The sequence below is a fragment of the Neovison vison genome, chromosome 7 (assembly GCF_020171115.1).
Source record: "Neovison vison isolate M4711 chromosome 7, ASM_NN_V1, whole genome shotgun sequence".
Classification (NCBI taxonomy): domain Eukaryota; kingdom Metazoa; phylum Chordata; class Mammalia; order Carnivora; family Mustelidae; genus Neogale; species Neogale vison.
Genome location: NC_058097.1, coordinates 73,657,564 through 73,729,652, shown reverse-complemented (window position 1 = coordinate 73,729,652; position 72,089 = coordinate 73,657,564).

The following is a 72,089-nucleotide window of genomic DNA, read 5'->3' as shown; positions in this document are numbered from 1 at the left end:
AACTTCCACCATGCAAAAACCTCCATGGCCTTGTGAGGCCCGACCCCTTCATGAAGGGGCCATCATGGACAAGAACACTAACCTGAGCCTACGTCTGAACCTCGCCCTGACTTCAGATGCATGGGATCTCGATTCAGCTCTGCAGAGGGTGCTTTCTGTGCCCTTGCCCTGACACCTTAGCCTAACTTGTGTTCTCAGACTTCCATCCTCACACTGCTGGCCCACAAGTGCTCCAGTTTGGCAATACTGGAGTCTCAATGCAGCACTCTGCCTGCCCTCCAGAAGAAAAACGTTGCCCTATGGGGCTACCCAGAAACCCCAAATGGGGATCAACCTGCATGACACTCAACTGTACCACAATTATACAGTCTACCCTGGGCATTAAAGCACTGTTTGACACAGTCTGAGCCTGGAACTCCCTACCGACACCCAGACAGCTGGCTGCACACTGAGCACATCAGACCCGCCATGGCCTTAGGTTGTCATCTCGTCCCAACCTCGTTTTTCAGTCTTCAGAACCTAGACCTTATCTCCAATCACTGCCAAGGGTTTAATGTGATGCAGAAATCAGAACTCATCCTTCCCCATGGCAAGAAATATTGTGGTTGGCATGTTGTCCAACATTCAGTGTAGGAGAAAACTTGTGGCCCATGAGGCCCCGCCCATGCTTGAGGGCAGCGTTGGGCACAGTCATGCATTGTGACACTCAGCGCAAGCCCCATCCTCAAGTAAGGCCTCTCAGTGGCTGGAGCAAGAGCCCGCATATGGGACTGGCAACACTCCTAGGCCCCCAATATTAACCAAAGGTTTGGATGTCCAGTCGCCTCTCCCCAGGGCTCTGCTCAAAAATCCCTCTTTTTGTGGGAGACCTGGATAGGAAACAGAAATGACTCCTACCATCCCAAGAATGACCCCTAACTCTTGGGATCGGGCCAAATCCCCATAGCTTGGAGACTCATCCGTGTCCCATGAGGCCACCCCATCATTCCACGGCCATCGGTGACACAAAATCCATAGACAGAAGCCTGAGCATGCGCCTCACACTCGCCCTTTGTTCATATCCTGAAGATGTCTTGTCATAATCTGTAGATAAGGCCTGCCATACCTACGTCCCCAAACAAAAGCCAAGTTTGTTTTCAGACTTCTGTCCCAACAGCCCTGACCAAACACCCTCCATGCTGGGGCCACTGTTGCCACAACTCAGGACTGTGCCTGTCCTCTCCAAGGAAATTCTTCCCATTCCATTGGCAACAACCATACAAATTAGGAGAAACTTCCAAAGTCCCCTGGGCCATCCCAATAGTGTAGGCTTCCCAGGACAAAAAGGGGTGATCTGACACCAGCTGAGCAACAGCCTCCACTCAGAACCGTAGACAGATGTCCACAGAGAAGAAGATTACGGGACAGGTCCCCAGGCTGAAATCATATCCATTGCTTTGTTTTCCAGGCATCTTTCCTCAGAGGACTGGTTTCCAATACCAGCATATGTTGGTTTCCTGAGGCACCATCAGAGCAAATCTCGTCTCCACATGGGAAAATTGTGGTTGGAGTTGTGTCAACCCCTCCGGATAGGAGAATCCTTCAGGGCCTCGGTGCCACCGCCCCATTCCAAGGTCCGCATGGACACAAACCAACATTAAAACCCATTTGCAGGAGAGTCCATTTCAACTCACCCCCCTTGCTTTCTCTATGAGAGGCAACCAATCGAACTTGTCTAGTCACTAGGAGACAATGGGAATGTGAGGAGGGCTGCCCAGGCATATATCCTTAGAACCGAGCTCTGGAGTCATTCCATATGGGGCATCCTGGAGCCCTCCAACAGTTTTCAATTGTCCCGAAGAAGGAATCCTGGCGGTTTGGAGCATCTCAAAACTCCCACTGAGGGAAAAATTCCATGGCCTCATGTTGCCCCGACCCCTTCATGAAAGGACCATCATGGACAGAAACACCAAACTGAGACAATGTCTGATCCTCGCCCTGACTTCAGATGCACGGGATCTCGATTCAGCTCTGCAGAGTGTGCCTGTCGTGCCCTTGCCCCAAAACCTAAGTCTCTCTTGTGTTATCAGACTTCCATACTCACACTCCTGGCCCACAAGCCCTCCAGTTTGGGAATTCCAGAGCCACAGTGCAGCACTCTGCCTGCCGTCCAGAAGAAAAATGTTGCCCTATGAAGCTTCCCACATAGCCCAAATAAGGATAGACCTACACGGCACTTTACAGTACCCAAATTATATAGTCTAACATGGGCAATAATACACTGTCTGACACAGCCTGAGCCCGGACCTCCTGACAGCTGACACCCAGACAGCTGACCGCACACTGAGCACATTGGACCCACCATAACCTTAGCTCGTCATCTCTTCCCAACCTAGCTTTTCAGGCTTCAGAACTTAGACCTTAACTCCAAATGCTGCCAAGGGGTGAACGTGATGCAGAAATCAGAACTCCTCCTTACCCATGACAAGAAACCTTGCGGTTGGCATGTTGTCTAATGTTCAGTGAAGGAGAAACCAGCGTTCACCCTGAGTCCCCACGCACGCTTGAGTGCTGCGAGGGCATAAACATGGATTGTGATGCTCAGTGTGACTCCTGTTTTCTAGTAAGTCCTCTCAGTGGCTGGATCATTAGACGTCATAATGGTCCAAATTTTTAACCAGATTTCTTTTTGTCCAGTCTCCCTTCCCCAAGGATCTGCTCTGGAATTCGTCTTTTGGTGAGACACCTGAGGTAATAAAACAAAACGGACTCCGCCCATCCCACGGAATGACCCCAGATTCTTGGGATCGGGCCAAATCCACAGAGAGGAAGACTTGTCCATTGCCCATGAGGCCACCCGGAAAGTCCACGGCCATCGGTGAAACAATATCCAGAAACAAAAGCCTGAGCAATTGCCTCACACTCACACTTTGTTCATATCCTGAAGAGTTCTCCTCACGGTCTATAGATCAGTCCTGCCATACCTATGACCTGAAACCTAAGCCGAGTTTGTGTTTTCAGACAACTGTCACCACAGCACATGCCCATACACATTACAGGCTTAGGCCCCTGGAGCCAAACCTGGGGAATGTACCTGCACTCTCCAAGAGAATTCTTTCCATTCCATTGGCCACAACCCTACAATTAGGATAGATTTCCAAATCACCGAGGCCATCCCAATAGTGTTGGCTGCCCAGGACAAACAGGGGAAATCTGAATCCATCTGAACTTCTACCTGCACTCAGACCCATAGACAGATGTCCCAAGAGGTAAATTGGAACGATAAGGCCCCTAGACCCTAATCGGATCCATTGCCTTGGTTTCCAGGCATCTCTCCTCAGAAGCCTGGATTCCAATACCAGCATATGGCTGTTTCTTGAGGCACCCATCAGAACAATTCTCATCTCCACATGGGAAACTTGCACATTGGAGCTGTGTCAAAGCCTCTGGTTAGGAGAACCCTTCAGGGCCTCGGTCCCACTGCCTCATTCCAAGGTCTACATGGACACAAACCACATTAGGACCCATCTTCAGGAGAGTCCATTTCAACTCAGTCCCCTCAGTTGCTCCCCCAGATCCAGTAGATCTAAACTGTCTTGTCTCTAGGAGACAATTGGAGTGACAGGCGGGCTGCCAGCCAGCCAGCCATCCTTAGAACCCTGATCGGAATCGTCTGTATGAGAGGTCATGGAGCCAACCGATAGGTCTCAATGGTTCCGCAGAAGAATATTTGCGGTTTGGAGCATTTCACAACGCCCATCATGGGAAAACCTCAATGGCCTCGATATCCCCACCCCCCTTCATGAAGGGGCAATCAGGGACAGAATCTCCAACCTGAGCGATCGTCTGATCCTCACCCTGACTTCAGATGCATGAGATCTCGATTCAGCTCTGCAGAGTATGCCTGCCGTGTCCTCGCCCAGAAACATAAGCCTAGCTTGTGTTCTCAGACTATGGTCCTCACACCCCTGCCCAACAATCCCTCCAGTTTTGCAATTCCAGAACTACAAAGCAGCACTCTGCCTGCCCTCCAGAAAAAAAAAAATTGCCCTCTGGGGCTACCCAGAAACCCCAAATGAGGATCAACCTACACGTCCCTTGACTGTACCCCAATTATACAGGCTTCCCTGGGCACTAATGCCCTTTCTAACACAGCCTGAGCAGGACAGCGCCTCATTCCAAGGTCTCCATGGACACAAAGACACATTAGGACCCATCCACAGGAGAGTCCATTTCAACTCACCCCCTTGGTTGCTCCCCCAGATCCAGCAGATCTAACCTGTCTTGTCGATAGGAGACAATTGGAATGAGAGGCGGGTTGCCCATCCATCCATCCTTAGCAACCTGCTAGGAATCCTTCCATATGTAAAATCCTGGAGTCAACCAACAGGTCTCAGTGGTCCCGCAGAAGAATCTTTGCAGTTTGGAGCATCTCACAACTCCCATCATGAGAAAACTTCCATGGCCTCGTGATCCGTATTGGCCATCAAAGAGAAAATCTCCAACCTGAGTAATCGTCTGATCCTCGCCCTGACTTCAGATTCATGAGATCTCTATTCAGCTCTGCAGAGTGTGCCTGCCGTGCCCTCGCCCAGAAACCTAAGCCTAGCTTGTGTTCTCAGACTTCCATCCTCACACTCACAGCCCACAAGCCCTCCAGTTTGGCAATTCCAGAACTACAATGCAGCACCTTGCCTGCCCTCCAGAATCAAAACTTTGCTCTCTGAGGCTACCCAGAAACCACAAATGAGGATCAATGTGCACGCCACTTGACTGTACCCCAATTCTACAGGCTTCCCTGGGCACTAATGCACTTTCTGACAGCCTGATACTGAACCTCCCAACCCACACCCTGCCAGCTGGCCACACACTGAGCACATCGGACCCGCCATGGCCTTAGGTCATCATTTCTTCCACCTTGGTTTTCAGGCTTCAGAACCTACACCTTATCTCCAATCACTTCCCAGGGTTGAACATGAGGCAGAAATCAGAACTCCTTCCCCATGGAAAGAAACCTTGTGGTTGGCATGTTGTCCAACGTTCAGTGTAGTTGAAACCAGTGTGGCCCATGTGGCCCCACCCATGCTTGAGGGCCACGTTGGTCACAAACACACATTGTGACCCTCAGCGTGAGCCCAGTCCTCACAGAAGGCCTCTCAGTGCCTGGAGCAAGAGACGGCATATTGGGCTTGCCATGCCCCTAGGCCCCAATTTTTAACCATAGTTCGGGTTGTCCAGTTGTCCCTGCCCAGGGCTCTGCTCTGGAATCCCTCTTCTGGTGGGACAGCTGAGGTAACAAAACTGAAAAGGCTCCTCCCATTCCACAGATTGACCCAAAACAATGAGATGGGGCCAAATCCACAGAGAAGAAGATTCGTCCATGGCCCCTGAGGCCGCCAAGACATTCCACGGCCATCGTTGACACAGAATCCAGAGACAAAAGCCTAAATAAGCGCCTCACACTCACCCTTTCTTCATATCCTGAAGAGTTCTCCTCACGGTCTGTAAATCGGGTCACCATAACTACGTCCCCAAACCTAAGACGAGTTTCTGTTTTCAGACATCTGTCCCCACAGTCCTCGAACATACACCCTCCAGGCTGGGCCCCTGGAGACACACATCATGTCTGTGGCTGCCCAATCCACGGGAATTCTGCCCATTTCATTGTCCACAATCGAACAAATTAGGAGAAACCTCCAATGACCCCGAGGCCATCCCAATAGTGTAGGCGCCCAGACAAACAGGGGTGATCTGACATCAGCTGAGCAACTACCTCCACTCATACCATAGACAGATATCAACAGAGAAAAAGCTTGAACTGGACAGACCCTAGGCCCTATTTGAATCCATTGCTTTGCTTTCCAGGTTTCTCTCTAGAGGCCTGGTTTCCAATACCAGCATATGGGGGTTTCCTGAGGCACTAATTAGAACAAATCTTGCCTCCACATGGGAAACTTGCTCTTTGGAGATGTCTCAAAATCTCCGTTTAGGAGAATCTTTCAGGGCCCCGGTGCGAACACCCCATTCCAAGGTCTCCATGGACACAAATCCATATTAGGACCCATCTGCAGGAGATTCCATTTCAACTCAGCCCCCGTGGTTGCTTCCCCAGAGCCAGCAGATTGAACTTGTCTTATCACTAGGAGACAATTGGAATGCGAGGCGGGCTGCAGGCATCCATCCTTAGAACCCTGTTGTGGCGTCGTTCCCTATTTGACATCCTGGAGCCATCCAACAGTTCTTAATTGTCCTCCAGAAGGAATCCTTGTGTTTCGGAGCATCTAACAACTGCCAATGTGGGAAAACCTCGATAGCTTGGTGATGCCCCCCCACACTTCTTTATGAATGGGAAATCAAGGACAGGAACTCCAACATGAGCCAACGTCTGATCATTGTCCTGACTTCAGATGCAGGGGATCTCGATTCAGCTCTGCAGAGTATGCGGCCTTGCACTCGACTTGAAACCTATGTCTAGCTTGTGTTCTCAGACTTCTGTGCTCACACTCCTGGCCCACAAGCCCTCAAGTTTGGCAATTCCAGACCTACAATGCAGCACTCTGCCTGCCCTCCAAAGGAAAATTGTGGCCTTATGAAAATTCCCACTAACCCCAAATGAGGATAGACCTACACGGCACTCTACTGTACCCAAATTATGTAGTCTAACATGCGCACTAATGCACTGTCCAACACAGCCTGATCCCGGACCTCCTGACCAACACCCAGACAGCTGACCACACACTGAGCACATCGGGCCAGTCATGGCCTTAGCTCGTCATCTCTTCCCAACCTAGCTTTTCAGTTTTCAGAACTTAGACTTTAACTCCAAACCCTGCCAAGGGGTGAACGTGATGCAGAAATCAGAACTCCTTCTTACCCATGGCAAGAAACCTTGTGGTTGGCATACTGTCCAACGTTAAGGGTAGGAGAAACCAGCGTTCACCATGAGGCCCCGCCCATGCTTGAGTGCTGCGAGGGCATAAACACGCTTTGTGACCCTCAGTGTGAGTCCTGTCCTCTAGTAAGTCCTCTAAGTGGCTGAACCATTAGAGGACATAATGGGCTTGCCATGCCCCTAGGCCCCAATTTTTTTCCAATTTATTTATTTTCAGAAAAACAGTATTCATTTTTTTTCACCACACCCAGTGCTCCATGCAAGCTGTGCCCTCTATAATACCCACCACCTGATACCCCAACATCCCACACCCCCCGCCACTTCAAACCCCTCAGATTGTTTTTCAGAGTCCATAGTATCTCATGGTTCACATCCACTTCCAATTTACCCAAAAGCACATACCCTCCCCAATGTCCATAACCCTATCACCCTTCTCCCAACCCCCCTCTCCCCAGCAACCCACAGTTTGTTTCGTGAGATTAAGAGTCACTTATGGTTTGTCTCCCTCCCTATCCCATCTTGTTTCATGGATTCTTCTCCTACCCACTTAAGCCCCCATGTTGCATCACCACTTCCTCATATCAGGGAGATCATATGATAGTTGTCTTTCTCCGTTTGACTTATTTAGCTAAGCATGATACGCTCAAGTTCCATCCATGTTGTCGCAAATGGCAAGATTTCGTTTCTTTTGATGGCTGCATAGTATTCCACTGTGTATATATACCACTTCTTCTTTATCCATTCATCTGTTGATGGACATCTAGGTTCTTTCCATAGTTTGGCTATTGTGGACATTGCTGCTATAAACATTCGGGTGCACGTGCCCCTTTGGATCACTATGTTTGTATCTTTAGGGTAAATACCCAGTAGTACAATTGCTGGGTCATAGGGCAGTTCTATTTTCAACATTTTGAGGAACCTCCATGCTGTTTTCCAGAGTGGTTGCACCAGCTTGCATTCCCTCCAACAGTGTAGGAGGGTTCCCCTTTCTCCGCATCCTCGCCAGCATCTGTCATTTCCTGACTTGTTAATTTTAGCCATTCTGACTGGTGTGAGGTGATATCTCATTGTGGTTTGGATTTGTATTTCCCTGATGCCGAGTTATATGGAACACTTTTTCATGTGTCTGTTGGCCATCTGGATGTCTTCTTTGCAGAAATGTCTGTTCATGTCCTCTGCCCATTTCGAGATTGGATTATTTGTTCTTTGGGTGTTGAGTTTGTTAAGTTCTTTATAGATTTTGGACACTAGTCCTTTATCTGATATGTCGTTTGCAAATATCTACTCCCATTCTGTCAGATGTCTTTTGGTTTTGTTAACTGTTTCCGTTGCTGTGCAAAAGCTTTTGATCTTGATGAAATCCCAACAGTTCATTTTTGCCTTTGCTTCCCTTGCCTTTAGCGATGTTCCTAGGAAGATGTTGCTGCGGCTGAGGTCGAAGAGGTTGCTGCCTGTGTTCTCCTTAAGGATTTTGATGGATTCCTTTCTCACATTGAGGTCCTTCATCCATTTTGAGTCTATTTTTGTGTGTGGTGTAAGGAAATGGTCCAATTTCATTTTTCTGCAGGTGGCTGTCCAATTTTCCCAACACCATTTATTGAAGAGGCTGTTTTTTTTTTCCATTGGACATTCTTTCCTGCTTTGTCAAAGATTAGTTAACGATAGAGTTGAGGGTCTATTTCTGGGCTTTCTATTCTGTTCCATTGATCTATGTGTCTGTTTTTGTGCCAGTACCATGCTGTCTTGATGATGACAGCTTTGTATTAGACCTTGAAGTCCGGAATTGTGATGCCACAAACTTTGGCTTTCTTTGTCAATATCCCTTTGGCTATTCGAGGTCTTTTCTGGTTCCATATAAATTTTAAAATTATTTGTTCCATTTCTTTGAAAAAGATGAATGGTACTTTGATAGGAATTGCATTAAATGTGTAGATTTCTTTAGGTAGCATAGACATTTTCACAATATTTATTCTTCCAATCCAGGAGCATGGAATATTTTTCCATTTCTTTGTGTCTTCCTCAATTTCTTTCATGAGTACTTTATAATTTTCTGAGTATAGATTCTGTGCCTCTTTGGTTAGGTTTATTCCTAGGTATCTTATGGTTTGGGGTGCAATTGTAAATGGGATTGACTCCTTAATTTCTTTCTTCTGTCTTGTTGTTGGTGTAGAGAAATGCAACTGATTTCTGTGCATTGATCTTATATCCTGACACTTTACTGAAATCCTGTACAAGTTCTAGCAGTTTTGGAGTGGAGTCTTTTGGGTTTTCCACATAGAGTATCATATCATCTGTGAAGAGTGATAATTTGACTTCTTCTTTGCTGATTTGGATGCCTTTAATTTCCTTTTGTTGTCTGATTGCTGAGGCTAGGACTTCTAGTAATATGTTGAATAGCAGTGGTGATAATGGACATCCCTGCCATGTTCCTGACCTTAGTGGAAAAGCTTTCAGTTTTTCTCCATTGAGAATAATATTTGTGGTGTGTTTTTCATAGATGACTTTGATGATGTGCCCTCTATCACTACACTTTGAAGGGTTTTGATCAGGAAGGGATCCTGTACTTTGTCAAATGCTTTTTCAGCATCTATTTAGAGTATCATATGGTTCTTGTTCTTTCTTTTATTGATGTGTTGTATCACATTGACTGATTTGCGGATGTTGAACCAACCTTACAGCCCTGGGATAAATCCCACTTGGTCGTGGTGAATAATCCTTTTAATGTACTGTTGAATCCTCTTGGCTAGTATATTGGTGAGAATTTTCGCATCTGTGTTCATCAAGGATATTGGTCTGTAGTTCTCTTTTTTGATGGGATCCTTGTCTGGTTTTGGGATCAAGGTGATGTTGGCCTCATAAAATGAGTTTGGAAGTTTTCCTTCCATTTCTATTTTTTGGAACAGTTTCAGGATAATAGGAATTAGTTCTTTAAATATTTGGTAGAATTCCCCCGGGAAGCCGTCTGGCCCGAGGCTTTTGTTTTTTGGAGATTTTTAATGACTGTTTCAATCTCCTTACTGGTTATGGGTCTGTTCAGGCTTTCTATTTCTTCCTGGTTCAGTTGTGGTAGTTTAGATGTTTCTAGGAATGCATCCATTTCTTCCAGATTGTCAAATTTCTTGGCGTAGAGTTGCTCACATTATGTATTTTATAATAGTTTGTATTTCTTTGGTGTTATTTGTGATCTCTCCTCTTTCATTCATGATTTTATTTATTTGGGTCCTTTCTCTTTTCTTTTTGATAAGTCTGGCCAGGGGGTTATCAATTTTATTAATTCTTTCAAAGAAGCAGCTCCTCGTTTCGTTGATTTGTTCTATTGTTTTTCTATTTCATTTATTTTCTGCTCTGATCTTTATGATTTCTCTTCTCCTGCTGGGCTTAGGGTTTCTTTCTTGTTCTTTCTCCAGCTCCTTTAGGTGTAGGGTTAGGCTGTGTACCTGAGACCTTTCTTGTTTCTTGAGAAAAGCTTGTACCGCTATATATTTTCCTCTCAGGACTGCCTTTGTTGTGTCCCACAGATTTTGAACCGTTGTGTTTTCATTATCATTTGTTTCCATGATTTTTTTCAGTTCTTCTTTAATTTCCCGGTTGACCCATTCATTCTTTAGAAGGATGCTGTTTAGTCTCCATGTCTTTGGGTTCTTTCCAAACTTCCTCTTGTGGTTGAGTTCTAGCTTCAGAGCATTGTGGTCTGAACATATGCAGGGAATGATCCCAATCTTTTGATACCGGTTGAGTCCTGATTTAGGACCGAGGCTGTGATCTATTCTGGAGAATGTTCCATGTGCACTAGAGAAGAATGTGTATTCTGTTGCTTTGGGATGAAATGTTCTGAATATATCTGTGATGTCCATCTCATCCAGTGTATCATATAAGGCCTTTATTTCTCTGTTGATCTTTTGCTTGGATGATCTGTCCATTTCAGTGAGGGGAGTGTTAAAGTCCCCTACTATTATTGTATTATTGTTGATGTGTTTCTTTGATTTTGTTATTAATTGGTTTATATAGTTGGCTGCTCCCACGTTGGGGGCATAGATATTTAAAATTGTTAGATCTTCTTGTTGGACAGACACTTTGAGTATGATATAGTGTCCTTCCTCATCTCTTATTATAGTCTTTGGCTTAAAATCTAATTGATCTGATATAAGGATTGCCACTCCTGCTTTTTTCTGATGTCCATTAGCATGGTAAATTCTTTTCCACCCCCTCACTTTAAATCTGGAGGTGTCTTCCAGTTTAAAATGAGTTTCTTGGAGTCAACATATAGATGGGTTTTGTTTTTTTATCCATTCTGATACCCTGTGTCTTTTGATCGGGGCATTTAGCCCATTAACATTCAGGGTAACTATTGGGATATATGATTTTAGCGCCATTGTATTGCCTGTAAGGTGACTGTTACTGTAAATTGTCTCTGTTCCTTTCTGATCTACCACTTGTAGGCTCTCTCTTTGCTTAGAGGACCCCTTTCAGTATTTCCTGTAGAGCTGGTTTGGTGTTTGCAAATTCTTTCAGTTTTTGTTTGTCCTGGAAGCTTTTAATCTCTCTTTCTATTTTCAATGATAGCCTAGCTGGATATAGTATTCTTGGCTGCATGTTTTTCTCGTTTAGTGCTCTGAAAATATGAGGCCAGCTCCTTCTGGCCCCTAGGCCCCAATTTTTAACCAGACTTCTTCTTGTCCAGTCGCCCCTCCCCTGGGCTCTGCTCTGGAGTCCCTGTTTTGGTGGGACACATGAGGTAAAAAAAAAAAAAAAAAAAAAAAAAAAAAGGATTCCTCCGACAAACAGAATGACCCCAGACTCCTGGGATCGGGCCAAATCCCCAGAAAGGAATACTCGTCCATTGCCCATGAGGCCACCCGGACATTCCATAGCCATCGGTGACACAATACTCAGAGAAAAATGCCTGAACAATCACCTCACACTTGTCCTTTGTTCATATCCCGAAGAGTTCTCTTCACGATCTGTAGATCAGTCCTGCCATACCTACGACCCGAAACCTAAGCCGAGTTTGTGTTTTCAGACCACTGTCCCCACAGCCCTGGTCCACACACCCTACAGGCTCAGGCCCCTGGAGCCAAACCTGAGGACTGTATCTGCACTCTCCAAGGGAATTCTGCCAATTCTGTTGGCCAGAACCCTAAAAATAGGATAATTCTCCAAAGTCCCTGAGGCCATCCCAATAGTGTTGGCTGCCCAGGATAAACAGGGGAAATCTGAACCCATCTGAGCACCTACCTGCACTCAGACCCCTAGACAGATATCCCAAGAGGTAAATTGGAACAAACAAGCCCCTAGGCATTAATCGGATCCATTGCTTTGGTTTCCAGGCATCACTCCTCAGAGGCCTGGATTCCAATACCAGCATATGGCTGTTTCTTGAGGCACCGATCAGAACAAATCTTGTCTCCACATGGAAAACTTGCACTTTGGAGCTATGTCAAAGCCTCTGGTTAGGAGTACCCTTCAGGGCCCTGGTGCATCCTCCTCATTCCAATGTCTCCATGGACACAAACCCACATTAGGACCCATCCACAGGAGAGTCCATTTCAACTCAGCCCCCTCGGTTGCTCCCCCAGATCCAGCATATCTATCCTGTCTTGTCGCTAGGAGACAATTGGAAAGAGAGGCGGGCTTACCAGCCAGTCATCCTTAGAACCCTGCTTGGAATCATTCCACATGGGAATTCTTGAAGCCAATCAACAGGTCTCAAAGGTCCTGTAGAAGAATCTTTGCGGTTTGGAACATCTCACAACTCCCATTGTAGGAAAACCTCCATGGCCTTGTGATCCCCACTCACTTCATGAAGGGGCCATCAGGGACAGAAACTCCAACCTGAGTGATCGTGTGATCCTCACCCTGACTTCAGATGCACGAGATCTCTATTCAACTCTGCAGAGTGTGCCTGCAGTGCAGATGCCCAGAAACCTAAGGCTAGCTTGGGTTCTCAGACTACGGTCCTCACACTCCTGGCCCACAAGCCCTCCAGTCTGGCAATTCCAGAACTAAAAGCAGCACTCTGCTGCCCTCCAGAAAAAAAAAAATTGCCCTTTGGGGCTACCCAGAAACCCCAAATGAGGATCAACCTGCACGCCCCTTAACTCTACCCCAGTTATATAGGCTTCCCTGGGCACTAATGCCCTTTCAGACAAAGCCTGAGCCTGGACCTCCGGACCCACACCTAGCCAGCTTGCTGCACACTGAGCACATCGGACCTGCCATGGCCTTACATCGTCATGTCTTCCCAGCCTCGGTTTTCAGGCTTCAGAACCTATACCTTATCTCCAATCACTGCCCAGGGTTGAACGTGAGGCAGAAATCAGAACTCCTTCCCCATGGCAAGAAACCTTGTGGTTGGCATGTTGTCCAAAGTTCAGTGAAGTTGAAACCAGTGTGGCCTATGAGGTCCCAATTATCCTTGAGGCCCGCGTTGGCCACAAACATGCATTGTTACCCTCAGCGTGAGCCTAGTCCTCAAGTAAGACCTTTCAGTGCCTGGAGCAAGAAATGGCATATTGGGCTTGCCATGCCCCTAGGCCCCAATTTTTAACCATAGTTCGGGTTGTCCAGTCGCCCCTCCCCAGGGCTCTGCTTTGGAATTCTTCTTTTGGTGGGACACCTGAGGAAACAAAACTGAAAGGAGTACTCCCATCCCACAGATTAACCCAAAACAATTGGGATCGGGCCAAATCCACAGAGAAGACGACTCGTCCATGGCCCCTGATGCCTCCCTGACATTCCACAGCCAAGGTTGACACAAAATCCAGAGACAAAAGCCGGAATAAGCACCTCACACTCGCCTTTTTCATATCCCAAAGAGTTCTCCTCACGGTCTATAGATCAGACCTGCCATACTTACATCAGCTAAACCTAAGACGAGTTTGTGTTTTCAGACTTCTGTCCCCACAGTCCTGGTGCACACACCCTCCAGGCTGGGGTCCCTGGAGCCAAACATCAGGACTGTGCCTGCACACTCCACAGAAATTCTGCCCTTTCCATTGTCCACAATCGTACAAATTAGGAGAAACCTCCAAAGTCCCTGAGGCCATCCCAAAAGTGTAGACAGCCGGGGACAAACAGGGGCAGTCTGACACCAGCTGAACATCTACATCCATTCATAACGTAGAGGGATGTACCCAGAGGAGAAGACTGAACAGGACAGGCAAGTAGGCCATAATCGGATCCATTGCTTTGGTTTCCAGGTTTCTCTCCTCAGAGGCCTGGTTTCTAATATCAGCATATGGGTATTTCCTGAGGCACCAATCAGAACAAATCTGTTCTCTTCATGGGAAACTTGTCCTTTGGAGATGTCTCAAAACCTCCGTTTAGGAGAATTTTTCAGGGCTGGTGTGTCACTGCCCCATTCCAAGGTCTCCATGGACGAAAATGCACATTAGGATCCATCTGCAGGAGAGTTCATTTCAACTCATCCCCCTGGGTTGTTCCACCAGAGTCAGTATATCAAACCTGTCTATTTAATAGGAGACAATTGGAATGCGAGGCAGGCTGCCCAGGCATCCATCCATATATCCATGCTATGGAGTAGTTCCATATGAAAAGTCCTGGAGTTATCCAATAGGTCTCAATTGTCGATCAGAAGGAATTCTTCCGGTTTGGAGCATCTCACAAGACCCATCGTGGGTAAACCTCAATGGCCTCAAGATGCTGCCCCCTTCATTAGGGGGCCATAATGGACAGAAACTCCAAACTGAGCCTAGGTCTGAACCTCGCCCTGACTTCAGATGCATGAAATCCTGATTCAGATCTGCATCGGGAGCCTGCCATGCCCTCGCCCCGATACCTAAGAACTCTTCTCAGACTTCCTCCTCACACACCTGGCCCATAAGGCATCCAGTTTGGGAATTCTGGAGGCACAATGCAGCTCTCTGCCTGCTCTCCAGAAGAAAAATGTTGCCCTTGGGGATATCCAGAAACGCCAAATGAGAATCAACCTGCACGGCACTCGACTGTACCCCATTTATAAAATCTACCCTGGGCACTAATGCCCTGTCTGACACAGTCTGAGCCTGAACTTCCCGACCAACACCCAGACAGCTGGCTCCACACTGAGCACATTGGACCCGACATGGCCTTAGGTCGTCATCTCTTCCCAACCTCGATTTTCAGACTTCACAACCTAGACCTTACCTCCAGTCACTGCACAGGGGTGAATGAGATGCAGAAATCAGAACTACTCCTTCCCCATGGCAAGAATACATGTGGTTGGCATGTTGTTCAACATTCAGTGTAGGAGAAACCAGCATGCACCATGAGTTCCCGCCCATGCTTGAGCGTCACGAGGGCATAAATATGCATTGTGACCCTCAGCGTGAGTTCTGTCCTCAAGGAAGGACTCTCAGTGGCTGGACCATTAGAAGGCATATTGGGCTTGCCATGCCCCTAGGCCCCAATTTTTAACCAGATTTCTGGTTGTCCAGTCGCCCCTCCCCAGGGCTCTGCTATGGAATCCCTCTTTTGGTGGGACACCTGAGGTAACAAATCTGAAAGGACTCCTCCCTTCCCACAGATTGACCCAAAACAATGGGATCGTGCCAAATCCACAGAGAGGGAGACTCGTCCATATTCCATGAGGCCTCTCTGACTTTGCACGGCCTTCACTGACACAAAATCCAGAGACAAAAGCCTGAATAAGCGCCTCACACTCGCCCTTTCTTCATATCCCAAAGAGTTCTCCTCACGGTCTGTAGATCGGGCCTGCCATACCTACATCCCCAAACCTAAGCTGAATTTGTGTTTTCAGACATCTGTTCCCACAATCCTCGCACACACACCCTCTGGACGTGGCCCCTGGAGCCACACATCAGGTCTGTGCCTGCTCACTCCATGGGAATTCTGCCCATTACATTGTCCACAATCGTACAAATTAGGAGAAACCTCCAAAGTCCCTGAGGCCATCCCAATAGTCTAGGCCGCCCGGACAAACAGGGGTGGTTTGACACCAGCTGAGCAACTACCTCCATTCATACCATAGAAAGATGTCTCCAGAGAAGAATATTGAACCGGACAGTCACCTAGGCCCTAATGGGATCCATTGCTGTGCTTTCAAGGTATCTCTCCTAAGAGGTCTGGTTTTCAATACCAGCATATGGGGGTTTCCTGAGGCAACAATTAGAACAAAACTTGTATTCATTTGGGAAACTTACTCTTTGGAGCTCTCTCAAAAATCTCCGGTTAGGAGAATCCTTCAGGGCCCCGGTGCCACCACCCCATTCCAAAATCTCCATGGACACAAACCCACATTAGGCCCCATCTGCAGGAGATTCCATTTCAAATCAGCCCCATTGGTTGCTCCCCCAGAACCAGCAGATCGAACCTGTCTTGTTGTTAGGAGACAATTGGAATGCGAGGCAGGCTGCCCCAACATCCATCCTAAAAACAGTGCTCTTTCGTCATTCTGTATGGGATATCCTGGAGCCATCCAACATGTCTCAAATATCTTGGAGAAAGAATACTAGCGTTTTGGAGCATCTCACACCTCCCAACATGCAAAAAACTCGGTGGTTTTGTGATGCCCCCCCACCTTATGAAGGGGAAATCATGGAAATGAACTCCAACCTGAGCCAACGTCTGATCCTCGCCCTGACGTGAGATGCACGAGATCTCAATTCAGCTCTGCAGAGTGTGCCTGCCCTGCTTTCATCCAGAAAACTAAGTCTAGCTTCTGTTCACAGACTTCCGTCCTCACACTACAGGCCTGCAAGACCTCAAGTTTGGCAATTCCAGACTCACAATGCAACACTCTGCCTGCCCTCCAGAAGAAAAATATTGCCCTATGGAGCTTCCCAGACACCCCAAATGAGGATAGACCTACACTGTACTCTACTGTACCCAAATTATATGGTCTAACCTGGGCACCAATACACTGTCTGACACAGCCTGAGCCCGGACCTCCTGACCAACACCCAGACACATCAGACCCGCCATGGCCTTAACTCGTCATCTGTTCCCAACCTAGCTTTTCAGGCTTCACAAATTAGACTTAATTCCAAACTCTGCCAAGGGGTGAACGTGATGCAGAAATTAGAACTCCTCCTTACCCATGGCAAGAAACCTTGTGGTTGGCATGTTGTCCAACGTTCAGTGTAGGAGAAACCAGCGTTCATCCTGAGGGCCCGCCCATGCTTGAGTGCTACGAGGGTGTAAACATGCATTGTGACCCTCAGCGTGAGTCCTATCCTCTAGTAAGTCCTCTCAGTGGCTGGACCATTAGACGTCATAATGGGCTTGCCTTCCCCCTATGCCCCAATTTTTAACCAGATTTCTGGTGGCCCAGTCTCCCCTACCCAGGGCTCTGCTCTGGAATCCCTCTTTTGGTGGGACACCTGAGGTAAAAAAACAAAACAAAACAAAAAAAAAACGGACTCCTCCCGTCCCACCGAATGGCCCCAAATTCTTGGGATCGGGCTAAATCACAGAGAGGAAGACTCGTCCATTGTCCAAGAGGTCACCCAGATATGCCATGGCCTTCGGTGACACAATTTCCAGAGACAAAAGCCTGAGCAAGCTCCTCAACTCGCCCTTTGTTCATAACCCAAAGAGTTCAACTCACAGTCTGTAGATTAGTCCTGCTGTACCTGCCCTCTCCAAGGGAATTCTTTCTATTCCATTGGGCACAACCCTACAAATAGGATAAACTTCCAATGTCCTCCAGGTCATCCCAATAGTGTTGGCTGCCCAGGAAAAACAGGGGAAATCTGAGCCCATCTGAGCACCTATCTGCACTCAAACCCTTACACAGATGCGCCCAGAGGTAAATTGGAATGAACAGGCCCCTAGGCCCTAATCAGATCCATTTCTTTGGTTCCAGGCATCTCTCCTCAGAGGCCTGGATTCCAATACCAGCATATGGCTGTTTCTTGAGGCACCCATCAGAACAAATCTCGTCTCCACATGGGAAACTTGCACGTTGGAGCTGTGTCAAAGCCTCTGGTTAAGAGAACCCTTCAGGGTCCCAGTGCCACTGCCTCATTCCAAGGTCTCCATGGACTCAACCCACATTAAGACCCATCCACAGGAGAGTCTATTTCAACTCAGCACCCTCGGTTGCTCCCCCAGATCCAGCAGATCTAAACTGTCTTGTCACTAGGACACAATTGGAATGAGAGGCAGGCTGCCTATCCATCCATCCATAGACCCCTGCTCAGAATCGTTCCTTATGGGAAGTGCTGGAGCCAGCCAACAGGTCTCAATTGTACCTTAGAAGAATCTTTGTGGTTTAAAGCATCTCACATCTCCCATCTTGGGAAAACCTCCATGGCCTCGTGATTCCGCCCCCCCCCCCCCGCTTGATGAAGAAGCCATCAGGGACAGAACCTCCAACCTGAGTGATCGTCTGATTTTTGCCCTGACTTCAGATTCACGAGATCTTGATCCAGCTCTGCAGAGTGTGCCTGTTGTGCCCTCGCCCAGAAACCTAAGCCTAGCTTGTGTTCTCAGATCCGTCCTCACTATCCTGGCCCAGAAGTCCTCTAGTCTGGCAAGTCACGAACTACAATGCAGCACTCTGCCTGCCCTCCAGAAGAAAAACATTGCCTTCTGGGGCTACCCAGAAAATCCAAATGAGAATCTATCTGCACGCCACTTGACTGTACCACAATTATACAGGCTTCCCTGGGCACTAATGCTCTTTTAAACAAAGCCTGAGCCTGGACTTCCCAACCTACACCCAGCCAGCTGGCCGCACACTGAGCACATCGGACCCGCCATAGCCTTAGGTCATCATCTCTCCCCAACCTCGGTTTTCAGGCTCAGAGCCTAGACTTTATCTCCAATCACTGCCCAGGGTTGAACATGATGCAGAGATCATAACTCCTTCCCCATGGCAAGAACCCTTGTAGTTGGCATGTTGTCCAACGTTCAGTGTAATTGAAACCTGTGCGGACCATGAGGTCCCGACCATGCTTGAGGGCTGCCTTGGGCACAAACACGCATTGTAACCCTCAGCCTGAGTCCCTTATTTAAGTAACACCTCTCAGTGGCTGAACCACGAGCCCGCATATGGGGCTTGCCATGCCCATAGGAACCAAGACCTAACTAGATGGCTGGTATTCCAATTGTCCGTACCCACTGCTCTGCTCTAGAATCCCTCTACTGGGGGGACACATGTGACAGAAAACAGTACTCTTCCCTACCCACAGAATGACCCCAAACACTTGGGAGCTTGGCCAATCCCCAGAGAGTGAGACTCTTCCATGGCACATGAGTCAACCCCTACATTAAATGGCCATTTTGCACACAACACCCAGAGACAAAACCCTGAGCGACGGCCTCCCACTCACCCTCCTTTCATATCCAGAGGAGCTCCCCTCATGGACTGGAGATCAGGCCCCCCATAATTTTGGCCCCAAACATAAGTCAAGTTTGTGTTTTCGGACATCTGTCCCCACAGCCCTGGCAAACACAGCCTAAAGGCTGGGTCTTCTGGAGCCATACCACAGGACTGTGCCTGCTCTCTCCTAGAAAACTGTTCCCATTCCATTGGCCACAAATGGAATTGGCCACAAGAATAGGAATTGGCCACAAATGGAATAGGAGAAACTTCAAATCCCTCGAGGACATCCCACTACTGTAAGCTGCCCTGGACAAACAGGGGCATTCTGACACAAGCTGAGCAAGTATCTCCACGCAGGCATGCAGACAGATGTCCACAGAGACAGAAAATTGAAATGGACAGGCCCCTAAGCCCTAATCTGAACTCTTGCCTTAGTTTCCAGGTGTCACTCCTCAGAGGCCTGGGTGTGAAGACCAGCATATAAGGCTTTCCTGAGGCAACGAACAGAACACCTCTCGCCTCCACATGGGAAGCTTCCTTGTTGGAGCTGTGTCAAACCCTTCAGGATGGAGAGTCCTGCAGATTCACTGAGCCACCGCCACTTTCCAAGGTCTCCATGACCATCAACCCACATTATGACCCATCCTCAGGAGAGTCCATTTCAAATCACCCCTTTGTGTAGCTCGCCCAAGAGCCCGCAGATTGAGCCTGCCTTGTCCTGACCAAACAGTGGGAATGTGAGGTGGCATTTCCAGGCATCCATGCTTAGACCCCTGCTCTCGAGTCTTTCCGTATGGGGCATCATGGAACCATCCAATAGGACTCAACTGTCCTGCAGAAGGAAACCTTAAGGTTTTGGAGTAGCTCACAACTCCGATCATAGGGAAACCTCCTTGGCCTCATGAAGCCCCTACCCCCTTCAGGAAGGAGCCTTCATGTACACGTACTCCCCCTGACCTCAGATGCAGGAGATCTCGATTTAGCCTCTGCAGAGTGGGCCTGCTGTGCCCTCGGCCCCAAACCTAATGCTAACTTGTGTTTTCAGACTTCCTTCCTCACACTCCTGGCAAACAAGCCCTCCAGACTGGAAATTCCAGAACCACAACACAGCCCGCTGCCTCCCCATCAGAAGAAAAATTTTGCCCTATGGGACTCTCCAGAAACCCCAAATGAGGATCAACATGCTCGGCCTCGACCACACCCAAATTGGATAGGCTTCCCTTGGCACTAATTCTCTGTCTGACACAACCTGAAGCCAGACGTCCTGACAGACAAGGAGACATCTGGCCACACACCCAGCACATCAGACAAGCCATGGCCTTAGGCCATCATCTATTCCCAACCTCGGTTTTCAGACATCTGAACCTAGACATTATATCAAATCCCCACACAGCTGGGTTCCTGAAGCACAAATCAGAACTCCTCTTTCCCCATGGCTCTAAAGCTTGCTGTTGGCATGGAGTCACACCTTCAGGGTATGAGAAACCTTCATGACCCTGAGGCCACGTGCAAACTTGAGTGCCTCCTTGGACACAAACTTGCATTGTGACCCTCAGCATGAGCCCCATGTCGAAGAAAGGCCTCTCAGGGCCTGGAACAAGAGCCCACATATGGTGCTGGCCAAGTCCCTATCTCCCAATCCTCACCAGAGTTTGAGTTTTCCAGTCGCCCGTACTTGGGGCTCTACTCTGCAATCCCTCTCTTGGAGAAACACCTGAGCCAGACAACAGGACTCCACCCTTCCCACAAAATGACCCCAAACTCTTTGCAACTGGGCCAAATCCCCAGAGAGGGAAAATCGTCCATAGTCCCTGAGGTCATCATTACAATCCATGGCTATCCTGGACACAACATCCAGAGACAAAGCCTGAGAGAATGCCTCCCACTCGCCCTTCTTTAATAAGCTAAGGAGCTCCCCTCTTGGTCTTTAGATCCGGCTTGTCATACCCTCAGCACCAAACCTAAGCTGACTTTCTGACTTCTGTGCTTACAGGCTGGACCCACACAACGTCCAGGCTAGGGCCTCTGGAGCCATACCGAAAGACTGTGCCTGTTCTCTCCAAGGAAACTGTGCCAATCCATTGACCACAACCCTACAGGTTAGGGAATACCTCAAAGGCCCATGAGGCCATCTCGATAGTGCACTCTGCCCTGGACTAAGAGGGGCACTCTGACACCAGCTGAGCAACTGTCTCCACTTAGAAACTCAGACAGTGTCCCCAGAGACAGAAGATTGAAACGGGCAGGTCCCTAGGCCCTCATCTGAACCCTAGATTTGGTTTCCAGGTGTCCCTCCTCAGAGGACTGGTTTCAAAGACCAGCATGTGGGGCTTTTCTGAGGCACAAAACCGAACCTCTCTTGTCTCCACATGGGGAGCTTTCTTATTGGAGCTGTATCAAACCCTTCAGGTAGGAGAATTCTGCAGGGCCCCTGAACCACCAGCACATTCCAAGGTCTCAATGGACACAAACCCACATTATGACACATCCTCAGGAAAGTCCATTTCAACTCAGCCCCCCGGGTAGCTTGCCCCAGAGCCAGCAGATCAAACATGTCTTGTCACTAATGGACAATGGAAATGCGAGGCATTCTGCACTGTGATCCATCCTTCGAACCCTGCTCTCCAGTCCTTCCGTATGGGACGTCCTGGACCCATCCAACAGGACTCGACTGTCCCGCAGAAGGAAACCTTGTGGTTTGGAGAAACATACAAACTCAGCGTGGGAAAACTTCCTTGGCTTCATGAGGCCCCCGCTTCATGAAGGTGCCATCATGGACACAAACTCCAGCCTCAGCCAACGTCTGATCCTCACCCTGACTTCAGATGCAGGAGATTTCGATTTAGCCTCTGCAGAGTGGGCCTACCGTGCCCTTGGCTCCAGACCTCACCCTATCTTGTGTTTTCAGACTTCTGTCCTCACACGCCTGGCCCATAAGCCCTCCCGATTGGGAATTCAGGGGCCACAATGAAGCACTCTGCCTGCCCCCCAGAAGTGAAACATTTCTTCTTTCTGGTGAGCAGGCAGATGGCTACATTATGGCTCCAAAATACCCAAGTTGGAGGTCTTGCAGGCAAGGAGTGTGAGGACAGAATTCTGAAAACACAAGCTACGGTTATGCTCAGTGCTGAGCATATGTCCATTCCGATATACAACAGTTGTTTCGAGATCTCCAGCACCTGGGTGAGGATCAGATGTCTGCTCACCCTGGAGTTTGTATCCATGATGGTCAGTGAATGGTGGGTTGGCCTAAAGAATTCATGGAGGTTTTTCCAAGCTGGAGCTTGTGAGTTGCTCAAAACATCAAGGTGTCCTACTGCGGGACAGGAGAAGTCTGCTTACAGGGCTCCAGGGTCCCCCATATGCAAGATTCGATAGCAGAGCTCTCTGAATGGAGGTATGGGAAGCCCATCTCGCCTTACCACTGCAGCTGAGGAACAGGGCAGGCTTGAACCAATGACACTGATTCCATGTTCCAAGTGATCTGTGTTGATGGAGTTTCTCAGTCTAATGGGTCCCAATGCTGCTTGGTGTCCAGGGAGACCTTAGAATGTGTTGGCGACTCTTAGGCCATGCAGGATTCTCTATCCTGAGGATTAGACCCAGTACCCAGAAGCCAGGTTTCCTTCTGGGACAGGAGGTGTTCTCTTGTACGGCTCACGGACCACAGGTTGGACCATATGTTGAATTTCCAGAACAGGCCTCTGGGGAGACAAGCCTCAAAACCTAAGCTAGGGTTCTGATGATGTTGCAGGGGCATGGCAGGTTCAATCTTCAGACTCCGTGCCGTTGACCAGTGTGTCATCTTGGAGGTAGGTGATGAGTCTGTGTCAGGCTGTGCATTGTTTCCAGAGCGGCCTATGAAATTGGTGTGGTTTCAGGGGCCTTGCAGTTTTCTCCTAATCTGGATATTCTGGGAAACTGAGATGGGCAGAGTTTCCTCAGGAGAGCAGGCCCAATGATGTCGTGTGGTTCTCAAGGACCCTTCCTGGAGGGCATGTGGGTCAGGACTTTGGGACCAAAGTATTCAGACACAAACTCGGGTAAGAGTTAGGAGCGAGGTGATGGCAGTCCAGATCTTCAGACCTGAGGGAAGCTCCTCGGGATTTGAAATTCCGGTGGCTGGGAGGGAGGAGCACAGGCTTTTCTGTCTGGATTGTGTGTCTAGGATGGCCACAAAATGGAGGGGTGACCTCTTGGGTCCATGGGATATTCTTCCACTCTGGGGATTCTGCTTGGCACCCAAGAGTTTGATGCCTTTCTGGGGAAGAGGAAAACACTGTTTTCCATCTCAGGGCTCATGTCCAAACAGGGATTCCAGAGATGGGTTCTGGGTACAGGAACCTGGAAAACCCAAACAAGGCTTCAGTTTTGGGCCTAGGGTCATGAAAGGTCTGCTCTGTGGGATCCTGGTGCAGCTCCCAAGGGGGCTCTTTGGAAAGGGGTCTCATTATGAGGGTCACAATGCCTGTTTTGCCCAGCTTCTCATCCTGTGTGGGTGTGTTCTCATGCCCCATGCACTTGGCTCCCACTCTGAGGGTTGGACAGTCATCTCAGCATTCGGTTTTCTGGCCATGAGGAAGGAGGAGTACTCTTTTGTGCTTCAGGGTTTTCTATGGGCAGGAATTTGAGGTAAGTCTGGGACAGGTACCTGAATACCCAGGTTGGTTCGATATGATGGCCTCGGGCCAAGGCTGGACCCACCTGCAGCATATGGAGCCTACTATCTGGGTGGCTGACAGGAGGTCGGGGATTGGGCTGTGTCAGTGCATTTGTTCAGAGATCGGCCTATTATATTGGGGTGTCATTGAGGGCCGTGCAGGAGGATCCTCATGTGGGATTCTGCGAAGACCCATAGAGCACTTCTTCTTTTTTGTGGGCGGGCAGAAGGCTGCGTTGTGGCTCCAGAATTCCCAATATGGAGGGCTTGCATGCAAGGAGTGTGAGGACAGAAGTCTTAAAACACAAGCCACGGATAAGCTCAGTGCCAAGCACATGGTCATTCCAATGTGCAGTGGTTTTCGAGAACCCCAGCACCTGAGTATGGGCAAGGTTCAGATGTCTGCTCACACTGGAGTTTGTATCCATGATGGTCAACGAATTGTGGTGTGGCCTCAAGAATTCTTGGAGGTTTTCCCAAGCAGGACTTTGTGAGCTGCTCCTAACAGCAAGGTGTCCTACTGCGGGACATGGGAAGTCCGCTTAGAGGGTTGCAGTGTCTCCCATATGGAAAGATTCGATAGGAGAGCTCTCTGAATGGAAGCCTGGGAAGCCTTCCTTGCTTTACCATTGTAGCTGAGGAACATGGCAGGCTTGTTCTGCTGGTTCTGGTTCCAATTTCCAAGTGAGCTAAGTTCACAGATGTTCTCAGTCTAACGAGTCACAATGCTGTCTGGTGTCCATGGAGACTTTAGAATGTGGTGGTGCATCTGTGGCCATGCAGGATTCTCCTACCTGAGAGTTAGAACCAGTTCCCAGGAGCCAGGTTTCCTTCTTGGGACAGGAGGGGTTCTCTTGTATGTCTCATAGACCACATATAGGACCATATGTTGGATTTCAAGAACAGGCCTCTGGGCACAGAGGCCTGAATATCTAGGCTAGGGTTCTGATGAGGTTGTTGGTGGCTTGTCATGTTCAACCTTCAGACTCAGAGCCTTTGACCTGCATGTCTTCCTGTGAGGCTGTGTCAGATTGTGCATTTTTTCCAGAGTGGCCTATGAAATTGGGGTGGGCTCAGGGGCCTTGCAGGTTTCTCCTAATCTGGAGAGTTTGGGCAACTGAGATGACAGAGTTTCCTCTGGAGAGCAGGCCCAGTGATGTAGTGTGGTTCTGGTGGTGCCATCTTGGAGGGCATGTGGTTAAGGCTCTGGGACCAAAGTCTTCAGACACAAAATTGAGTAAGAGTTAGGGGCGAGTTGATGGCCGGCCCGATCTGCAGACCCTGAGTGCAGCTCCTCGGGATTTGAAATTCGTATACCTGGGAGGCAGGAGCAAAGACTTTTCTGTTTGGATTGTGTCTAGGATGGCCTCGGAAAGGTGGGCTGTCCTCATGTGTCCATGGGATATTCTACTTCTCTGGGGATTCTGCCCGGCACCCAAGAGTTTGGTGTCTTACTGGGGGATGGGGAGAGCACGGTTTACTGTGTCAGGGTTCTGTCAAAACTGGTATTCCAGACATGGGTTCTGGGTCCTTGTGCCTGGATAACCCCACAAAGGCTTAGGATTTGGGCCTAGTGGCATGACAGGCCCACTCTTTGGGGCCGTGGTCCAGCTCCCATGGGGACTTGTTGGAAATGGGACTCAGGGTGAGGGTCACAATGCCTGTTTGTGCCCAGCTGCCCATCCTGAGTGGGCGTTGTCTCTTGTTCCATGCACCTGGATCCCAATCTAACAGTTCTACCACCATCTCAACATTTAGTTTTCTTGCCATGGGGAAGGAGGAGTACTCTTTTATGCTTCAGAATCCCCCATGTGCAGGATTTTGAGCTATATTCTGGAATAGGTCGTGAATACCCAGGTTGGTTCGAGATGAAGGACTCAGGTCAAGGCAGGTCACACCTCCCGGACATGGGGGTCCGTTTTCTGGGTGGCTGCCAGGAGGTCAGGGCTCGGGCTGTGTCAGACAGAGCATTAGTGCACAGGCTGGCCTATGATATTGGGGTGCCATAGAGGGCTGTGCAGTTGGATCCTCATGTGGGGTTTCACGCAGACCCATAGGGCACTTCTTTCTGGTGGACAGGCAGAAGGCTGCATTGTGGCTCCCAGCTTCCCAATATTGAGGGTTTGATGGCAAGGAGTGTGAGAACAGGAGGCTGAAAATACAAGCTATGGTTAAGCTCAGTGCAGAGCACATGGCCGTTCCAATGTTCAGCGGTTGTTTCGAGATCTCTAGCACCTAAGTATGGGCGAGGGTCAGATGTCTGCTCACGATGGAGTTTATATCTATGATGGACAACAAACGAAATATTCAGAACCTGAGTAAGGGTGGATGTAGATGTTTGCTCACACTGGAGTTTGTGTCTATAATTACCGAGAAATGGAGGATTAGCATCAAGAGGCCATGGAGGATTCCCCACGCTGATGCATGTGAGATGCTCCAAACAGCAAGGTTGCTTTTTCTACTGGACACGTGGAGTCTGGTTTATTTGCTCCACGGTCCCCCATGTGAAAAGTATGGGTAGCAGAGCTCTTCCGCATGGATTCTGGGTAAGCACACCTCCATTGACCAATGCAGCTGAGGAACATGGCAGGTTCCTTAGGGTAGCTCTGGGGCAAAGTACCAAGGACTTGAGTTGACATGGAATCTCTTGAAAATGGGTCACAATGCTGGTTTGTTATCAGGTATATCTTAGAATGTGCTGGTGGCTAAGGTGCCATGCAGGATTCTTCTATCCTGAGGGTTTAACACAGGTCGAAGTACACAGTTTCCTTCTGGGGACAGGAGATGTAGTGTTGTGTGGCTCAGGGACCACATGTTGTATCATAAGTTCGTATTAAAGAACAGGCCTCTGAAAATAGATGCCTGACAACCTAATCTAGGGTTCCAATGAGGTCACAGGGGCATGAGAGGTTCAATCTTCAGACTCAGGACAGTTGACTTGGGTGTCTGCCTGGATGTAGGTGATCAGGGTGTTTCAGACTGTGCACTTGTGTCCACAGTAGCCTCCAATATTGGGGTGGCCTCAGGGGCCTTGCATGTTTCCACCAACTCTGGATGGTTTGGGTAACTGTGACAGGCACAATTTCAATGGGGATGGCAGCCACAGTCCTGTGGTGTGACTCCAGAGACCCCATCCTGGAGGGCATGTGAGCCATGGTTTTTGGAGAGAAGTCTGTAAACACAAACTCGGGTTAGGGTTAGTGGCATAGTTATCACAGAGCAATGCATAGACATGAAGGGCTACTCGTCAGGAACAGTAATTTGAGTGACTGGAAGGCGGTAGCCCAGGATTTTATATCTGGATTGTGTGTCCAGGATGGCCTCGGAATGCAGCTGTGGTCTCATGGGACCATGGGAGATTTTTCTTCCCTAAGGATCCTCGCGGCTCCCAATAGTTTAATGGCTTTTCAGGATGGGAAGAGTGCTATTTTTGATCTTACGGGTGCCCCAAAACAGGGATTCCAGGGATGGGGTCTGGGTCTATGCGCCTGGAAAATCCCACCAAGTGTTATGATTTGGGTTTAGGGGCGTTACAGGCCTGCAATGCAGGATCCTAGTGGTGTAACTGAGAGGTCTTGTTTGAAAGCATGCTCAGGCTGAGGGACACCATGCCTGTTTGTGCCCAGAGGGGCCCTCAGGAGAGGGCGTGGTCTCATTGGCCATACAGCTGGCTTCCACTTTGAGGATTGGACACCCATTGTAACAGCCAGGTTTCCTGCCATGGAAAGAGGAGTTCTCCATTGTGCTTCAGATACCCCCATTGGCAGGGTTTCAAGCAAAGGTCTGGGGAAAGGTTCCTGAATACCAAGGATGTGTAGAGATGATGGACTTGGGCCATGGCCAGTCTCACTTGCTGGTAATGGGGCCCACTCTCTTGGTGGCTGACACTATGTCGGGGCTCATGCTCTGTCAGACACAGCACTAGTGGCCAGGGAAGTCTATGAATCGGGGTTCTGTTGAGGGCCGAGCATATTTATCTGCATGTGGGGTTTCTGGGCAGACTCACCACGCACCTCTTCTTTCTATGGGTATGACAGAATGCTGCATTGTGGATCCAGAATACCCTATCATGAGGGCTTGGGAATAGTATGTTGACGATGGATTTATAAACACAAGCTATGGTTCAATTCAGTCCCAAGTAGAAAGCAGTTCCAAAGTGCAGTGGCTTATTCGAGATATCTAGCAGCCGAGTAAGGGCAGATGTCAGATATTTGCTTACACTGAATTTGTGTCTATGATGACCGGCAAATGGAGGGTGACACCAAGAGGCCATGGAGGATTTCCCACGCCAAATTTTGTGAGATGCTCCGAACAGCAAGGTTCCTTCTACAGGACAGTTGGAGTCTGGTTTGTTTGCTCCAGGGTCCCCCATGTGGAAAGTATGGGTAGCAAAGCTCTCCCACTTGGATGCCTGGAAAGCACAACTCCATTGACATTTGCAGCTTAGGAACATAACAGGTTCGTCCTGCTGGCTCTGGGACGAAGTACCCAGGCCTTGAGTTGACAGGAATCTCTTGCAGTTTGGTCACAATGCTGGTTTATTATGAGGGATATGTTAGAATGTGCTGGTGGCTAATGGGCCGTGCAGGATTCTCATACACGGAGGGTTTGGCACAGGTCAAAGAGCACGGTTTCCTTCCGGGGACAGGAGATGTTCTGTTGTGTGGCCCAGGGACAACGTGATGTATCCTAACATGGTATTCCAGAACAAGCCCCTGAGCACAGATGCCTAAAATCCTAATCCAGGGTTCCAATGCAGACCTAGGGCCATGTCAGATTCAATATCTGACTCAGGACCATTGACTTGGCTGTCTGCCTGGATGTAGGTGATCAGGTTGTTTCAGACTGTGCATTTGTGTCCAGAGTGGGTGCCAATATTGGGGTTGGTTCAGGGGCCTTGCAGGTTTCTCCTAATCTGGATGGTTTGGGCAACTGTGATGCGCACAGTTTCCTTGGTGATAGCAGCACAGTGCTATAGTGTGGCTCCAGAGACCCCATTCTGCTGGGCATGTGATCCATGGTTTTTGGAGAGAAATCTGCAAAGACAAATTCAGGTTAGGGTTATTGGCATGGTGGTCACAGGCCTAATGCATAGACCTGGAAGGCAGCTCGTCAGGAACTGTGATTGAGGTGACGGGAAGGCGGTAGCAAAGACTTTTCTTTCAGGATTGTGTGTCCATGATGGCCTCGGAATGCAGGTGTGTTCTCATGGGTCCATGGGACACTTTTCCTCTCTAAGGATCCTGGCGGCCCCCCATAGTTTGATGGCATTTTCGGGGAAGGGAAGAATGCACTTTTCCATCTTAGGGGTGCCCCAAAACTGGGATTCCAGAGTTGGGCTCTGTGTCTGGGCGACTTGAAACTCCCACCAATTGTTAGGATTTGGGCCTAGGGCTGTAACGGAACTGCAATGCAGGATCCTGGTGGTATAACTGAGAGGGCTTGTTTGAAATCGTGAAGAAGGGCCTGGTGATTCTGCCCAGAAACTCCCCATGAAGATCAATCTACTTGGCCCTCGAGGGAACCCAGATTTATACTTTGCCCTGGCTACCAATGCTGTTTCTGACAGTGCCTGAGCTCTGACTTTGTGTCAGGACCCAGAGTGCGGGGTCCATATCCAGCATGTGAGACCAGCCATGGCCCAGGGCTGTCATCTCTACCCATCCTTGCTATTCATGCAACTGCCCCACACCTTTACTGAAATCCCTACCAATGGGGGAACCTGAAGCACAATAGAGAACTCCTCGTTCCATATCGCAGGAGTCCTGACTGTTGGGATAGGTGTCAAACCCTCAGAATGGGAACCAGCTGCATGGCCAAGAAGAGCACGCCCACTCCTGAGGGCCGCCCTGAACACAAGCAGGCATTGTGACCCTCAGTCTGAGCATGCTTTCAAACAAACACCCTCAGTTGCAACTCCAGGATCTGGCAATGCATGACTGGTACACACCTAGGCCCAAATCCTAACTCTTTATGGGATTTTCCACGTGCCCATTCCCAGAGCCAGTCATTGGAATCCCTGTTTTGGGGCACCCCTATGATGAAAAACAGCACTCTTTGCTTCACTTGGAAAGCAACCAAACTATTGGGAGCCGCCTAGATCCTTCAGAGAAAAAAATCTCCCATGGACCCATGAGGCAACACCTGCATTCCGAGACCATTGTGGATACAAAATCCAGATACAATAGGCTGTGCTACTGCCTTCGAGTCACCTGATTTACTGTTCCTGACGTGCTGCCCTCCAGGTCTATGCATTGGACCTGCGATCACCTCACCAGTAACCCTACCCTGAGTTTGTTTGCAGACTTCTCTCCCAAAACCATGGCTCACATGCCCTCCAGGATGGGGTCTATGGAGTCACACCACAGGGCTGTGCCTTCCATCACCAAGGACACTGTGTCCATCACAGTTTCTCAATTCCTCCAGATTAGGATTAACCTGCAAGGCCCTTGAGTCTTCCCAAATATTGGAGGCCACTCTGGAAGCAAATGCACAGTCTGAAACATCCTGATCACCTCCATCCAGGCAGACACCCAAGTCAATGGTCCTGAGTCTGATGATTGTACCTGACATGCACCCAGGACCTCATTGGAAGCCTAGATTAGTTTTTCAGGCATCTGTCCACAGAGGCCTCTTCTGGAATACCAACTTCGGATACAATATATGGTCCCTGAGCCCCACAATAGAACATGTCCTGACCCCAGACGGAATACTTGTGCTGGGACTTGTGTCAAACCCTCAAGGTAGATGAATCCTGAATGGCCCCTTAGCCACCGGCTTTTCTAAGATCTCCCTGGGAACAAACCAGCATTGTTACCCATGTGCATGAGATTCCTGTCAAAATAAGTCCTTGGTACTTCGCCCCAGATACACAAGAATGAACCTGCCATGTTCCTAAGCTGTAATGGTCAGTGGAGGTGTGCTTTCTAGGCATCCATACGGGAGTGCTCTGCTACACAAACTTTCCATATGGGGTACACTGGAGACAACTAACCAGAATGCCCCTGTCCGTTTGAAGGAAACGTTCTATTTGGACCTTCTCCCAAGCCCCATCATGGGAAATCCTCCATGGCCTCTTGATGCCACCCTTCCTTTTGTTTGTCGTCATAGACACAAACTCCAACATGAGCAAACATCTGACATCCGCCCTTACTCAGGTGCTGGATTTTCAATTCAATCACTGCACACTGGAACTGCCTTTTGCTTGATTGAATGTAACCATAGCTTGGGTTTACAATTTCATCCTCACCCTACTGTTCCGCAATATCTCTTGAGAGGGAATTCTTGAGCCGCTACGCAACATTCTGCCTTCCACATAGAAAGAAGAAGGATCTATTGAGTCTGCCCAGAAACTGCACATGAGGATCAATCTACTCGGCCAATGAGGCAACCCTGATTAATAGTTTTCCCTGGCCACTAGTGCTGAGTCTGACAGAGCCTGATCCCAGACCTCGTGTCTGCCACCCAGAGGTCGGGGCCCATATTCAGCATGAGAGATCGGCCCTGGCCCTGAGACGTCATCTCTACCTATCCTTGTTGTCCAAGCAACTGTCCCCGACCTTTCCTGGAATCCCTACCAATGGGAGAACCTGAAGAACAATAGAGAACTCCTCCTTCCCCATGGCAGTAATCCTGGCTGTTGGGATAGTTGTCCAACCCTCAGCAAGGGAGCCAGCCGCATGGCCAATGAGACTACTTCCACTCCTGTGGGCCGACCTGGGCACAAGGAGGAATGGTGATCCTCAGCCTGATCATGCTTTCAAACAAACTCTCTCAGTTGCTTCTCCAGTACTCGCACTGCAGACCTGGTATGCCGCTAGGCCCAAATTCTAACCCTTGGTGGGATTTTCCAGGTGCCCAGACCCAGAGCCCTTCTCGGAATCCCTGTTTGGGGCACACATAAGATGGAAAACAGCACTCTTCCCATCCCTGAGAAAGGCACCAAACTATAGGGAGCCGCCAAGATCCTTAGAGTGGATAAATCTCCCATGGACCCATGAGAACAAACCTGCATTCTGAGGCCATACTGAACACACAATCCAGATAGTTTTAAAAGCCTGTGCTACTACCTTCGAGTCACCCTATTTACAGTTCCAAACGAGCTGCCCTACAGACCTATGCCTTGGGCCTGTTATCACCTCACCATTAACCCTAACCCCAGTTTGTGTTTGAAGACTTCTCTCCCAAAACCATGGCTCAAATACCCACCAGGATGTGGTCTCTGGAGCCACACCACAGGAAATTTCCTGCCATCCCCAAGGGAACTGTCAGAGTTGCCCAAACCCTACAGATTAGGAGAAACCTGCAAGGACACTGAGCCCTGTACAATATTGGAGACCACTCTGGATGCAAATGTGCAGTCTGAAACACCCTGATCACCTCCATCCAGGCGACACCAATGTCAATGGTCCTGATTCAGATGACTGAACTTGAAATGCCCCTAGGACCTCATTGAAGCCTAGATTAACTTTTCAGGCATTTCACCTCAGAGGCCTATTCTGTAAAACCAACATGATACAACATATGGTCCCTGAGCCCCACAACAGAAAATCTCCTGTCCTCAGAGGGAATCCGTGCTCTTCGACTTGTGTCAACCCTCAGGGTATATGAATTCTGCACAGCCCGTTAGCCACCAGCACATTCGAAGATCTCCCTTGTAACAAACCAGCATTGTGACCCATCTTCATGAGATTCCATGACACATCAAGTCCGTGGTAATTTGCCCCAGAGCCCCCAGAATGTACCCGCCATGACGCAGAAATCTGCAAACGCGATCTAAGGTTAGGTTGAGAGTTGAGGTGATCACAGGCCCGATCTGCAGGCCCTGTGGGAAGCTCATAGTGTACTGAAGTTAAGGTATCATGGAGGCGGTAGTGCAGGCTTTTCTGTCTGCTTTCTTTGTCCTGGACTTTTGCAAAATGTACCAGTGGCTTCATGGGGCCATGGGAGATACTTTGGCTCTGGGGATTTTGCTCAGTTCCCAAGAGTTCTTTTGTCTTTGGGAGAAGAGAACACTACTGCTTTCTGTCTCAGGGAACCCCCAAAAGAGGGATTCCAGAGACAGTTTATGGGTGTGGGCGCCTGGAAAACACCTATGAGGGTGAGTGTTTGGACCTAGGGTGGTAGGTGCGCTCTGGGGGCTCCTGGTCCAGCTACCAAAGGGTTTTGTTTGAAAGCAGACTCATGCTGAGGGTAACAATGCAAGTTTGTTCCCAGAGTGGCTGTGTTCCTATGGGCCATGCAGCTGGTTCCCACTCTGTGGGTTGGACACCTATCTCAACAGCCAGGCTTCCTGCCTTCAGGAAGGAGAAGTACTCTTGTGCTTCATGTTCCTCCGTAGTCAGGGATTTGAGCTACAATCCGGGAAAGATGTTTGAATATCCAGGTTGAGTAGAGATGACGGCTTTGGGCCACAACAAGTCCAAACTGCAGGATATGGGGCCCACTATCTGCATGGCTGATTCTAGGTCGTGGCTCAGGCTGTGTCAGAAAGAGTCTTAGTGACCATCTCAACAACCAGGTTTCCTGCCATCGGGAATAAGGATACTCCTGTGCTTCAGGTTCCCCCATAGGCAGGGATTTGAGCTACAGTTTGGGAAAGATGACTGAATACCTAGGTTGAATAGAGATGATGGCTTACGGCCACGGCAGGTCCCACCTGCAGGATATGGGGCCCACTGTCTACGTGGTTGCCTGGAGGTCGTGTCTCTGGCTCTGTCAGACAGAACCTGAGAGCCCATGGTGGCCTAAGATAATAGGGTGCCATCGAGGGCCATGCAGGTGGATCCTAATGTGGGTTTTCTGGGCTGACTCACCAGGCACTTCTTCTTTCTATGGGGAAGGCAGAATGCTGCGTTGTGGCTACAAAATTCCCTATAAAGAGGGCTTGAGGATCAGGAGGGTGAGGATGGAATTAAAAATACAAGCTATGGTTCAATTCAGTGACAAGTGGAAGGCACTTCCAGTGTGCAGCAGGTGATTCGAGACATCCAGTCCCTGAATAAGGGCGGATGTCGGATATTTGCTCACACTGGTGTTTGTGTCTAGGATGACGCACAAATGGTGGGTTTGTGTCAAGAAGCCATGGAGGATTTCCCACTCTGCTTCTTGTGAGATGCTATAAACAGTAAGGTTTCCTTCTACTGGACAGGGGTAGTCTGGTTTGTTTGCTCCAGGGTCCCCCATATGGAAAGGTTGGTAACAGCTCTCCCTCATGGAAGCCTGGAAATCACTACTCCATTGACCACTGCAGCTCAGGAACATGGAAGGTTTAATCTGGTGGCTCTGGGGCAAAGTTCCAAGGGGGCTGAGTTGACATGGAGTTTGATGCTGTTCGATCACAATGCTGGTTTGTATCCAGGGAGACACTGGAATGTTGGGATGGTCAGGGGCAATGCAGGATTCGAATACACTGAGTCTTGGACACAGCTACCAAGAGCAAGGTACCCTTCTGGGACAGGAGGCGTCTGCTGTGTGGCTCAGGACATGTTGGAATATAAGATGGTATGGGGGAATAGTCCTCTCGGGACAGGTGCCTGAAAACACAAGCTATGGCATCAGTGAAGTCCTAGGGGCATGTCATGTTCCATCTTCTGACTCAGGGCCTTTGACTTAGATGTTTGTTTTGAGGCAGGTGCTCACTGTGTGTCACAATGTACACTTGGGTCCAGACCGTTCTTGGAAATTGAGGTGGGATCAGGGGCTTTGTAATTTGCTCCTAAGCTTCAGGGTTTGGACAACAGTGCAGGGCAGAGTTTCCTTTGGGAGGGTAGGCACAGTCGTCTGGTGTGGTTCCAGAGGCCCCATCATAGAGGGCTTGTGCGACAGGGTTTTGGAGACAGAAATCTGCAAACCTGAACTAGGGTTAGGGTGAGGCACGAGGTGATCACATCCCTGATCTGCAGGCTCTGAGGGCTTCTCATTGTGTAGTGAAATTAAGGTGTCACGGAGGCAGTTGGGCAGACTTTTCTGTCTGTATTGTGTGTCCAGAATGGTCGCAAAATTTAGGGGTGGCTTCATGGGGCCATAGAACATTCTTCATCTCTGGAGATTCTGTCCATCTCCCAAGAATTTTCTGTCTCTGGGGGAAGGTAAGACTGCTGTTTTCCGTCTCAATGGACCCCTACAAGAGGGATTCCAGGGGCAGTTTCTGGCTCTAGGCGACTGAAAAACACCAACGGGGGTGAGGATTTGCCCCTAGGGGTCTGGATGTCCCACTCTGCGGGCTCCTGGTCCAGCTACTGTGGGGGTTTGTTTGGAATCAGGTTCACGCTGTTGGTCTCAATGCCTGTTTGTGCCCAGGGCAGCTCCCATGTGTGGCCGTGGTCTCATGTCCATGCAACTAGTTTTCACTCTGAATGTTGGACACCCATCCTAACAGCCAGATTTCCTGCCATAAGAAAAGAGGAGTACCCTTGTGCTTCAGGTACCCCATAGCCAGGGATCTGAGATACGGACAAGGCACAGAATCTTGAATATCCACGTTGAGTAGAGATGACAGCTTTGGGCCACAACAACTCCCACCTGCAGGAAATGGGGCCCACTGTCTGAGTGGCTGAGTGGAGTTCGTGGCTCAGGCTTTGTCAGAGAGAGCCTTAATTCCCATGATGGCCTAAGATACTAGGGTGTCGTCGAGTGCCCTGCAGGTGGATCCTCATGTGGGGTTTCTGGGCAGACTCACCAGGCAATTCTTCTTTCTTGGGGCAGGCAGATTGCTGCGTTGTTGCCCCAGAATTCCCTATCAAGAGGGCTTGTGGACCAGTAGGGTGAAGATGGAATGGTAAACATACACAACTGTTAAAGTCATTACCAAGCCAAAGGCAGTTCCAGTGTGCAGCGGCTGATTGGATATATCCAACACCTGAGTAAGTGTGGATGTCAGATGTTCGCTCACACAAGAGTTTGTGTCTATGATGACCAACAAATGGAGAGTGGCATCAAGAGTTCATGGAGGATTTCCCACGCTGGGGTTTGTGAGATGCTCCAAACAGCAAGGTTTCCTTCAACCAGACAGGGGGATTCTGGTTTGTTTTCTCCAGGTTCCTCCATGAGGAAAGTTTGTGTAGCAGAGCACTCCCATATGGATGCCTGGAAAGCACACCTCCATTGACCATTGCAGCAGAGGAACATGGCAGGTTCGTTCTGTTGGCACTAATGCGAAGTACCAAGGCCTTGATTTGACATGGAATCTCATGAAGATGGGTCACAATGCTGGTTTGTTACCAGGGAGATCCTAGAATGTTCTGGTGGCTAAGGGGTTGTGCAGAATTCATATACCCTGAGGGTTGACACGAGTCATAGAGCATGGATTCCATATGGGGACAGGAGATATTCTATTGTGGGGCTCAGGACCATATGTTGTATCATATTGGTATTACAGAATAGGCCTCTGAGGCGAAATGCCTGAAAAGCTAATATAGGCTTCCAATGAAGTCCTACGGGCATGTAAGTTTCAATCATCTGACTCAGGACCATTGATATTGGTGTCTGCCTGGATGGAGGTAATCAGGGTGTTTCAGACTGCACATTTGCGTCCAGAGTGGCCTCCAATATTGGACTGGGCTCAGGGGAATTGCAGGTTTCTCCTAATCTGTAGGGTTTGGGCAACTTTGACGGAAACAGTTTCCTTGGGGATGGCAGGAACTTTCCTGTGGTGTGCTCCAGAGACTCCATCCTGGAAGGCATGTGAGCCATGGTTTTGGGAGAGAAGTCTTCAAACATAAACTGGGGTTAGGTATAATGGCGAGGTGATCACAGGCCCAATGCATAGGTCTGTAGGGCAGCTTGTCTGGAACTGTAAATCAGGTGATGTGAAGGTTGTAGCACCGGCTTTTATATCTGGATTGTGTGTCGAGGATGGCCTTGGAATGCAGGTGTTGTCTCATGGGTCCATGAGAGATTTTTCCTCTCTAAGCATCCTGTTGGCTCCCAATAGTTTGGAACCTTTCTCAGGGAAGGGAAGAGTGCTGTTTTCCATCATAGGGGTGCTCTAAAACAGAGATTCCAGAGACAGGCTCTGGGTATGATGGCATGCAAAATCCCACCAAGTGTTAGGAATGGTCCTAGGGGCATACCAGGCCTGCAATGTGGGATCCCGGAGATGCAACTGAGAGCGTTTGTTTGAAAGCATGCTAAAGTTGAGGGACACAATGCCTGGTTTTGCCCAGGGTGGCCCTCAGGAGTGGGCATTGTCTCATTGGCCATGCAGCTTGTTCCCATTCTGAGGGTTGGGCACCCAGCACAACAGCCAGGCTTCCTGCCATGGTATAGGAGGAGTTCTCAATTGTGCCTCAGGTTCCTCCACTGGTAGGGATACCAGCAAAGGTCTGGGATAGTTGCCTGAATACCAAGTATGGGTAGAGAAGAAGGATATGTGCCATGGCCGGTCTCACATGCTGAATGAGGGCCCCACACTCTGGGTGGCTGACACGAAGTCCTGGCTCAGGCTCTGTCAGACACAGTGTTAGTGGCCAGGGCAAGGTATAAATCGGGGTTCCCTCGAGGGCCGAGTAGATTGATCTTCATGGGGAGTTTCTGGGAAGACTCACAAGGACCTTCTTCTTTCTATGGGGAAGGCAGAATGTTTCATTTTGGCTCCAGAATTCCCTATAAAGAGGCTTGTGGACGAGTAGGGTGAGGATGGAATTGTAAACCCAATCTATGCATGAATACAGTGTCAAGTGAAAGGCATTTCCAGTGTGCAGCGACTGATTCGAATATCCAGCACCTGAGTAAGGGCAGACGTCAGATGTTTGCTTTGCTGGAATTTGTGTCTATGATGACCGCCAAATGGAGGGGTGGTGTCAAGAGAATATGGTGGACTTCCACGCTGGGGCTTGTGAGATGCTCCAAACAGCAAGGTTTCCTTCTACCTGATAGGGGCAGTCTGGTTTGTTTGCTCTAGGGTGCCCCATGTGGAATTTTTGGGTAGCAGAGAACTACCTCATGGATGCCTGGAAAGCACACATTCATTGACCATTTTAGCTGAGGAATATGGCAGGTTCGTTTCGTGGTTCTTTGCAAAGTACCAACACCTTGAGTTGATATGGAGTCTCATAAATATGGGTCACAATGCTGGTTTGCTACCAGGGAGATCATAGAATGTGCTGGGGCTAATGGGCCATGCAGGATTCATCTAACCTGAAAGTTGGACACAGGTCCAAGAGCACCGTTTCCTTCTGGGGACAGGAGATTTTCTGTTGTGGGGATCAGGGACTATATGTTGTATCATAAGTTGGTATTCCAGAACAGGCCTCTGAGGACAGATACCTGAAAAGCTAATCTAGGCTTCCAGTGAGGTCCTAGGTCCATGTCAGTTTCAATCTTCTGACTCAGGACCATTGACTTGGGTGTCTGCCTCCATGGAGGTGATCAGGGTGTTTCAGACTGTGCATTTGCATCCAGAGCGGCCTCCATTATTGGGCTGGTCTCAGGGGCCTTTCAGGTTTCTCCTAATCTAGAGGTATTGGGCAAAAGTGATGGGCACAGTTTCCTTGAGGATTGCAGGCACAGTCCTGTGGTGTGGCTTCAGATACCAGAACCTGGAGGTCACGTGAGCCATGGTTTTAGGAGAGAAGTCTGCAAACACAAACTCGGGTTAGGGTTAATGGCGAGGTGATTGCAGGCCCAATGCATAGACCTGGAAGGCAGCTCGTCAGGAACTGTAAATCGGATGACTCGAAGGTGGTAGCACACGATTTGTATCTGGATTGTATGTCCAGGATGGTCTCGGAATGAAGGTGTGGTCTCATGGGTCCATGGCAGATTTTTCCTCTCAAGGACCCTGGTGGCTACCAATAGTTTGGTGGCTTTCACAGGGAAGGGAAAAGTGCAGTTTTCCATCTTAAGTGTGCCCCAAAATAGGGATTCCAGAGATGGGCTCTGTGTCTGGGCTATTGGAAAATCGCACCAAGGTTTAGGATTTGGGATTAGGTGTGTACCAGGCCTGCAATGCGGGATCCTGGTGGTGCAACTGAGAGCATTTGTTTGAAAGCATGCGCAGGCTGAGGGTCACAATGCCTGCTTGTGCCGGGGTGACCCTCATGAGTGGGCTTGGTCTCCTTGGCCATGCAGCTGTCTCCCACATTGAGGTTTGAACACCCATACCAACATCCAGGATTCCTGCCATGGGGAAGGTGGAGTTCTCTATTGTACTTCAGGTTCCCCCATTGGCAGGGATTCCAGCAAAGGTATAGGGACAGATGCATGAATACCAAGGATAGGAAGAGATGATGGACTTGGGCCATAGCCGGTCTCACATGCTGGATATGAGCCCCGATAGCTGGGTGGCTGACACTAGGTCTTGGCTCAGGCTGTGTCAGACACAGCACTAGTGCCCAGGGCCGCCTATAAATCGGGGTTCCATCGAGTGCCGAGCTGATCCATCCTCATGTGGAATTTCTGGGAAGACTCACCTGGCACTTCTTCTTTATGGGGAAGGCAGAATGTTGGGTTGTGGCTCCAGAATTCCCTCTCAAGAGGGCTTGCTGACTAGGAGGTTGAGGATGGAATTTTAAACCCAAGCTATGGTTAAATTCAGTCAAGCGAAAGGCAGTTCCAGTGTGCAACGATTGAATCGAAAATCCAGCACCTGAGTAAGGGCGGATGTCAGATGTTTGCTCATGCTGGGGTTTATGTCTATGATGACTGACAAATGGAGGAGTGGCGTCAAGAGGCCATGGAGGATTTCCCATGCTGGGGCTTGTGAGATGCTCCAAACAGCAAGATTTCTTTCTACCTGACAGGTGCATTCTGGTTTGTTGTCTCAAGGGTCCCCCATGTGGAAAGTTTGTGTAGCAGAACACTCCCGTATGGATGCCTGGAAACCACACCTCTACTGACCATTGCAGCTTAGGAACATAGCAGGTTCATTCTTTGGATCTGGGGTGAAGTACCAAGGACATATTTTGACATGGAATCTCATGAACATGGGTAACGATGCTGGTTTGTTACCAGGGAGATCTTAGAAATGCCGGTGGCTAAGGGGCCGTGCAGGATTCATCTACCTTGAGGGTTTGACACAGGTCCAAGAGCACGTATTCCGTCTGGGGTCAGGAGATGTTCTATTGTGGGACTCAGGGACCATATGTTGTATCATATTGATATTCCAGAACAGGCCTCTCAGGCTAGATGCCTGAAAACCTAATCTAGGGTTCCAATGAGGTCGTAGGGGCATGTCAGTTTCAATCTTCTGACTCAGGACCACTGACTCAGCATCTTCATGGAAGAAGGTGATTAGGGTGTTTTAGACTGTGCATTTGCGTCCAGAGCGGCCTCCAATATTGGGTTGGGCTCAGGGGCCTTGCAGGTTTCTCCTAATCTGGAGATTATTGAGCAACTGTGATGGACACTTTTTCCTTGGGAATGGCAGGCACAGTCCTGTGGTGTGACTTCAGAGACCCCATCCTGGAGGGCATGTGAGCCATTGTTTTGGGAGAGAAGTCTTCAAACTCAAATTCGGGTTAGGGTTAATGGCAAGGTGATCGCAGGCCCATTGTGTAGACCTAGAGGGCAGTTCGCCTGGAAGAGCAAATCTGATGATTCGAAGGCAGAAGCACTGGCTAATGTGTCTGTATATTGTGTACAGGATGACTTCGGAATGCAAGTGTGGTCTAATGGGTCCATGGGAGATTATTCCTCTCTAATGATCCTGGCGGCTCCCAATAGTGTGGTGCCTTAACCGAGGAAGGGAAGAGTGCTGTTTTCCATCATAGGGGTGCCCCAAAACAGGGATTCCGGAGATAAGTTCTTGGTCTTGGCACCTGGAAATTCCCAGCAAGATTTAAGATTTGAGCCTAGGGGCCTACCAGGCCTGTAGTGCGGGTCCTGGAGGTGCAACTGAGAGTGTTTGTTTGAAAGCATGCTCAGGCGGAGAGTCACAATGCCTTCTTGTGCCCAGGGCAGCCCTCCGGAGTGGGCGTGGTCTCATTGGACATGCAGCTGACTCCCACTATGAAGGTTAGATAAACATCCCAACTTCCAGGAAACCTGCAATGGGGAAGGAGTTATCTATTGTGCTTTAGGATTCCCCCCTTGGCAGGGATTCAATGAAAGGTCTGGGGACATATGACTGAATACCAAGGATTGGTAGAGATGATGGCCCAGATCCATGGCCGGTCTCACAGGCTGGATATGGGCCCCGCATCCTTGGTCGCTGACACGAGGTCAGGTCTCAGGCTCTGTCACACAGCACTAGTGACCAAGGCAGCATATAAATCGGGGTTCCCTCAAGGGCTGAGCAGATCTATCCTCAAGTAGAGATTCTGGGACAGACGCACCAGGCCCTACTTCTTTCTATGTGTAAGGCAGAATGCTGCGTTGTGGCTCCAGAATTCCCTATCAAGAGGGCTTGATACTGTGGACCAGTATCGTGAGGATGGCATTTTAAACACAAGCTATGGTTCAATTCAGGGCAAAGTGGAAGGCAGTTACAATGTGCAGCACCTTATTCGAGATATCCAGCACCTGAGTAAGGGCGGATGTCAGATGTTTGCTCATGCTGGGGTTTGTGTCTATGATGACTGACAAATGGAGGGGTGGCGTCAAGAGGCCATGGAGGATTTCCCCTGATGAGGCTCACGAGATGCTCCAAACAGTAAAGTGTCCTTCTACTGGACAAGTGGAGTCTGGTTTGTTTGCTCGAGGTTCCCCCATGTGGAAAGTCTGGATAGCAGAACTCTTCGGCATGGATGCCTAGAAAGCACACCTGCATTGACCATTGCATTTGAGGAACATGGCAGGTTCGTTCTTGTGGCTCTGGGTCGAAGTACCAAGGCCATGAATTGACATGGAGTCTCATGAAAATGGGCCACAATGCTGGTTTGTTACCAGGGAGAACTTAGAATGTTCTGGTGGCTAAGGGGCTGTGCAGGATTCATATACCCTGAGGATTTGAAAAAAAGTCCTGAGCACGCCATTTATCTGGGGACAGGAGATGTTCTGTTGTGGGGCTCAGAGACCATACGTTTTATCAAAAGTTGGTATTCCAGAAGAGGTCTCTGTGGACAGAGGCCTGAAAAGCCAATCTAGGCTTCCAATGAGGTCCTAGGTGCATGTCAGTTACAATCATCTGACTAAGGACCATTGACTTGGGTGTCTGCCTGGGTGGAGATGATCAGGATGTTTCAGACTGCGCATTTGCATCCAGAGTGGCCTCCAATATTAGGGTGGGCTCAGGGGCCTTGCAGGTTTATCCTAATCTGTAGGGTTTGGGCAACTGTGATGGGCCCAGTTTCCTTGAGGATGGCAGGCACAGTCCTATGGTGTGACTCCAGAGATCCCATCCTGGAGGGCATGTGAGCCATGGTTTTGGAAGAGAAGTCTGCAAACAAAAACTCAGGGTAGGGTTAGTGGTGAGGTGATCGCAGGCCCAATGCATAGACCTGGAGGGCAGCACGTCAGGAACAGTAAATCAGGTGACTCGAAGGCAGTAGCACAGGCTATTGTATCTGGATTTTGTATGCACGATGACCTCCGAATGCAGGTGTTGTCTCATGGGCCCATGGGAGATTTTTTTCTCTGAAGGATCCCGGCGGCTCCCACTAGTATGGTTGCTTTCTAAGGGAAGTGAAGAGTGCTGTTTTCCATCTTAGGGGTGCCCCAAAACAGGGATTCCCGTGACGGACTCTGGGAATGGGCGCATGGAAAATCCCACCAGGTGTTAGGATTTGGGCCTAGGTGTGTACCAGTCATGCAATGCCAGATCTTGGAGTTGCAACTGAGAGTGTTTGTTTGAAAGCATGCTCAGACTGAGGGTCACAGTGCCTGCTTGTGTTCAGGGGGAGACCTCAGGAGTGGGCGTGGTCTCCTTGGCCATGCAGCTGGTCCCATCCTGAGGGTTTGACACCTATCCCAACAGTCAGGATTCCTGCCATTTGGAATGAGGAGTTCTCTATTGTGCTTCAGGTTCCCGCATTGGTAGGGATTTCAGCAAAGGACTGGAGCAGTTGCATGAAGAACAAGGATGGGTAGAGATGACGGCCCTGGGCCATGGATGGTCTCACATGATGGATATGAACCCCGCACTGTGGTTCGCTGACATGACGTAAGGGCTCAGGCACTGTCAGACACATCACTAGTAGCCAGGCAAATTATAAATCTTGGTTCCCTCAAGGGCCGAGTAGATTGATCTTCATGGGGAGTTTCTGGAAAGACTCACCAGCCTGTTCTTCATGCTTTCAAACAAGCCCTCTCAATTACACCACCAGGATCCTGCATTGCAGTTCCATTACACCCCTAGGCCCAAATCCTAACACTAGGTGGGCTTTTCCAGACACACAGACCCATAGCCCATCTCTAGAATCCCTGTTTTGTGGCACCCCTAAGATGGAAAAGTGCATTCTTCCCTTTCCCAAAAATTCCATCAAACTATGGGGAGCCACCAAGATCCTTCAGAGAAAAAAATCTCTGTCATCTCTGCCAATCCTTGGTGTTCAGGCACCTGTCCCCAGACTTGCTGGAATCCCTGCCAATGGGAGAACATGAAGCACAATAGAGAACTCTTCCTTCCCATGGCAGGTAACCAGGCTGTTGCGATGGGGTCCAACCCTCAAAGAGGGAGCCAGCTGCATGGCCAATGATACCACACCCACTCCTGAGGGCCACCCTGGGCACAAACAGGCATTGTGACCCTCAGCCTGAGCATGTTTTCAAACAAGCCCTCTCAGTTGCGCCACCAGTTTCCCACATTGCAGGCCTGGTATGCCCCTTGGCCCAAATCCTAAGCCTTGGCAGGATTTTCCAAGCACCCTGACCCACAGCCTGTCTCTTGAATCCTTGTTTTGGGACACACATAAGATGGAAAACAGCACTCTTCCCTTCCCTGAGAAAGCCACCAAACTATGGGAGCCGCCAGGACCTTTAGAGAGGAAAAATCTCCCATGGATCCATGAGTCCACACCTGGATTCCGAGGCCATCCTGGACACACAATCCAGATACAAAAGCCTGTGCTACCACCTTCGAGTCACCCAATTTACGGTTCCTGATGAGCTGCCCTCCAGGTCTATGCATTGGGCCTGTGATCACTTTACCACTAACCCTAAGCCGAATTTGTGTTTGCAGACTTCTCCCCCAAAACCATGACTTACATGCCCTCCAACATGGGATATCTGTAGCCACACCACAGGATTGTGCCTTCTATCCCCAAGGAAATTGTCCCTTCAAAGTTGCCCAAACCCACCAGATGGGAGAAATCTGCAAGGCCCTTGAGCCCACCCCAATTTTGGAGGCCACTCTGGACTCAAATGTGCAGTCTGAAAGACCCTGATCACCTACATCTAGGCAGACACCCAAGTCAATAGGCCTGAGTCATATGTTTGAAACTGACATGCCCCTAGTACTTCATTGGAAGCCTAGATTAGGTTTTCAGGCCCCTGTCCTCAGAGGCCTGTTCTGGAATACCAACTTATGATTCAACATGTGGTCCCTGAGCCATACAACAGAATATTTCCTGTTCCCAGAATGAAACCATGCTCTTGGACCTGTGTCAAACCCTCAGGGTAGATAAATCCTGCACAGCCCCTTAGCCACCAGCATATTCTAAGATCTCCCTCGTAACAAACCAGCATTGTGACCCATCATCATGAGACTCCATGTCACATCAAGTCCTTGATAATTCGCACCAGAGCCACCAAAAGGAACCGGCCATGTTCCTAAGCTGCAATGGTCAGTGGAGGTGTGCTTTCCAGGCACCCATGTGGGAGTGCTCTGCTACCCAGTATTTCCACATGTGGGACTTTGGAGCGAGCAAACCAGACTGCCACTAACTGGTAGAAGGGAACCTTCTGTTTGGAACATCTCAGAGGCACCAGCGTGAGAAATCCTCCATGGCCTCTTGACACAACCCCTCCGTTTGTTGTTCATCATAGACACAAACTCCAGCGTGAGCAAACATCTGACATAGACCCTTATTTAGGTTCTGGATTTTTGTTTCCACCACTGCACATGGGAACTGTGTTTTGCTTGACAATGAATTTAACCATAGCTTGGGTTTGCAATTCCATCCTCAGCCTCCTGGTCCACAAGCTCTCTTGAGAGGGAATTCGGGAACCACATAGCAACATTCACATTCCCAATAGAAATAAATAGGGCCTGGTGAATCTGCCCAGAAACTCCACATGGGGATCAATCTGCTTGGCGCTCGAGGGAATCATGATTTTTAGGCTGTCCTGGGCACTAGTTCTGTGTCTGACAGAGCCTGAGCCAAGACCTAGTTTCAGCCACCCAGATCTGAGCCCATATACAGCATGTGAGATGGACTAGGGCCCATGTCCGTCACCTCTATCCACCCTTGGTATTCAGGTATCTGTCCCCAGACCTTTGCTGGAATCCCTGCCAATGGGGGAACCTGCAGCACAATAGAGAACTGCTCCTTCCCCATGGCAGGATTCCTGGCTGTTGATATGGTTGTCCAAACCTCAAAGTTGCATAGCCAATAAGACAACTCTCACTCATGATGGCTGCCCTGGGCACAAGCAGCCATTGTGACCCTCACTTGAGCATGCCTTCAAACAAACCCTCTCAGTTGCACCTCCAGGATACCGCATTGCAGGCCTGGTATGCCCCTAGGACCAAATCCTACCTTGGTGGGATTTTCCATGTGCCCATACCCAGAGCCCGTCACTGGAATCCCTGTTTTGGGGAACCCCTAGGATGGAAAACAGCACTCTTCACTTCCCTGAGAAAGCCACCAGACTATTGGGAGCACCCAGGAAACTTGAGAAGAAAAATCTCCCATGGTCCCATGAGTCCACACCTGCATTCCGAGGCCATCATGTATACACAATCCAGATACAAGAGACTCTGCTACTGTATTCATGTCATCTGATTTACAATTCCTGACATCCTGTCCTCCAGGTCTATGCATTGGGTCTGCAAACACCTCATCACTAACCCTATCCCGAGTTTGTGTTTGCAGATTTCTTTCCCAAAACCATGGCTCACATGCCCTCCATGATGGGGCCCCTGGAGTCACACCAGAGGACTGTGCCTGCCATCCCCAAGGAAACTGGGCCCATCAGAGTTGCCCAAAGCCTACTGATTAGGAGAAACCTGCAAGGCTCCTGAGCCCACCCAATATTGGAGGTCGCTCTGGATGGAAATGCACATTCTGAAACACCCTCATCACCTCCGTCCTGGCAGACACCCAAGTCAATGGTCCTGAGTCAGATAATTGAACCTGACATGGCCCTAGGACCTCATTGGAAGCCTAGACTAGCTGTTCAGGCATCTGTCCTCAGAGGTATCTGCTGGAATACCCACTTATGCTGCAACATATGGTCCCTGAGCCCCACAACAGAAAACCTCCTGTCCTCAGACGGAAGCCGTGCTCTTGGACCTGTGTCCAACCCTCAGGGTATATGAATTCTGCACATCCCCTTAGCCACCAGAACATTCTAAGATCTCCCTGGTAACAAACCTGCATTGAGACCCATCTTCATGAGGCTCCACGTCAACTCAAGGCCTTCGTACTTCGCCCAGAGTAACCATAATGATCCTGCCATGTTCCTCAGCTGCAATGGTCAATGGAGATGTGCTTTCGAGACCTCCTTACGGGAGTGCTCTGCTGCACAAATTTTCCACATGAGAAACTGGAGCAAACAAACCAGACTCCCCCAGTCAGATAGAAAGAAACTTTGATGTTTGGAGCATCTCACAAGCCTAGAGTGGGATATCCTCCATGGTTTCTTGACGCCACCCCTCCATTTGCTGGTCATCATAGACACAAACTCCAGCCTGAGCAAACATCTGAAATCCGCACCTACGCAGGTGCTGATATTGCAATCAGCTGCTGCACACTGGAACTGCCTTTAGATTGGCACTGAATTTAACCCTAGATTCTAATTACAATTCATCCTCACCCTACTGGTCCGCCATATCTCTATATAGGGAATTCTAGAGCCACAACACAACACTTGCCTTCCCCATAGAAAGAAGGACCTGGTGAGTCTGCCCAGAAACTGCGCATGAGGATCAATATACCCAACCCAGTAGGGAACCCTTATTTAGAGTTTTCCCTGGGCACTAGTGCTGTGTCTGACATAGCCTGAGCCCCGACCTCGTGTCAGCCACCAGAGGGTGGGGCCCATATCGAGCATGCGAGACCGGCCATGGCCCAGGGCCATCATCACTACCCATCCTTGGTATTCATGCATCTGTCCCCTTGACCTTACTTGGAATCCCTACCAATGGGGAAACCTGAAGGACAATAGAGAAGTCCTCCTTCCCCATGGCAGGAATCCTGGCTTTCAGATGGATGTCCAACACTCAGAATGGGAACCAGCTGCATGGCCAAGTAGACAACGCCCACTCCTGATGGCCTCCTGGACACAGGCAGGAATTGTGACCTTCAGCTTGAGCATGTTTTCAAACAAACGTGCTCAGTTACACCCCCAGGATCCCGCACTGCCGGCCTGGTATGCCCCTAGGCCCAAATCTTAACCCTTGGTGGGATTTTCCAAGAGCTTAGACCCAGAGCCCATCTCTGGAATCCTTGTTTTGGGGCACGCCTAACCTGGAAACCAGCACTCATCCCTTACCTGAGAAATCCACCAAACTATTGGGAATCTCCAGGATCCTTGAGAAGAAAAATCTCCCATGCACCCATGAGAGCACACCTGCATTAAAGGCCATCCTGGAAATTAAATCCAGATACAATTGCCTGTGCTACCACTTTCGAGTCACCTGGTTTACAGTTCCAGACTTACTGCCCTCCAGATCTATGGACGATCACCTCGCGACTAACCCAAAACCGAGTTTGTGTTTGCAGACTTCTCTCTCAAAACCATGGCGCACCTGCCTTCCAGGATGGGGCCTCTGGAGTCACACCACAGGACTGTGCCTGCAATCCCCAAGGAAACTGCCCGTCACAGTTGTCCAAACCCTCCAGATAAGGAGAAACCTGCAAGGACCCTGAGCCCACCCTAGTATTGGACGCCACTCTGGATGCAAATGCACAGTCTGAAACACCCTGATCGCCTCCTTCGAGGCAGACACCAGAGTCAATGGTCCTGAGTCAGAAGATTGAACTTGACATTCCCCTAGGATCTCATTTGAACCCTAGATTAGGTTTTCAGTCATCTGTCCTCAGAGGCCTGTTCTGGAATACCAACTTATGATACAACATATGGTCGCTGAGCCCCACAACAGAACATCTCCTATCACCAGACAGAATCTGGGCTCTTGGACCTATGTTAAATCCTCAGTCTAGATGATTCCTGTATGGCCCTTTAACCACTAGCATATTCTATGATCTCCCTGGTAACAAATAAGCATTGGTACCCATATTTATGAGGATCCATGTCCAATCCAGTCCTTGGATATTCACCTCAGAGCCACCAGAATGAACCTGCCATGTTCCTCCACTGCAATGTTCATTGGAGGTGTGCCTTCTAGGCATCCATGCGGGAAAGCTATGCTATCAAATTTTTCCACAAGGTGAACCCTGGAGCAAACAAATCTGACTGCCCCTGTCTGGTAGAAGGAAACCTTCCTGTTTGGATCATCTCACAAGCCCCAGCCTGAGAAATCCTCCGTGGCCCCTTGACGCCACCCTCCATTTGTTGGTCATCATAGACACAAACTCCAGCATGTGCAAATATCTGACATCCGCCCTTACTAAAGTGCTGGATATTCAATTCAACCACTGCACACTGGATGTGTCTTTCACTTGACATTGAATTTAACCATAGCTTGTGTTTACAATTCTATTCTCAGCCTCCTGGTCCACAAGTCCTATTGATAGGGAATTCTAGAGCCACAACACAACATTCTGCCTTCCCAATAGAAAGAAAATGGGCCTGGTGAGTCTGTCCAGAAACTCCACATGATGATCAATCTTCTCCATGCTCAAGGGAACCCCGATTTATAGGCCTGCCTTGGGCCTAGTGTTGTGTCTGACAGAGTCTGAGCAAAGACCTTGTGTCAATCACCAAGAGATTGGTGCCCATATCCAGCTTGTGAGACTGGGAATGGCCCAAGTCTGTCACCTCTACCCATCATTGGTATCTGTCCTAGATAGGCATCTGTCCTTAGAACTTTGCTGTAATTCCTTCCAATGGGGGAACCTGAAGCACAATAGATAACTCCTCCTTCCCCATGGCAGGAATCCTGGCCGTTGGGATGGGTGTCCAACCACAAAGTGGGCCCTGGCTGCATGGCCCAGGAGATTACACCCACTCATGAAGGCTTCCCTGGGCACAAGCAGGCAATGTGAACCACAGCCTGAGAATGCTTTCAAACAAGCCCTCTCACTTGACCCAAAAGCTTCCCGCATTGCAGGCCAGGTATGCCCCTTGGCCCAAATCCTAACACTTAGTGGGATTATCCATGGGTCCAGACACAGAGCCAGTCTCTGGAATTCCCTAATTTGGGGAACCACCAAGATGGAAAACAGCACTCTTCCCTTCCCCGAGAAAGCCACCAAACTATTGGGAGCCACCAGGTAGCTTAGAGAGGAAAACCACCATGGATCCATTAGACCACACCTGCATTCCACGGCCATCCTGGACACACAATGCAGATACAAAAGCCTGTGCAACCCCCTTCAAGTCATCTAATTTACAATTCCTGATGAGTTGACTTCCAAGTCTATGCATTGGACCTGCAATCAACTAGCCACTAACCCTAACCCAAGTTTGTGTTTGCAGACTTCACTCCCAAAACCATGGCTCACATGCCCTCCAGATTGTGGTATCTGGAGCCACACCTAAGGACTATGCCTGCCTTCCTCAAGGAAACTGTGCCCGTCACTGTTGCCCCAAATCTCTAGATTAGGAGAAACCTGCAAGGTCCCTGAGACCACCTCAATATTGGAGGCCACTCTGGACTCAAATTGGCAGTCTGAAAAACCCTGATCACCTCCATCCAGGCAGACACCCAAGTCAATGATCCTGAGTCAGAAGATTAAACCTGACATGCCCTGAGGACTTCATTGGAACACTAGATTAGGTTTTCAGGTATCTGTCCTCAGAGGCCTGTTCGGGAATACCAAGTTATGATACAATATGTGGTCTCTGAGCCACAGAACAGAAGATTTCCTGGACCCAGAAGTAAGCCCTGCTTGTGGACCTATATCAAACCCTCAGGGTAGATGAATCCTACACGACCCCTTAGCAACCAGCACATTCTATGATCTCCCTGGTAACAAACCACCATGGTGACCCATCTTCATGAGACTCCATGTCAACTCAAGGCCTTGACACTACGCCCCAGAGCCACCAGAACGAACCTGCTATGTTCCTAAGCTGCAATGGTCAATGGAGGTGTGCTTTCTAGGCATCCATACGGGACTGCTATGCTACACAAACTTTCCACATGGAGAAACCTGAGCAAACAAACCAGACTCCTCCTGTCAGGTAGAAAGAAACATTGATGTTTGTAGCATCTCACAAGCACCAGAGTGGGAAATCCTCCATGGCCTCTTGACGCCACCCCTCCATTTGTCAATCATCATAGACACAAACTCCAGCATGAGCAAACATCTGACATCTGCCCATACTCAGGTGCTGATATTGGAGTCAGCTGCTGCACACTGGAACTGCTTTTCACTTGGCACTGAATATAACCCTACCTTCGGATTACAAATCCATCCTCAACTTACTGGTCCGCAAGCCCTCTTGATAGGGAATTCTGGAGTCACAATGCAGCATTCTGCCTTCCCCATAGAAAGAAGGACCTGGTGAGTCTGCCCAGAAACTGCACATGAGGATCAATCCACTCAGTCCACGAGGGAACCCTGATTTGTAGTTTGCCCTGGTCACTAGTGCTGTGGATGACAGAGCCTGAGCCTCAACCTCCTGTTAGCCACCCAGAGGGTGAAGCCCATATCCAGCATGTGAGAACAGCGATGGCCCAGGTCCGTCATCTCTACCCATCCATGATATTCAGGCATCTGGCCCCTAGGCCTTTGCTGGAATCCCTACCAATGGGGGAACCTGAAGCACTATAGAGAACTCCTCCTTCCCCATGACAGGAATCCTCGCTTTGTAATGGGTGTCCAACATTCAGAATGGCATCCGGCTACATGGGCAATGAGACCACACCCAATCCTGAGGCCTGACTGTGCACAAGCGGGCATTGTGACCCTCCACTTGAGCATGATTTCAAACAAATGTTCTCAGTTGCAACTCCAGACCCGCATTGCAGGCCTTGTACACCCCTAGGTCCAAATCCTAACCCTTGGTGGGATTTTCCATGCGCCCTGACCCAAAGCCTGTCTCGTAATTCCCTGTCCTGGGGCACCCCTAAGATGGAAAACAACACTCTTCCTTTCCCTGGAAAGCCACCAAACTATTGGGACCCGCCAGGATCCTTGAGAGGAAAAATCTACCATGGACCCATGAGACCACACCTGCATTCCAAGGCCATCCTGGAAATTCAATACAGATACAATAGCCTGTGCTATTGCCTTCGAGTCACCTGATTTAAAGTTCCTGACTTGTTGCCCTCCAGGTCTATTAATTGGGCCTGCGATCACCTCACCACTAACCCTACCCCGAGTTTGTGTTTGCAGACTTCTCTCCCAAATCCATGGCTAACATGCCTTCCAGAATGGGGTCTCTGGAGCTACACTAAAGGACTGTGCCTGCCATCCCCAAGGAAAGTGTGCCCGTCACAGTTGCCAAAACCCTCCAGATAAGGAGAAAACTGCAAGGACCATGAGCCCACCCCAGTATTGGAGGCCACTCTGGACGCAAATGCGCAGTCTGAAATCCCATGATCTCCTCCATCCAGGTAGACACCAGAGTCAATGGTCCTGAGTAAGAAGATTGAACCTGACATGACCCTAGGACTTCATTGGAACCCTAGATTAGGTTTTCAGGCATCTGTCCTCATAGGCCTGTTCTGGAAAACCAACTTATGATAAAACATATGGTCCCTGAGCCACAAAACAAAACATCTCCTGTCCCCAGACAGAATCCGTGCTCTTGGACCTGTGTCAAATCCTCAGGTTAGATGAATCCTGCATGGCCCCTTATGCACCAGCACATTCTTAGATCTCCCTGGTAACAAACCAGCATTGTAACCTATCTTCAGGAGATTCCTTCTCCAATCCAGTCCTTGGTACATCGCCTCAGGGCCACTAGAGTGAATCTGCCATGATCCTCAGCAGCAATGGTCAATGGAAGTGTGCTTTCCAGGCATCCATGCAGGAGAGCTATGCTACCCATTCTTTCCGTATGTGGGACCCTGGAGCAAACAAGCCAGACTGCCCCTGTCCAGTAGAAGGAAACCTTGCTGTTTGGAGCATCTCACAAGCCCCAGCCTGGGAAATCCTCCATGGCCTTTTGACGCCACCCCTCCATTTGTCGGTTATCATGGACACAAACTCTAGTGTGAGCAAACATCTGACATCCACCCTTATTCTGGTGCTAGATGTCTTGAATAAACTGCTGCACACTGGAACTTCCTTCCGCTTGGCACTGAATTGAACCTTAGCTTGTGTTTACAATTCCATCCTCACCCAACAGGTCACGAGTCCCTCTTGATAGGGAAAGCTGGTGCCAGAATGCAGCATTCTGCCTTCCACATCGAATGAAGAAGTGCCTGGTGAGTCTGCCCAGAATCCCCCACATGAGGATCAATGTGCTTGGCCCTCAAGTCAACCCTGATTTATAGGCTGCCATGGCCACTAGTGCTGTGTCTGACAGAGCCTGAGGCCGAACAGTGTTTCAGCCACTAGAGAGTGGCCCAATATCTAGCATTTGGTATGGTCATGGCACAAGTACATCATATCTATCCATCCTTGGTATTCAGGAACCTGTGCCCAGACCGTGGCTGGAAACTCTGCCAATGGGGTAATGGGAAGCTCAATAGAGAACTCCTCTTTCCCCATGGCAATAACCGTGGCTGTTGGAATGGGTGTCCAACTGTCAAAGGGGGAGCCAGTTACAAGACCAATGAGACTGCGCCCACTCCTGAGGACCGCCCTGGGCGGAAACAGGCATTGTGACCCTCAGCCTGAACATGCTTTCAAACAATTCCTCTCAGTTGCACCAACATGATCGCGCATTGCAGGCCTGGTACACATCTAGGCACAAATCCTAAAATTTGGTGGGATTTTCCAGGTGCCCAGACCCTGAGCCCATCTCTGGAATCCCTGTTTTGGGGCACCCATCAGATGGAAAACAGCACTCTTCCCTTCCCCGAAAAAGCCATCAAACTATAGGGAGTCACGAGGATCCATAGAGAGGAAAAGTCTCCCATGGACCCATAAGAACACCCTGCATTCCAAGGCCATCCTGGACACACAACCCAGAGAGAAAAGCCTGTTCTACCGCCTTCCTGTCACCATAATTACAGTTCCAGATGAGCTGCCCTCCAGGTCTATGCATTGGACCTGCGATCACCTCGCCACTCAGCCTAATCCGAATTTGGGTGTGCAGACTTCTCTACCTACAACATGGCACACATGCCATCCAGGATGGGGTCTCTGGATCCACAGCACAGGACTGTCCTTGCCATACCCAAAGAAACTGGGACCATCACAGTTGCCCAACAATACTAGATTAGGAGAAACCTGCGAGGCATCTGTGCCTACCCCAATATTGGTGGCCCCTCTGAACGCAAATGCGCAGTCTGAAATACCCCGAACCCCTACATCCAGGCAGACAGTTAAATCAATGGTCCTGAGTCAGAATAGTGAACCTAATATGCCCCTAGGACGTTCTTGGAACCGAAGATTTGGTTTTCAGACATCTGTCCTCAGAGTCCTGTTCTGGAATGCGAACTAAAGATACAACAGGTGGTCCCTGAGCCACACAACAGAACATCTCCTGTCTCCAGAAGGGAACCATGCCCTTCCATCTGTGCCAAAGCCCAGGGTAGTAGAATCCTGCACAGCACCTTAGTTACCAGAACAATCTAAGATCTCCCTGGAACCAACCAGCATTGTGGCTCATCTGCAAGAGATTCCATGTCAACTCAAGGACTTGGTACTTTGCTCCAGAGACACAAGAACGAACCTGCCATGTTCCTCAGCTGCAATGGTCAATGCAGTTGAGCTTGCCAGGCATCCATGAGATAGAACTCTGCTAACCAAACTTGCCACATGGGGAACCCTGGAGCAAATAAAACAGCCTCCATCTGTCCAATAGAATGAAACCTTGCTGTTTATAGCAGCTCATAAGCCTCAATGTGAAAACCCCTCCATGGACTCTTGATGCCACCCTTCCATTTCCAGTCATCATGGACACAAACTCCAGGATGAGCAAATATCTGACATCCGCCCTTACTCAGGTGCTGCATATCTCGAATAAGCAGCTGCACATAGGAATTGTCTTCCGATTGGCACTGAATTGAACCATAGCTTGTGTTTGCAATTTTTTCCTCACCGAACTGGTCCCTAAGCCCACTTGATAGGTAATCTGGAGCGACAACGCAGCATTCTGCCGTCCCTATAGAAAGAAGTGCCTGATGAGTCTGGCCAGAAATCCCACATGAGGATATATCTGCTCGGCCTTCTAGGGAGGCCCGATTTATAGGTTGCCCTGGCCACTAGTACTGTGTCTGACAGAGCCTGAGCACCGACCTCTTGTCAGTCACCAGAGAGTGGGCCCCACATCTAGCAATTGAGATTACCATGGCCCAGGAAAGTCATCTCTGTTAGGGTCCGTGATCAAAGGAACGAGACTGATACAAAGCGAAGGTCAAGCAAAACTTTATTTCGCGCCAAGCATCAGGAATCAAACTACCGGTCAGAGCTACCTCTTACAAAAAGGCGGTGACGATGAACCCAACAAGGTCACTTCCAAGAAGGCCACTCTGGACGAGGCCGCTCTAGATGACGTTGCTGCTCCACAGATGAGGCCGCTCCATGATTGGAGCCATTCCCAAGAAGAGGCCACTCCCAAGACAAGGCCACTGCTCAATGAAGTTTCTCCCCGGACAAGGCCGCTCCCAAGAAGAGGCTGTTCTGGACAAGACCATTTCCTGGATGAGGCCACTCCCAATGACGAAGAAGCAACAATGACAAGGAGGACAACCCAGATGACACAGACTCTGCTCCCCACGATGCTACTCTGACCAGGCTTCCACCCGGAGGAAGCCACCACTGCGGACAAGGCCACTTGTGGTTCGGGGTGGCGAGGCATTTTGCAGGGAGGCTGCTGGTGTCTAGGGGCCGTTGGCATCTCAGGGCTGCTTACGCCTCCAGACTGCTGGCATCTAGGGGCTGCAGGTGTCAGGACCGACTGCTGGCCTCTAGGGTCTGTAGGCATCAGGACCGCAGGCGTCGAGGGACCGCTGACAACTGGACTGCAGATGTCTCAGGACCGCAGGCATCGAGGGACCGCTGACAACCGGACCGCAGATGTGTCAGGACCGCAGGCGTCGAGGGACCGCTGACAACTGGACCGCAGGCATCGAGGGACCGCTGACAACTGGACCACAGATGTCTCAGGACCACAGGCGTCGAGGAACCGCTGACAACTGGACCGCAGATGTCTCAGGACCGCAGGCGTCGAGGGACCGCTGGCAACTGGACCGCAGATGTCTCAGGACCGCAGGCGTCGAGGGACCGCTGACAACTGGACCGCAGACGACTGGACTGCTGGGCCCCCGGAGGCTGGAAGCTGCAGGCGGTGGTGCTCGGGGCCGCAGCCGGAGGATGGAAGCTGCAGGCGGCGGCGCTCGGGTCCGCCGCCGGAGGATGGAAGCTGCAGGCGGCGGCGCTCGGGGCCGCCGCCGGAGGATGGAAGCTGCAGGCGGCGGCGCTTGGGGCCGCCGCCGGAGGATGGAAGCTGCAGGCGGCGGCGCTCGGGGCCGCCGCCGGAGGATGGAAGCTGCAGGCGGCGGCGCTCGGGGCCGCCGCCGGAGGCTGCAGGCGGCGGCGCTCGGGGCCGCCGCCGGAGGCTGGAAGCTGCAGGCGGCGGCGCTCGGGGCCGCCGCCGGAGGCTGGAAGCTGCAGGCGGCGGCGCTCGGGGCCGCCGCCGGAGGCTGCAGGCGGCGACGCTCGGGGCCGCCGCCGGAGGATGGAAGCTGCAGGCGGCGGCGCTCGGGGCCGCCGCCGGAGGCTGCAGGCGGCGGCGCTCGGGGCCGCCGCCGGAGGCTGGAAGCTGCAGGCGGCGGCGCTCGGGGCCGCCGCCGGAGGCTGGAAGCTGCAGGCGGCGGCTCGGCGCCGCCGCCGAGGCTGGAGGCTGCCGGCGGCGGCTCGGGGCCGCTGGAGGCTGGAGGCTGGACCGCCAAACGCGGTTATAGCTCTTACAAGAGCTGTTACAGCTCTTCTATACACCGTTGACTCCCCTGCTCTTCTGCAACTTCCACCGCTCTCCGCTCCACTTCACCGCTCTCCGCCGACTTCACCGCCTTCCGCGGACTTCCACCGCTCTCCGCCGACTTCACCGCTCTCCGCGGACTTCACCGCTCTCCGCCGACTCCATCCCTCCTGTAGCAGCCGCTGCTCTCCTGCAGCAGCCCCCGGCCCTCCTGCAGGAGCCCCGGCTCTCCTGCAGCAGCCCCGGCTCTCCTGCAGGAGCCCCCCTTGGCAGCCTGGCAGAGCAACCTTTATGGGGGTGGTTGAGCCCCGCCCCTACACAGGTGGCCAATTGAATTTCCACCTTCCCAGTGGATATACATACGGCCTACTGATTGGATGACTCCACTCAGTCTGCCCCACCCTTACAATCTCTACCCATCATTTGTATTCAGACACCAGTCCCCAGTCATATGATGGAATCCCTGCTAATGGGGGAACCTGAAGCATAATAGAGAACTCCTCCTTCCTCATGGCAGGAAACGTGGCTGTTGGGATGGGTGTCCAACCCTCAAAGGGGGAGCCAGTTAACAAGACAAATGAGACAATGCCCACACCTGAGGACCACCCTGGGTGGAGACAGGCATTGTGACCCTAGCCTGAGCATGCTTTCAAACAATCCCTCTCAGTTGCACCAACATGATCCCGCATTGCAGGCCTCATACGACCCTAGGCACAAATCCTAACCCTTGGTGGGATGTCCCAGATACCCAGAACCAGAGCCCGTCCCTGGAATCCCTGTTTTGGGGCAACCCTAAAATGGAAAACGGCACTCTTACCTTCCCCAAAAATGCCACCAAATTATGGAAAGCTGCCAGGATCCATAGAGATTAAAAGACTCCCATGTGTATCAGAATGGGAAAAAAAAAAAATCTATATGTTGCCTCCAAGAAACTCATTTTAAACCGAAGACACCTCCAGACTTAAAGTGAGGGGGTGGAAAAGAATTTACCATGCTAATGGACATCAGAAAAAAGCATGAGTGGCAATCCTTATATCAGATCAATTAGATTTTAAGCCAAAGACTATAATAAGAGATGAGGAAGGACACGATATCATAATCAAAGGGTCTGTCCAACAAGAAGATCTAATAGTTTTTAATATCTATGCCCCCAACGTGGGAGCAGCCAACTATATAAACCAATTAAAAACAAAATCAAAGAAACACATCAACAATAATACAATAATAGTAGGGGACGTTAACACTCCCCTCACTGAAATGGACAGATCATCCAAGCAAAAGATCAACAGGGAAATAAAGGCCTTAAATGATACACTGGATGAGATGGACATCACGATATATTCAGAACATTTAATCCCAAAGCAACAGAATACACATTCTTCTCTAGTGCACATGGAACATTCTCCAGAATAGATCACATCCTCGGTCCTATATCAGGACTCAACTGGTATCAAAAGATTGGGATCATTCCCTGCATATTTTCAGACCACAATGCTCTGAAGCTAGAACTCAACCACAAGAGGAAGTTTGGAAAGAACACAAATACATGGAGGCTAAACAGCATCCTTCTAAAGAATGAATGGGTCAACCAGGAAATTAAAGAAGTATTGAAAAAAATCATGGAAACAAATGATAATGAAAACACAACGGTTCAAAATCTGTGGGACACAACAAAGGCAGTCCTGAGAGGAAAATATATAGCGGTACAAGCTTTTCTCAAGAAACAAGAAAGGTCTCAGATACACAACCTAAACCTACACCTAAAGGAGCTGGAGAAAGAACAAGAAAGAAACTCTAAGCCCAGCAGGAGAAGAGAAATCATAAAGATCACAGCAGAAAACAATGAAATAGAAACCAAAAAAAACAATAGAACATATCAACCAAACTAGGAGCTGGTTCTTTGAAAGAATTAATAAAATTGATAAACCCTTAGCCAGACTTATCAAAAAGAAAATAGAAAGGACCCAAATAAATAAAATCATGAATGAAAGAGGAGAGATCACAACTAACACCAAAGAAATACAAACTATTATAAGAACATACTATGAGCAACTCTATGCCAACAAATTTGACAATCTGGAAGAAATGGATGCATTCCTAGAAACATATAAACTACCACAACTGAACCAGGAAGAAATAGAAAGCCTGAACAGACCCATAACCAGTAAGGAGATAGAAACAGTCATTAAAAATCTCCAAAAAACAAAAGCCCAGGGCCAGACTGCTTCCCGGGGGAATTCTACAAAACATATTAAGAAGAACTAATTCCTATTCTCCTGAAACTGTTCCAGAAAATAGAAATGGAAGGAAAACTCCCAAACTCATTTTATGAGGCCAGCATCAACTTGATCCCAAAACCAGACAAGGATTCCATCAAAAAAGAGAACTATAGGCCAATATCCTTGATTAACACAGACTCAAAAATTCTCACCAAAATACTAGCCAATAGGATTCAACAGTACATTAAAAGGATTATTCACCACGACCAAGTGGGATTTACCCCAGGGCTGCAAGGTTGGTTCAACATCCGCAAATCAGTCAATGTGATACAACACATCAATAAAAGAAAGAAGAAGAACCATATGATACTCTAAATAGATGCTGAAAAAGCATTTGACAAAGTACAGGATCCCTTCCTGATCAAAACCCTTCAAAGTGTAGTGATAGAGGGCACATACCTCAATATCATCAAAGCCATCTATGAAAAACCCTCTGCAAATATCATCCTCAATGGAGAAAAACTGAAATATTTTCCACTAAGGTCAGGAACATGGCAGGGATGTCCATTATCACCACTGCATTTCAACATAGTACTAGAAGTCCTAGCCTCAGCAATCAGACAACAAAAGGAAATTAAAGGCATCCAAATCGGCAAAGAAGAACTCAAATTATCACTCTTCGCAGATGATATGATACTTTATGTGGAAACCCCAAAAGACTCCACTCCAAAACTGCTAGAACTTGTACAGGAATTCAGTAAAGTGTCAGGATATAAGATCAATGCACAGAAATCAGTTGCATTTCTGTACACCAACAACAAGACAGAAGAAAGAGAAATTAAGGAGTCAATCCCATTTACAATTGCACCCCAAACCATAAGATACCTAGGAATAAACCTAACCAAAGAGGCACAGAATCTATACTCAGAAAACTATAAAGTACTCATGAAAGAAATTGAGGAAGACACAAAGAAATGGAAAAATGTTCCATGCTCCTGGATTGGAAGAATAAATATTGTGAAAATGTCTATGCTACCTAAAGCAATCTACACATTTAATGCAATTCCTATCAAAGTACCATCCATCTTTTTCAAAGAAATGGAACAAATAATTTTAAAATTTATATGGAACCAGAAAAGACCTCGAATAGCCAAAGGGATATGGAAAAAGAAAGCCAAAGTTGGTGGCATCACAATTCCGGACTTCAAGCTTTATTACAAAGCTGTCATCATCAAGACAGCATGGTACTGGCACAAAAACAGACACATAGATCAATGGAACAGAATAGAGAGCCCAGAAATAGACCCTCAACTCTATGGTTAACAAATCTTTTACAAAGCAGGAAAGAAAGTCCAATGGAAAAAAGACAGCCTCTTTAATAAATGGTGTTGGGAAAATTGGACAGCCACGTGCAGAAAAATAAAATTGGACCATTTTCTTACACCACACACAAAAATAGACTCAAAATGGATGAAGGACCTCAATGTGAGAAAGGAATCCATCAAAATCCTTGAGGAGAACACAGGCAGCAACCTCTTCGACCTCAGCCGCAGCAACATCTTCCTAGGAACATCGCCAAAGGCAAGGGAAGCAAGGGCAAAAATGAACTATTGGGATTTCATCAAGATCAAAAGCTTTTGCACAGCAACGGAAACAGTTAACAAAACCAAAAGACATCTGACAGAATGGGAGAAGATATTTGCAAACGACATATCAGATAAAGGACTAGTGTCCAAAATCTATAAAGAACTTAGCAAACTCAACACCCAAAGAACAAATAATCCAATCAAGAAATGGGCAGAGGACATGAACAGACATTTCTTCAAAGAAGACATCCAGATGGCCAACAGACACATGAAAAAGTGTTCCATATCACTCGGCATCAGGGAATTACAAATCCAAACCACAATGAGATATCACCTCACACCAGTCAGAATGGCTAAAATCAACAAGTCAGGAAATGACAGATGCTGGTGAGGATGCGGAGAAAGGGGAACCCTCCTACACTGTTGGTGGGAATGCAAGCTGGTGCAACCACTCTGGAAACCAGCATGGATGTTCCTCAAAATGTTGAAAATAGAACTGCCCTATGACCCAGCAATTGTACTACTGGGTATTTACCCTAAAGATACAAACGTAGTGATCCAAAGGGGCACATGCACCCGAATGTTTATAGCAGCAATGTCCACAATAGCCAAACTATGGAAAGAACCTAGATGTCCATCAACAGATGAATGGATCAAGAAGATGTGGTATATATACACAATGGAATACTATGCAGCCATCAAAAGAAACGAAATCTTGCCATTTGCGACAACATGGATGGAACTAGAGTGCATCATGCTTAGCGAAATAAGTCAAACGGAGAAAGACAACTATCATATGATCTCCCTGATATGAAGAAGTGGTGATGCAACATGGGGGCTTAAGTGGGTAGGAGAAGAATCCATGAAACAAGATGGGATAGGGAGGGAGACAAACCATAAGTGACTCTTAATCTCACGAAACAAACTGTGGGTTGCTGGGGGGAGGGGGGTTGGGAGAAGGGGGATAGGGTTATGGACATTGCGGAGGGTATGTGCTTTTGGGTAAATTGGAAGGGGAGGTAAACCATGAGAGACTATGGACTCTGAAAAACAATCTGAGGGGTTTGAAATGGCGGGGGGGTGGGAGGTTGGGGTACCAGGTGGTGGGTATTATAGAGGGCACGGCTTGCATGGAGCACTGTGTGTGGTGAAATCATGAATACTGTTTTTCTGAAAATAAATAAATTGGGAAAAAAAAAAGTCTCCCATGGACCCGTGAGACTACACCTGCATTCCGAGGCCATCCTGTACACACAATCCAGAGAGAAAAGCCTACTGCCTTCCAGGCCTTTAATTAAAGTTCCTTATGAGCTGCCCTCCTGGTCTATGCGTTGGGCTTGTGATCACATCGCCATTTTTCGCTAACCTGATTTTTTTGTTTCCAGACTTCTCTCCTAAAACCATGGCTCACATGCCCACCAGAATGGGATCTATGGAGCCACACCACAAAACTCTGGCTTCCATCCCCAAGAAAATTTTGCATATCAGAGTTGCCCAAACCTTCCAGATTAGGAGAAACCTGTAAGGCCCCTTATCCCAACCCAATATTGCCGGCCACTCTGGATGCAAATGTGCCGTCTGAAATACCCTAATCACCTACATCCAGGGAGAAAGCCAAGTCAATGATCAATAGTTATAAGATTGAACCTGAAATGCCGCTAGGCCTTCAATGGAACCCCATTAGGTTTTCAGGCATCTGTCCTCAGGGTCCTGTTCTGTAATACCATTTTTTGACACATCCTGTGGTCCCTGAGCCACATGACAGAACATGTCCTGTCCCCAGAAGGATAACGTGCTCTTCGACCAGTGCCAAACCCTCAGGGTAGGAGAATTCTGCATGGCAACTTAGCAACCAGTAAAGTCTAAGATCTCCTTTGTAACAAACCAGCATTGTGGCGCATCTGCAAAGGATTCCATGTCAACTCAAGACCTTAGTACTTCTCCACATAGCCACCAGAACAAACTTGCCATGTTCCTCAGCTGCAGTGGTCAATGGCGGAGTGCTTTTCAGGCATCCATGCCAGAGAGTTCTGCTTCGCAAACTTTCCACATAGGGGAACCTAGAGCAAACAAACCAGACTTCATCTGCCCAGTAGAAGGAAAACTTATGTTTGGAGCAACTCACAGGCCTCAGCGTGTGAACTCCTCCATGGCCTCTTGACGTCAACCCTCCATTGGTCGGTTATCATAGACACAAACTCCCGTGTGAGCAAACATCTGACATGCACCCTTATCCCGGTGCTGGATGTCTCGAATAAATCACTGCACATTGTAACTGCCTTCTGCTTGGCACTGAATTGAACCATAGCTTGTGTTTACAATTCCAACTTCACCCGACTGGTCCCCAAGCCGTCTTGATAGGGAAATCTGGAGCCACAATGCAACATTCTGCCTTCCCCATCGAATGAAGAAGTGCCTGGTGAGTCTGCCCAGAAACCCCACATGAGGATCAATCTGTTCGGTCATCGAGTCAACCCCATTTATAGGCTGCCATGGCCACTAGTGCTGTGTCTGACAGAGCCTGAACCCCGACCAAGTTTCAGCCACCAGAGAGGGGGCCCCATATCTAGCGTTTGGGATGGTCATGGCCCAATTTTGTCATCTCTACCCATACTTGATATTCAGGCACCTGTCCCCAGACCTTGGCTGGAATACCTGCCAATGAGGGAACCTGAAGCACAATAGAGAAATCCTATCTCCCCATGGCAAAAATCCTGGCTGTTGGGATGGTTATCCAAACCTCAAAGTGGAAGCAAGTTACAACATCAATGAGACCACACCCATTCCTGAGGGCCACCATGGGCACAAACAGGCATTTTGACCCTCAGCCTGAGCATGCTTTCAAACAGTCCATCAGTTGCACCATCATGATCCCGAATTGCAGGCCTCATATGCCCCTAGGCCCAAATACTAACACTTGGTGGGATGTCCCAGATTCCAAGAACCAGAGCCCGTCTCTGGAATCCCTGTTTCGAGGCACCCCTAAGATGGAAAACAGCACTCTTCCCTTCCCCGAAAGAGCCACCAAACTATGGAGAGCTGCCAGGATCCATAGAGAGGAAGACTTCCATGGACCCAGGAGACCACACCTGCATTCCGAGGCCATTCTGGACACACAAACCAGAGAGAAAAGCCTGTGTTACTGCCTTTCTGTCACCCTAAATAAAGATCCTGACGAGCTCTTCTCAAGGTTTACACATTGGGCCTGCGATCACATCGCCACAAGGTCATTAATCCTAATTTTTGTTTCTGAACTTCTCTCCCAAAACAATGGCTCACATGCCTACCAGAATGGGATCTCTGGAGCAATACCACAGAACTTTGGCTGCCATTCCCATGGACACTGTGCATATCAGAGTTGCCCAAGCCTTCCAGATTAGGAGAATCCTGTAATGCCCCTGAGCCCACCCCAATATTGCCGGCCACTCTGGATGCAAATGCGCAGTCTGAAACACTCTGATCACCTACATCCAGGGAGACAGCCAAGTCAATGATAGGGAGTTTGAAGATTGAACCTGAAAAGCTCCTAGGCCTTCAATGGAACCCCTTAGGTTTTCAGGCATCTGTCCTCAAGGGCCTGTTCTGGAATACCATTTTATGACTCATCCTGTGGTCCCTGAGCCACACGACAGAACCTGTCCTGTCCCCAGAAGGATAATGTGCTGTTCGACCATTGCCAAACCCTCAAGGTAGGAGAATCCTGCATGGCACCTTAGCAACCAGCACATTCTAAGGTCTCCATGGTAACAAACCAGCATTGTGGCCCATCTGCAAGAGATTCCATGTCAACTCAAGGCCTTGGTACTTTGCCACAGTTCCACCAGAACGAACCTGACATGTTCCTCAATTGCAGTGGTCAAAGAGGTATGCTTTCCAGACATCCATGCTGGAGAGCTCTGCTTGACAAAGTTTCCACATGGGGGCACCTATAGCAAACAAGCCAGACTTTACCTGCCCAGTAGAAAGAAACTTTAATGTGTGGAGCAGGTCACAGGCTTCAGCGTGAGAACTCCTCCATGGCCTCATGATGCCACCCCTCCATTGGACGGTCACCATAGACACAAACTCCAGTGTGAGCAAACATCTGACAGGCACCTTTATCCCGGTGCTGGATGTCTCAAATAAACCACTGCGCATTGGAAATGCCTTCCACTTGGCACTGAATTGAACTGTAGCTTGCGTTTAATATTCCCTCTTCACTCTACTCATCCCCAAGACCTCTTGATAGGGAAAACTGGAGCAACGACGCAGCATTCTGCCTTCCCCATCGAATGAAGAAGTGCCTGGTTAGTCTGCCCTGAAAGCCCACATGAGGATCAATCTGCTCGGCCCTCGAGTGAACCCCATTTATAGGCTGCCATGGCCACTAGTGCTGTGTCTGACAGAGCCTGAGCCCCGACTGAGTTTCAGCCACAAGAGAGTGGGCCCCATATCTAGCTTTTGGTATAGTCATGGCCCAAGTACCTCATCTCTACATATTCTTGTTATTCAGGCAACTGTCCCCAGACCTGGGACGGAATCCCTGCCAATGGGGGAACCTGAAGCACAATATAGATCTCCTCTTTCCCCATGGCAATAAACCTGGCTGTTGGGATGGGTGTCCAACCGTCAAAAGGGGAGCCAGCTACAGGACCAATCAGACCTCGCCCACTCCGAGGGCCACCCTGGGCACAAACAGGTATTGTGACCCTCAGCCTGAGCATGCTTTCAAACAATCGCTCTCAGTTGCACCCCCATGATCTCACATTTCTTGCCTTGTTTGCCTCTAGGCACATATTCTAAAACTTGTTGGATTTTCCAAGTGCCCAAACCTTGAGCCTGCCTCTGGAATCCCTGTTTGGGGCACCCCTAAGTTGGAAAACAGCACTCTTCCCTTCCCCGAAAAAGCCAACAAACTGTGGGGAGCCACCAGGATCCATAGAGAGGAAAAGGCTCCCATGGACACATGAGAACACACCTGCATTCTGACACCAACCTGGACACACAATCCAGAGAGAAAAGCCTCTGCTACCACCTTCCAGCCACCCTAATTACAATTCCAGACGAGCTGCCCTCCAGGTCTATGCATTGGGCCTGCGATCACCTTGCGACTCACCCTAATCTGAAATTGTGTTTGCAGACTTCTCTACCAATACCATGGCACACATGCCCTCCAGGATGGGGTCTCTGGATCCACACCACAGGACTGTCCTTGCCATACCCAAAGAAACTGGGGCCATCACAGTTGCCCAACAGTTCCAGATTAGGAGAAACTGCAAGGCCCCTGGGCCTACCCCAATATTGGCGGCCGCTCTGAAGGCACATGCACAGTCTGAAAAACCTTGATCACCTACATCATGGTAGACAGCCAATTCAATGGTCCTGAGTAAGATTAGTGAACCTATCATACCCCTAGGACGTTCTTGGAACCCTAGATTTGGTTTTCAGACATCTGTCCTCCGAAGCCTGTTCTGTGATGCGAAATTGTGATACAACATGTAGTCCCTGGACCACACAACAAAACATCTCCTGTCCCCAGAAGGAAACCGTGCCCTTCCTACTGTGCCAAAGCCCAGGGTAGTAGAATCCTGCACAGAAACTTAGCTACCAGCACAATCTAAGATCTCCCTGGAAACAAACCATAACTGTGGCCCATCTTCAAGAGATTCCATGTCAACTGAAGGACTTGATATTCCACTCCAGAGACAGCAGAACGAACCTGCCTTATTCCTCAGCTGCAATGGTTAATAGAGTTGAGCTTTCCAGGCATCCATGCGGTGGAGCTTGCTACCCAAACGTTCCACATGGGGGACCCTGGAGCAAATAAGTCAGATTCCACGTATCCAGTAGAACGAAACCTTGCTGTTTGGAGCAGCTCATAAGCCTCAACGTGAAAACCCATCCATGGCCTCTTGAAGCCACCCCTCCATTTGTCAGTCATCAAAGACAAAAACTCCAGTGTGAACCAATACCTGACATCCGCCCTTACTTAGGTGCTGGATATCTCAAATAGGTCTCCATGGACACAAACCCACATTATGACCCATCCTCAGGAGAATCCATTTGAACTCAACCCCATCGGTTGCTACACCAGAGCTAGCAGATCAAACGTGTCCTGTCGCTAGAAGACAATTGGAATGCGAGGCGGTCTGCCCAGACATCCATCCTTAGAACACTTCTCTGGAGTCGTTCCATATGGGATGTCCTGGAGCCATCAAACAGGTTTCAATTGACCCACAGAAAATCCTTGTGGTTTGGAGCATCGCACTACTCCCATAATGGGAAAACCCCCATGGCGTCGTGATAACCCCCTTCATGAAGGAGCCATGATGGACAAAAACTCCAACCTGAGCCAACGTCTGAACCTCGCCCTGACTACAGATGCACGAAATCTCGATTCAGCTCTCCAGAGTGTGCCTGTCGTGTCCTTGCCCCGAAACCAAAGCCAAGCTTGTGTTCTCAGCCCTCCAGAAAAACAACTTTGCCATATTTGGCTACCAAAAAACCCCAAATGATTATCTTCTGCACGCCACATGACTGTACCCCAATTATACAGCCTATCTGGGCATGAATGTCCTGTCTGGCACAGCCTGAGCACAGACCTCCTGAATGACTAGAAAGCTGACCCCAAACTGAACACATTGGACCCGCCATGGCCTAGTGTCATCATCTCTTCCCAACCTCGGTTTTCAGGCTTCAGAACCTAGACCTTATCTCCAATCACTGCCCAGAGGTGAACGTGATGTAGAAATAAGAACTCCCCCTTCCCCGTGGCAAGAAACCTTTAGGTTGGCATGTCCAAGGTTCAGTGTAGGAGAAATCTGCATGCTCAATGAGGCCCCACCCAAGATTGAGGGCTGCCTTGGGCACAAACACACATTGAGACCCTCAGCATAAGTCCACTATTCAAGTAACACCTCTCAGTGGCTGGACCAAGAGCCTGCATATGGGGCTTGCCATGCCCATAGGCCCCCAGGCCTAACCAGAGGGTGGGTATCCCAGTTGTCTGTACCCAGTGTTCTTCTCTAGAATCTCTCTATTGGGGAGACACATTAGGCAGAAAACAGGACTCCTCCATTCCCACAGAACGATCCCAAACTCTTGGGAGCTTGACAAATCACCAGAGAGGGAGACTCTTCCATGGTTCATGAGGCCTCCCCTACATTAAACGACCATTGTGAATACAACATCCAGAACAAAAACCTGAATTACTGCCTCTCCCTCGCCCTCCTTTCTAATCATGAAGAGCTACCCTCGCAGACTATAGATCATTCCTGCCATTACCTCGGGCCCAAACCTCAGCCGAGTTTGTGTTTTTGGATGTCTGTCCCCACAGCCCTGGCTCACACAGCCTCCAGTCTGGGGCCTCTGGAGCCACACCACAGGACTTTCCAGCTCTCTCCTAGGAGACTGTGCCTATTCCAATGCCCACAACCCCACAGAATAGGAGAACTATCAAGGCCCCCGAGGACATCCCACTACTGTAAGCCACCCTGGACAAAAAGGGGCATTCTGACACAAGCTGAGCAACTACCTCCACACAGAAATGCACAATGATGTCCACATAGACAGAAGATTAAACTGGACAGGCCCCTAGGCCCTAATCTAAACTCTTGCTTTGGTGTCCAGCTGTCACTTCTCAGAGGCCTTGGTTTGAAGACCAGCATATGGGGCTTTCCTTAGGGACCAAACAGAACATCTCTCGTCTCCACATTGGAAGCTTTCTTGTTGGAGCTGTGTCAAACTCTTGGGTTGGAGAATCCTACAGAGTCCCTAAGCCACCGCCAAATTCTAAGATAGCCATGGCCACCAACCCACATTGTGACTCATCCTCAGGAGAGTCCATTTCAACTCAGCCATCTGGGTAGCTAGCCCAAGAGCCCACAGATTGAGCCTGCCTTGCCCTGATCAGCCAGTGTGTATGTGAGGTGGCGTTTCCAGGCATCCAAGCTTAGACCCCTGCTCTCGAGTCTTTCCGTGTGGGACATCCTGGAACCATCTAATAGGACCCGACTGTCCTGAAAAAGGAAACTTTGAGGTTTGGAGCAGCTCACAACTCCCAATGTAGGAAAACTTCCCTGGCCTCATGAAGCCCCCACCCCCTACAGGAAGGGGCCATCATGGACACAAACTCCAGCCTGAGGCATCGTCTGATACTCACCCTGACCTCAGATTCAGGAGATCTTGATTCAGCCTCTACAGAGTGGGCCTGCCATGCCCTAAGCCTCAAACCTAATGCTAACTTGTGTTTTCAGACTTCCTTCTTCACACTCCTGGCAAACAAGCCCTCCAGACTGGGAATTCCGGAACCACAACACAGTCCTCTGCCTTCCCACCAGAATAAAAACTTTGCCCTATGGGGCTCTCCAGAAACCCCAAATGAGCATCAACCTGCTCGGGCCTTGACTGCACCCCAATTGGATAGGCTGCCCTGGGCACTAATGCTCTGTCTAAAACAGCCTGAGGCCAGACGTCCCAACAGACAAGGAGACACCTGGCCTCACACCCAGCACATCGGACATGCCATGGCCTTATGCCGTCATCTCTTCCCAACCTGAGTTTTCAGATATCTGAACTTAGACATTATATCAAATCCCGGCACACGTTGGTACCTGAAGCACAAATCAGAACTCCTCCTTCCCCATGGCTGTAAAGCTTGCTATTGGCATGGAGTCACACCTTCAGAGTAGGAGAAACCTTCATGGACCCTAAGGCCAAGCACATACTTGAGTGCCTCCTAGGGCACAAACTCGCATTGTGACCATCAGTGTGAGCCCCATGTCAAAGTAAGGCCTGTCAGGGCCTGGACCAAGAGACTGCATATGGGGCTTGCCAAGCCCCAATGCTCCCATATCTCACCAGAGTTCAAGTTTTCAAGTTGCTCGTACCCAGGCCTGTGATCTGGAGTCCCTCTCCCGGAAGAACACCTGAAGCAGACAACAGGACTCCACCCTTTCCCCAAAATGACCACAAAATCTTGGGAACTGGCCCAACTCATCAGAGAGGGAGCCTCTCCCATAGCCCCTGAGGCCACTCCTACATTCCACGGCTATCCTGGACACAAGATCCAGAGACAAAAGGTTACATGACTGCCTCCCAGTCGCCCTTCTTTCATAAGCCGAGGAACTCCCCTCATGGTCTGTGGATCTGACCTGCCATACCCTCGGTGCCACACCTAATCCGAGTTAGTGTTTTCAGACTTCTGTGCCCACAGCCCGGACCTACACACCCTCCAGGCTAGGGCCTATGGAGACACACCGAAGGACTGTGCCTGTTCTCTCCAAGGAAACTGTGCCCGATCCATTGGCCAGAACCCTACAGATTATGAGAAACCTCCAAGGCCTCCGAGGCCATGCCAATAGTGTAGGCTTCCCTGGACTAAGAGAGGCACTCTGACACCAGCTGAGCAACTATCTCCACTTAGACACTCAGACAGTGTCCCCAGAGACAGATGATTGAAATGGACAGGCACCTAGGCCCTAATGAGCCCTAGTTTTGGTTTCCAGGTTTCTCTCCTCAGAGAACTGGTTTGAAGACCAGAATCTGGGGCTATTCTGAGGCACCAAACAGAGCCTCTCTCATCTAAACATGGGGATATTTTTTTATTGGAGCCGTATCAAACCCTTTGGTTAGGCGAATTCTGCAAGGCCCCTGAACCACAAGAACATTCCAAGGTCTCCATGGACACAAACCCACATTACGACCCATCCTCAGGAGAGTCCGTTTCAATTCAGCCCCCTGGGTAGCTCACCCCAGAGCCATTAGTTCAAACATGTCTTGACGCAAAGAGCCAATGGGTATGGGAGGTATGCGGTACAGGCATCCATCCTTTGAACCCTGCTCTCCAGTCCTTCTGTATGGGACGACCTAGAGCCATTCAACAGGACTCGACTGTCCTGCAGATGGAAACCTTGTGATTTGGAGCAACTCACAAACTAGCATATGTGCTGGTGTCTAAGGTACTCTGCAGGATTCTCCAAACCTGAGGGTTTGGCATAGGTCGAAGGACACGTTTTCCTTCTGGGGACAAAAGATATTATGTTGCGTGGCTCAGGGACCACATGTTGTATCCTAAGTTGGTACTCTAGAACAGGACGCAAAGACAGATGCCTGAAAACCTAATCTAGGGTTCCAATGAGGTCCTAGGGGCATGTCATGTTCAATCTTCTGACCCAGGAACATTGACTTGGCTGTCTGCTTGGATGTAGGTGATCAGGGTGTTTCAGACTGGCATTTGCATCCAGCGCTGCTGACAATATTGGGGTGGGCTCGGGACCTTGCATGTTTCTCCTAAACTGGAAGGTTTGGGCAGCGTTGACGGGCACAGTTTCCTTGGGGATGGCAGGCAAAGTCCTGTGGTGTGGATCCAGAGACTCTAACCCGGAGGGCTATGAGCCATGGTTTGGGGAGCGAAGTCTACAGACACAAATGTGGGTTAGTGTTAGTGGAAAGGTGATCGCAGGCCCAATGCATAGACCTGGAGTGCAGCTCATCAGGAACTGTAATTAGGGTGACTGGAAGGCGATAACACAGGCTTTTCTATCTGGACTGTGTGTCCAGGATGGACTCTGAATTCAGGTGTGGTCTCTTGCGTCCATGGGAGACGTTACCTCACTTAGGATCCTGGTGGCTCTCCATAGTTTGGTGGCTTTTTTGTGGAAGGGAAGAGTGCTGATTTCCATCTTAGAGGTGCCCCAAAACAGGGATTCCTGACATTAGATCTGGATCTGGGTCCCTGGAAAATACCACCAAGTTTTAGGATTTGGGCTTAAGGGTTTACCAGGCCTACATTGCGGAATCATGTTGGTGAAACTGAGAGGGCTTGTTTGAAAGCATGCTCAGGCTGAGGGTCACAATGCCTGTTTGTGCCCAGGGTGGCCCTCAGGAGTGGCCGTGGTCTCATTGGCCATGTACCTGGCTCCCACTTTGTGGGTTGGACACCCATCCCAACAACCAGGTCTCCTGTCATGGGGAAGGAGGATTTCTCTATTGTGCTTCAGGTTCCCCCATTGGCAGGGATCCAGCAAAGGTCTGGAGACAGGTGCCTGAATACAAAGAATAGGTAGAGATGACATACTTGAGCCATGGCAATCCCAAATGCTAGATGTGGGGCTTGCTCCCTGGTAACTGACAGTAGGTCGGGGATCAAGCTCTTTCAGACACAGCACTAGTGGCCAGGGAAACCTATAAATTGGGGTTCCCTCAAGCGCCAAGCAAATTGATCCTCATTTGGGGTTTCTGGCCAGACTCACCAGAATGCTGCATTGTGACTCTACAATCACCTATCAAAAGGGCCTGGGGACCAGTCGCGAGAGGATGGAATTGTAAACACAAGCTACAGTTCAATTCAGTGACAAGCTGAAGGCAGTTCTAATGGGCAGGAGTTTATATGAGACATCCAGCATTGGAATAAGGGTGCATGTCAGATGTTTGCTCACACTAAAGTTTGTGTCTATGATGACCGAAAAATGGAGTGGTGTCGCCAAGAGACCATGGAGAGTTCACACTCTGAGGCCTGTGAACTGATGCAAACAGTAATGTTTCCTTGTACTGGACAGGTGGAGTCTGGTTTGTTTGCTCTAGGTTCTCCCATGTGGAAAGTTTGTGAAGCAGAGCTCTCTGGTATAGATGCCTGGAAGGCACACCTCCATTGACCATTGCATCTGAGGAATATGGCAGGTTCATTCTGGGGCTCTGGGGAGAAGTACCAAGGCCTTGAGTTGACATGGGTTCTCTTGCAGATGGGTCACAATGCTGGTTTGTTACCAGGGAGATCTTATAATGCTGGTTGCTATGTTGCAATGCAGGATTCTCCTACCCTGAGGGTTTGGCACAGGTATCCTTCTGGGGACAGGTGATGTTCTGTCATGTGGCTCAGGGACCACATGATGTGTCATTATTTGGTATTGCAGAACAGGCCCCTGAGGACAGATGCCTGAAAACTCAATGGGATTCCATTGAGGGCCTAGGGGCATTTCAGGTTCAATCTGCTAACTCACTATCATTGACTTGGCTGTCTCCCTGGATGTAGGTGATCAGGGTTTTTCAGACTGCACATTTGTGTCCAGATTGGCTGGCATTATTGGGGTGGGATCAGGGTCTTTGCAGGTTTCTCCTAATCTGGAAGGTTTGGGCAACTTTGAAATGCACAATGTCCTTGCAGTTGGGGGCCAGAGTTCTCTGGTTTGACTGCAGAGATCCCATTATGGTGGGAATGTGAGCCATGGTTTTCAGAGTGAAGTTGGGAAACAAAAATTCAGGTTAGCGAATTTGT